This window comes from Aulonocara stuartgranti (assembly GCF_965226115.1).
Source record: "Aulonocara stuartgranti genome assembly, chromosome: 3".
NCBI lineage: Eukaryota > Metazoa > Chordata > Actinopteri > Cichliformes > Cichlidae > Aulonocara > Aulonocara stuartgranti.
The window spans coordinates 27,726,688-27,783,365 of record NC_138941.1 but is presented as its reverse complement, the minus strand read 5'-3'; the positions used below and the strand labels follow the sequence as shown (position 1 = coordinate 27,783,365).

Below are 56,678 nucleotides of genomic sequence, written 5' to 3'. Positions count from 1 at the left end.
GACTTTGCAATGTTTCTACGAAGAAGACGCAGTGATGTTTTACTGGTATAAACAATCTCTGGGACAGAATCCAAAGCTTGTGTCTAAATTTTATAAACATGAAAAAAATGGCACGTTTTACAGTGAGTTTGAAAACAATTCTCGTTTCTCACTAGACACTGGAAATGGTAACAATCACTTGATCATTTCAGATCTACAGATTTCGGACTCAGCTACTTATTACTGCATTGGTATCTATGTATACGATTTTGAATTTTCTGAAGGTGTTACTGTCAGTGTAGAGGGTTCAGGGATAAACATCCAAACTTTGCTCCATCAGTCTGAGACGATGGTTCCATCCGAAACCATTGAGCCTGGAGGCTCTGCTCTGAACTGTATTATACACAAACATACCTATGATGGAGGCCACAGAGTTTACTGGTTCCAGGATTCTGTCGAATCTCATCCTGGACTCATTTATGCCAACGGAGTCAGGAGTGATGAGTATGAGAAGAGGCCTACGACACAAACACACACCTGCTTCTACAACTTACCCATGAAAAGTCCTAATCTCTCTGATGCTTCGAGCTACTGTGCTGTTGCCTCATGTGGACACATACTGTTTGGAGACCGGGAAGAGCTCCACTTAGAGCGTAAGTAGCAATACAAAATCCGTTTCATATTTGCATGACTGTGACTGTTTTACACACAAAGCATGTTCAAAAATGTTTGCTTTACTCATCTTAACTTGCAGATGAGCACTCTGTTGTCTTGGTGTATTTCCTGAGTGGAGCGTTGATATTTACCATTATCCTGCTGCTTATGCTGTCATATGCAGCACTGAGAATTAATATCAAAATGAAACGCCAAAGTTCAGGTAGGCTGTGGTTACTTTTCACCCATGTTTAGGTAGCATATACAGTCATAAAGACTTAAAAAGCAACTTTGTCTCCAACCTTCATAACCAGACTCTCAAGCAAGATCTGCAAATGCCTCAACTCCAAATACAGAAGTGAGTACTAATCTGCCAGTCTAACTGTATGTAGATAGACAGAAGTAGGGTACACCAGTTTTCTAGTTTGTGATGTTGCAATCTTTGCATTTCTACTATCTTAAGCAACAGAAAATTATGTTTGGACCTATGTTTACTAAAAATAATCTTTAAAAACAAATAAGAGGAAACATTGGTAGATACAGTTATGGCTTCCATCAACATAATGACCAACCATTGGAAGTTATCAAGTTTGACAAAGTGGAAGATATCAGTAATACTGTATATGGACAAAAGTACTGGGCCATCTAAACATTAGAACCAGAAGAGTTGCTCGGCTATAACAAAACATGCCATGAAGCTCCCGGTGCAGTTTTTGTGTTGATGTAAATACCAGAGGAGGTTTGAAACTCTGCAGTTATTAGGTCAGCAGAGAGTTGGCAACTTTGACACATTTCTGTGGTACAAGGAGACGTGAGACACAATATAAATGTATATATATTGCAAATGAAGTCTGGTATGAACTGTGAGATTCCCACCATCAACTGCACCTGCCTGCTACTGAATGCAAAGCAGAGCATTTGATGATGCATTTATTCTTCCAGGTGTGTAGATGTCCTTAGCAATGTGCCATTATGTTGTAGTGGCAATAAAGATTAATAAAGTACTAATTTTAAATTCTTATGTTATTATCAGGGTAACCAAGATTCAGACAACCTCCATTATGCTGCTTTGAGGGACCACAAGGTCAACCGATCCAAGAGACAAAGAGACAACACAAACACCGAATGTGTGTACTCCAGTGTCAAACAGTAAACCTGGAATTTCATTTGTAGCCATGTTGTCCTGTAAGAAGAACTGTGTCTTTAAAGCATTTGTTTTTTGTTTGTTTTTTCGATTTGTTGATTGTTGAAGCATTGTTGTAATATATTGTGTATGGTAAGAAGAGAACTACAAGCCAGAGATAAAGAAAGGTAAAAGAGAAAGATTGCTACATAAAAGCCAGTAGAACTGTGAGGAACATAAGCTAGCAAGCTCATATTACAAATATTACAAACTCAGTAATGCAAAAGGATCATAAACAGAACGTCTCTGCAGTCTCTAAGTGTGGCCTTCAGAGATGAGACTGCACGCACAGAAACAGCAGGCCTGTGCCTTCTCATAGCAGTGTTGTGGTAAGCAGGCACTTAACTTCTAAATATGCAGTTACGCTGAACATGACAGGAAACAATTTATCAGTGATAATCTTCTGATAATTTAAGACATGTCATACATCTTTCACAACTGCATTTGCAGAATGTTGTTCCATTTGGTGTTGTTTGCACACCTGAAACCAGAGAAGTGAGACTCTGTATGTAGCTTCTGTGTGGTCAACAGTCAAATGACTGACTTTCAAAGTGCTTTGAAGAACACCTAGCTCACTTTGTCTTTCTGGTTTCAGACAGGAAGTGTCTGCAGTGTGTTTATGGACTGCAGCCATGCAGTATTAATGATGCTCAAGTTTCTTCAGTAGACTACATCAAAATACTAAAATAAATCAAAATGCAATCAATCACATTGTCTTTGTTTTATTCATTTTATTCAAATAGGATGCACTCTATAACTATATTGCTTCTTACCCACACAAAACCAGTGAAGCCCAAGCTCTTGTGGCCTTTCAGTCAGTAAGGTTCACACACATTTTAACTAACACAATTCTATGACAGACATGAAAAATAAAATAAATGTAAATGAAATGTAAATAAAAATAAATGTAATTTGGTGCAATATAAACATTTCCTTATGGCTAAAACATGAACCAAATATCAAAAACCGTTATGTCCATGGCCCCACTGCTTTTTTAATATCCTTTTTTTTGGCTTTTAGCCTTTACTAGAGGACAGTGAATACGGATGCAGGACGTTTTTGACCTCCTTAACCAGAAGAACTGTATTGAGATCCAGTATGATCCCAATTAACATAAATGACTGAGACTTAGTGAGTGAGAGTTCAATAAAAGTGACAGTAGCTGTAGGAGGCAGCTGTGTCAGAGACAACAAGAGTGAACTACCAACCACTACACCTACCAATGTGTCACCAGGGTGGAAAAGTCAGTGATGGGGACGAAAGCAGATCTGTTTGCAGCTGCAGTACTTCCTTCTCTCCTATACTCAAAATTAAATTTTTTATCGCGCAATGTTCAGTCCTTGAGTCTTTTCAAGGAATGTACGCTTGATATTATTTAATTTACATCTAGTCAACATGCAAGCTTCAACTCATGGCTCTCAGTGTGGGATAGCGTCACTTTCATGACATTGCTGTTAATGTTTAAACAGCAAGTTTCAGGTCTGGGCAATTGGATTTTCACAGATTTTCCATTAATTTTCTGGATTTTTCATGTTATTTAAGTTTTTTTTTTTATCACCAAACGCACCACTTTGATTCAGATTCATATATCTCAACGATTGCAGCAAGTCCATTTATGGCCCCCATTGGGTGGACATTGATGGTTGTATTGTGAGTAAGTCACATGATGCCCTCATGTGGGGGTGGCTGTAGCTCAGGCGGTAGAGCAGGTCATCTACTGATCAGAAGGCTTCCCCTAGTCTGCATGCCAAATATCCTTGAGCAAGATACTAACACCAAATTGCATGCATCAGAGTATGAGTGTGTGTGTGAATGTTACTTAGAAAGCACCTAGGAAAATGTGCTTGTGCGAATATGGGTGTAAAAGCACAAGTTGTGTAAAGCACTTTGAGTGCTCAGAAGAGTAGAAAAGCGCTATACAAGAACCAGTCCATTTACGATTATTGCCCTAATTTTCCCCAGTGGCCACTCATATTATTGCAACCGAAAAGACAATGAAAAGATGTATATAAACTACTAACAGAACAGAAGCCTAGAAAATCGAATTTTGATGATGCAGCATTTCTCTCTAAGCATGCTAGACAATTAGAAATGTGAAGGTGGGACCAGCAAGAGAAACACTGAAACATATCCAAATGTATGAATGACGGGAAGTTAAAAATAAGCAATATGATCTTTTCATAGAGCATTTAAAAAGGATATGGCTCACTGAAGTAAGAAAACTTGCATCACCAGATATGGCATACACACAGTCACTACAATAACTAATGTCTGTGGCGTCTTTCAATCAGATCTTGGTTCATTTCACTGTTCTTAAGACAATAAGTAGCGCTAAATTAATTTTCACACTAACCGGAAACATCCTAACCTTGGCCAAGTTTGCTCTCACTCACATTATTGATTTTTGGGGTTTTAATGGTTAAAATAATGTAATACTATAACTCTGGTATTGTTTTCCATATCTCTTGCTGCGAGAACCAAAATTCATAATGAAGGGGGCGTTAAACTTTTGTACCCTGTTTCAAAAGTAGTTCAGAGTCACTTTTGGTTAGCCAATCAAACGGAGCCTTGTCTCTAAGACTAGAGGACGTATGGAGGTTTTCTACATTGGTCAAGACCTTTTGATCACAATGACATCTCTGAATTTTGCTTTGATTTGCCTGGTCTTCTGGAAAATTGGTAAGTTGGGAATACCTTAAATTCTTAAAAATATAAATTAAATCTCACTTATAGAGTGATTAGGCTTTTATTGTGATTTTAAGTGCAAACATTCATGGTGTTCTCTTTACAGACCGGGTAACTAATATTCAGCTCTCCTCAAATGTTCGTCAAGAGAGCGGCTTTATATCAGCTAATGTTGGGGACAATGTAACTTTGCGATGTTTCTACGAAGGTGACGTTGCAGCTATGTTTTACTGGTACAAACAAACCCTGGGACAAAAGCCAAAGCTCATCTCTAGCTTCTACAAACATGACAAAGATGGCACTTTTAGCGAGGATTTCAAGAACAATCCACGATTTTCTTTGGACAGTAAAAATGGAAAGAACCACTTGACAATCTCGAATTTACAAATGTCTGACTCAGCAACGTATTACTGCATAAGCTGCTATGCTTACAAGTTTGAATTTGCAGAGGGCGCCACAATCCATGTGAAGGGTTCAGATTTGAACCTTCAAACTTCAGTCCATCAGCTGTCTTCTGCAACCGTCCAGCTAGGAGCCTCTTTGACTCTGAACTGTACAGTCCACACTGGGACTTGTGATGAAGAACACAGTGTTTACTGGTTCAAAAGCTCAGAAAAATCCCATCTAGGACTCATTTACACCCATGAGGGCAGGAACAATCGCTGCGAGAGGAAAACTAATACACAAACGAACACGTGTGTCTACAATTTGCCAATAAAAAGCTTGAATTTGTCGGATAATGGGATGTATTACTGTGCTGTTGCCTCTTGTGGACACATACTGTTTGGTAATGGGACCAAGCTGGGCTCGGAGGGTAAGTGGCATTCTAGTAGCCTGTCTCACATTTGCTAAACAGTCTTTAATACTCTCTCATTCAGCTTTTAATGGAAACATATTAACAACACTGATGGTTGATGGATGTTTGGTTCTCTACAGATGAGGTGACCTTTCCTGACTTTCTTGTGCATGTTTTAAGTGGAGCCTTGGCATTCACCACCACTTTGAGTCTTTTAATGAGTTTTCTAGTGTGCAAGATGAATAAAGGTAACCAGTCACTTACACTTGCAGTCAGTCCAAACATGGTTAGATATAGTGCACAAAAAACAGTTGCAAGGGTGTATGAAAGGGCACATGTGGCTTACAGTGTAAAGTGCTTTGATTTGTTAGTAAGACTGGATACACATTATATAAGTGCCAAACTATAATATTGTTTTCTTGAACAGCGTGTATTTACAGAAAAAGGCTTTTATATTTTTGTGTTTCACAATAGAGTCACAAGCAAGATGTTCAGATGCAGCTAATGCAGAGGTGACTATATTTTTTGATATATATCAAATTATCTTTTGAACAGCTACCTATACATATATTACACTGTAGCACTTGATTTTTTTTCTGTAACATTTATTGACTCGTGTATTTTTGTACCAGGGATACCAAGATGCAGACAACCTTCACTATGCTGCCGTACAGACACAAAAGTTCAACCGGCAAAGGAGGCAGATGAATGACACCATGAATCACTGTATGTACTCCAGTGTAAGGCAGCAGATCTGAACCTGTTTCATCTAGACTTTGTTTCAGCGTAAGATGTGGTTTTGTTAGCGTGTGTTTTGAGATCTGTTGTGAAGATAATCAGTACAAAGCCTTGGTTACAAAGGTGCTACATTTCCATTATCAGTATACTTGTTGATTCTCAGGGGTAAGAAAAACAGTAAGAAAACATGTTACTTTACGAAGCCAACCTTTCTGAACATGTGCATAACACACTGTGCAACATCACCATAAATATAAGCCAGTTTATGTCACAAGAAATACAATGTACAAAGTAATGAGTGCTCTCTACTGGAGAATATCTGTTTATCTTTTCATATTGTGGTTACATATTTAAGAATCTTTTTATAGCTTAGATTAAGGTCTGAAGTTTAAAAAAAGTCATAAAGCTAAATCTCTATATGTCTGGGTGAGCAAATTCAAAGATAAAACAAACAACAAAAACAAACCATCTGCTCTTTTGTTTTTGTGTCTGTGTAGTTGCAAACAGGAAGCCTCCACTACTTTTCTACCATTGCAGCCGTATACTGGCTAAAACAACAAGGTTAATGCAATTAGCACTTTTGAACGAACTCTGCTGAAAGTTTGCAGCACGGCTATTTTTCCATAGTGTAGTGGTTTACGTGTTCAACGGGTGAAAGATTTCTGGTTCGATTCCAGGAGGAGAGATGAATGGAGTATTTCTCTGAAATTGCAAAAGTTAGAAAAAATTAAAATGGAGCTACCTACTTGTGAATAAATGATCTGCCAAAAGTTGCATGAGCTCTATGAAGGGCCTTCTTGCTGTGCTGGTGTATTTTGCACGGTTTTAATGGAATTTTCTGACAAATAAAATATATTACACACCATACAAGATGCTTATTTGGGTTATTTTCTTTCCTGCTGACTGTTTGGAAGATATCTGTGTCTTTTTGTTGCACCTGTACAATTTATAAATACAGCTTGCTAACATTAGCTGGCAATTTAGCACTCCACCCTGATATGACTGAAATAACTGATATACAAGACTTGGTAAGTCTTAAATCTTTGTTTTCCCCATTAGCTGCCTGTCCTCATAAACACACCAAAATGGTCATTTTTAAATTCTACATAACTTACAAATCTTATCTTGTATAACTAAGACATAGAACTCAAGACTTCTTGGTTTAAGAAGCAGTGATTGTGTGTTACAGTGATGTTACCCACTGGCTTGTGTGGACTCCTTTGGTATTTTGGATGTTGCCATGTTTTTTAAAACATCAAAACACATATTTCGACCAGAGAGTAGAGCTTCGGAGTTACCAGCTTAGTAAGTCTAAGGGGTTGAACAAACTGAATACCCAAAATCTTGAAGTAAACATTAAACAAGAAAAAACTATAAATACCTGTCACTCAATATAGTCACACCTCTTTTTATGCATACACATGTGCATAGATTTATTATGCTTAAGAAAATGTGTTCACAAAAAATTCCACCCCGTCATAGTTTCTTCTGTAAACACAAGGTCAAACTCAAGCAATCATTTCAGTGAGACTTATGTTAGCCAAGTTAAACTGTAGTGGTCTTTGTGGGTTTCAGAAGAATGAAGAGGTGTAAGTACTTTAGTGGGGAGTCAGTCTTAAAGAAAACTGCATTAAACCACAAAGTAAATGGACTTTGTGGGTATATTATCTAATTTACCTCTGAGGTGTTAAAATGCATGCCCTAAAGACCACATGCAAATAACCAATAAACCTTTATAGACCATAAAACAATCCAAAGAGAGAAGGCATTATGTCAAATGTCAGCCAATAGAATTCTTTGCAGTTCTTTGACAAACGTGGAGATGAGACCTTGTATAGACTACAGAGGCCTGTTGGCCACTCTTAGGGCATCTGTCCAAACTTTAGGCCTAAAAAGTAAGCAAATGTCTTCCCCATATAGTTATTATAAAGCAGCAAATTATCTAAGGAGAAAAAAATGCAGTGTTTTGTACCATGAAACTGTTTTTTAAAATGTTGTACATCAGTTTAACAGGGAGTCTACAGAAATCGACTACTTTTGAAGACACCCTCAAGTTTTTGGCATTTCCTCATTGCTTTTTATTGTTTGCATGAGATGGGAAAGTCACCTGACTGTTTGAGACATCACTCAAATTTGCCAGAAAGTGCTGGAAATTGATGGCATTTCCCTAACAAAGGATATTGTCATAACTTTTGAAAAGTTCCTAAGGGTTTTCTCCAAAAACAGCATTCATGCTCAGCATTATTATTATTTCATTATTATTATTATTACACAAAGATTGTTTGCTGTTTTCAAAGGACCAGATTCCAGAAGACCTCAATCAACATATAAACATCATCCTGGTTTGACCAATTTTGGCACACCTTGGATACTGTATAAAAGTATGGAACAGCAGAAATTATATAATTTCATTTACATGCCTAAAAATGTTTGTTTTTAAAAAATATATTTTTGAAGAATTAAACACACATTCACAGGCAGCGTGCCCTTTCTGCCATGCGCATGGGAAGGTTAAACAGCCTCTGGTGCTTTAAACTCTGAGGAGCTGTAGCTTCTATTGGACGATTTGTTTGATTTACACCTTTTGATGATGCCAGAAGTTGCAAGACCAGACCCCACGTGACCCCAAATTTATGACACGCGGCATCTGTCCAGTCACGTGTCCTTAACTGGGCCTAAGATGGCGATTATTGATGGAAGTTGCTCTGATGCATTGTGTTACCACCAGAGATGGGCAGTAATGCGTTACTGTAATCTGATTACTTTTTTCAAGTAACGAGTAAAGTAAGGGATTACTATTGCAAAAACGGTAATTAGATTACCGTTACTTTCCCGTAGGAACGCTGCGTTACTGCGAGTGCGCCGTTAGTGACAACAGCTGTGTGCAGATCAACAATGGATCACATATCGAGTGCGGGAGAGAGTATGAGCGTGCAGTGTTTAAAGCGTGGAAGTACTGACCTTACTTTGAGTTTGATACCATAAAAAGTGACAAAAACATTAGCGTCCGTTGTGTGTGGGAAGAAAACTTCGTTTTACAGCGAAAAAACCCCTAAACTTCCGAGCAAGCACCGAGTAGCTATGACGTAATGGGAAATTCACAGAGAAACTCGCGGATTCTTCCATTGACCGCGGCACACCTGCACCAGGGTAAACCTCCGCCTACCACAGTCCTGCTTTACAGGTGAAAATAGAGCAACAGGACCGCTGAGTCTTTGACTTTATTCATTTTCTGCTGTGTTTTACTTGCATCTATTTGAAAGAGTGAGTGTAAACACAAAAAATATTTTATTTTATGTGCTGGAATGTGTAGAAAATAGGTTTAAATGTTAAACTAATTTATTCAAGTCAGAGAATGTTGCATATAATTAAATTTTTGCTTGATGCATAAAGTTAAAAGATTAAAACTGATAAAACAAGTTAAAAAAAGAGACTTTTCCATTTGATTACATTTTATATGATGGATTATGCAGAAAAAGTAGAATTGGGCTGAAAGATCTATCACTTTATCACCTCTTCAGGTTGTAAATCGTGTTTTTAAAAAGTAACTAAGTAACTAAGTAATTAATTACTTTTGAAATCAAGTAATCAGTAAAGTAACGGGATTACTTTTGGGGGAAGTAATCAGTAATTAGTTACTGATTACTTTTTTCAAGTAACTTGACCAACACTGGTTACCACAGCCATTATCCAGAACTACAGCGGCTATTGGTTACAGCGGAGGAAACCAGTCCGGTAAGCAAATTTCTGTCTTAGCACATTTGTGGTTTTCTTTTGCCGCTGGTTTAGTGAATTTGTTTTGGAATCGGTGAGAACTAAGATAGCTAACTAGCCATTGTTTACATTGTTACATGAAGTCTGGAGAATTCTTGGCTCAGTTGTGTGTGTTTAGAAGACTTAACTTGAGAATTTACAATAGGACTTTGCTATCTAATGGATAATGTCACGCTAGCTAAATCAATATTTTACATAAAATCTATGAAAAACTGGAAACTGTGTTTTTTTTAGTTCACTTTTACAGACGGGTTGTTTGATGCCTTTCAATGTGTTGCTGATGTCCGGAAATATACTTTCACAGGATAAGCCATGTATATAATTACTGACTGCAGTTATTCTGTAGAAAAATATGATGTTAATTCTAGTGCCAAAGAACTCTGCTTTCTATTCTAATATGTTGCATAAAGCTCAATTATTTATAAGTGATTTGAAAAAGTGTCAGAAGCCTTAAAGTACGTCAAATAGTTTCACCCAACTGATTCTTCTCATAGATTGCCTCTGTAGGTGGATGTGATCATCTACCCTCCTGGCCAATCAAAACAGTCTTGTCTCTGAAGAGAGTGAGGATGTAGAGCAGTGCTTTTCACTCAACACGGCAATTTCAACAAGATGACACCTCCGAAGCTTGTCTTCTATCTGACATGCCTCTTCTTGGTGGAATTTAGTAAGTTGCATTTTATTTAAAAAACAAGAACAACTATTTATGTTTTAAATGTATCATTCTGGTTAAAAATAATTCTGCTCTTTACCCCATTTAGCTCAGATGAATCATTTAAAACAACCCAGAAATTTACATCAAGAGAAAGGATTGATATCTGCTAATGTTGGAGACTCGTTGATTTTGCGATGTTTTCATGACAGTGATGCTGCAAAGTATTACTGGTACAAGCAACTACTGGGACAGAAGCTACAGCTTATTTCCAATACCTATAAATTTGACAAAAATGGAACTTTTTATGATGAGTTCAAGGACAATCCACGCTTTAAATTGGAAACTGATGTGGGTATAAATCACTTACAAATTTCCAACGTACAAATCACAGATACAGCAACTTACTTCTGTGCAAGTGGTCTTTCATTTGTGTTTGAATTTGGAGAGGGTACCAAAGTCATTGTAAAGAGTCAAGGTTTGAGCATCAAAGCTCTAGTCCAGCAGTCTGCTTCTGAAACCATCCAGCCTGGAGGCTCTGTGACTCTAAACTGTACAGTACACACTGGGACCTGTGATGGAGAACGCAGCATTTACTGGTTCAGAAAAACAGAAGAATCTCAACAAACAGGACTTATTTACACCCATGGAGGTGGGAATGATCAGTGCGAGAGAAAAACTAAAACACAAACTAACACCTGCGTCTACACCCTGCCGATGAACGGTCTGAATCTGTCTCATGCTGGGACCTACTACTGTGCTGTTGCCTCATGTGGACACATACTGTTTGGAAAGGGGACAAAACTGGACTTTGAACGTGAGTAACGTCAAGGCTAAGCTTACTAAAAATACTGTAGATCCTCCCCAACAGGGAATGGGACAAAGTTGGACTTTCAAAGTGAGCAGATTTTCTACCAGGAATGGTCTGTTTTTACTCAATAGTATTTATTTTAACTTTGTAAAAAAAGTTGTGAACTTGTTTTCACGTTTTACAGGGGACGTGGACTCACTGGGTTTGGTGTATTTTTTGGGTGGTGCTTTGATATTCGTCATGATTCTTTCTGGCTTTCTGGCTTTCCTGATATGCAAGATGAATGGGAGAAACTGCAGCCAATATTCAGGTACAGTGTATTTTCATTGTTAAAAGCTTAATCTGTATTTTCTTTTTTGGTAAAAAAATAACTTTTTCTTCAACTTTTACCTTCAGAGTCTCATGTAGGACAGTCATCTCCTCACACAACCAATGCAGAGGTAAATATCACTGGAGTGTAACTTTCACAAGCACAAATCTTCCAGTACAATGCACATGAGAAGCAGTTACAATGTATTAATATATTATTTTGTTAGCAGGGTTACAACGATGCAGACAGCCTGCATTATGCCGCTTTACGTGTAAACCAGAGAAAACAATCAAGAAGACTTAAGGATGACACCATGAGTGAATGTGTGTACTCCAGTGTAAAGCAATGACTGTCTTTTGCTTTCTTTATAGTTGTTACAGAGAAGTACTTGTACAATTTTGATTTTAAAAACGGTTTCTGGGTCTTTTTTGTTTGTTTTTGTTTGGAATTTCATGATGGATATCCTAATATTATTCCTTTATAGTGATTTATAGACTTGACAGATGAAATATATCACATATTTCTTGATTTTGATGCATTTCGTTTAATGCTCTGGAATTCTTGCCATGTGTTTAATCACAAAATAAAGTAAATGTCATTATGAAGAACTTGAGCAAATGCGTGTTTACTTCTTTTGGGTATCTGGTTGCTCCCTGTGTATCGTACAGTACATGTGACAGTCCTCACTTATCCCAGACCAGCAGTGGAATTAGGAGGTGGCTGTGACCAGAAAAGCTGCCAATAATTATTTTGACACTTTAACAACTCTAAATACTGGGCATGTAGTTTAAACATTAAAAGTTTGTTGTTGAGATTTAGTTTCTCTATAGGTTATTATCACTAGTCTCGGATTTTGCCTTCATAGGAACTAAGGGGAAGTAGCTGCCAGGTGCTGACAGTGAAACACACTTCATTAGGTGATCAGTAAGTGTGACCACCTCTACAAAGCCAAAAACTTTCAGTTAGCATACGAAATGTTCTTGAGAACATGATCACAAAAAACAGACCAAGTTTAGGTTTTTTGAAGGGTTGCCAGGAAAAAAGTCCTTTTTAAAAGGAACCCATCAGCGTGGGATATTTTTTGGGAAGTTGCATTAGAATAAACAACATGTCTTGTTCAATAATGTCTATTAGACAGAGTAAATCAAAATGGATATGTTTGGCACAACACCACTGTCATTGAAAACCAAACATAGCATCAGCACAAAACACCTGGCAATAATTGTCAAGTCGAAGGGGTGTTGATTATTTGAGGAGGGGGGGGGGGGGGGGGGGGGGGTGTCAATGTCAGGCGTGTCCAACAGCTAAAGCTTGGCTTTAACTGTATTATGCAACAGGACAGTGACCCAAACATAGCAAATCTACAGCGGAACAGCTAAATGATAAAAGAATCAAGGTTTTGCAAGAGAGAAGTGCATGCCCAAATACCCCAAACTATGATGAACTAAAGCAAAATTGTAAGGAAGAGTTAGCTAAAATTTCTCTACAACAGTGTGAGAGACTGATACAGAAAGCATTTGCTTCAAGCTATTGCTCTTTGTGAGTCTTGGAGCTTACTTAAGTTGTAGGACTGTGGGAGAAAGCTGGAGTACCCAGAGAGAACCCACACAAACACAAGGAGAACATGCAAACTCCACACAGAAAGACCCTGGTCTGATGGTGGAATTGAACTCAGGACTTTCTAGCTGTGAAGCAACAGTGCTAACCAACATGCCGGTGGCATAGGTACAAGTCCTCATACAATGTACATTACATATATTTATATATATTGTAAAAGTAGTCAAAAAAAATGACATCAACAACAGCACGGTGTCATTTCTGCTTTTTTTCCCTGTAACAACAGCACGACAGATAACAGTCCGTGAACAGTCGCCTTTTTGTTCTCGCTAACCCTCTACATTCTACCATCTACAACTGCCATGGTGTTAATGTCATCCTGAAAGATATGAACATCGAGGGTAAAAACAAAGGAGACTGCTACCGGGCTTTAATCCGCCGATCGCCATGCTGCGGTTACAAGAAAAAGACGCTGAAATTACGTTCTCTATGCATTTAGACGTTCCTGTGCTTTGGCTAAACATTGGATTGAAACTTCAATGCGACAATGACACCAAGTAGAATTACATACATATTGCATAGCCCCAAACATTTCTTTTTCAAAGCCTGCAGTGAAGAAAAAGGTTGGTGATGAGCACAGACAATATCAGGAAAAGTGAGAAATGCAATATTTCTTTGTTGAGCACAGCAGCGTGTCATATTTGCACAGAGAAAGTTGCAGTGCACAAGAAATACAATTTGAATCGTCATTACACAACTAGACATGCTGCGGTGTATGCAAAATACCAGGGAGACGAGAAAGCCAACCAGGTTGCCAATCTTAAAACATCTACTGAGGCTACAAGATTTCTTCAAGAAAGCAACCAAAAAGAATAATGCAGCAGTGAAAGCTAGCTATGTGGTTAGTGAGATGATTGCTAAAGCAGGAAAGCCATTCACAAAGGTGAATTTGTCAAAAAGTGCATATTGCAGGCTGCAAATATAGTCTGTCCAGAAAAGAAAGGTCAGTTTAGCAACATCAGCCTTTCTGCCAACATCAGCATTTCTGACCTGTCAAGTGACATTTAAGAGCAACTGTGCGAGAAAGCCAAATGTTTCAGTGTTTCAGTTGCTCTTGATGAGGCCACAGATATCACCGATACTGCTCAGCTCGCAGTGTATGTCCGAGGTGTTGTTGACTGCTTTGAGGTGATGGAGTACTTGCTTACAGCAATTCCAATGCATGGCCAGACCACCGCTCAGGAGATATGTCACAAGCTGTGTGATGCCATGGAAGAGGTTTGTTGGAATAACAACTGATGGAACGCCATCAATGACGGGGAGGAAAAATGGACTGGTAAGGAGGGTGTGGAGGAGGCTATTGCTCTGCACTGCATTATCCATCATCAGGTCCTTTGCAGCAAACACCTGAAGTTTGACAAAGTGATGTAAACATTTCAAAATGCATCAACCAAATCAGATCCAGGAGCTTAAAGCACTGAAGGGTTCCGTGCTTTTTTAGAGGAAGTGGAGTCACAATATAGGATGTGCTCTACTTCACTGAAGCACATTGGCTTAGCAGGGGAAACGTATTGAAAAGATTTTTTGGAGTTGATAGCAGAAGTGAAAGCCTTCACGGAGAAAGATGGAGTGGCTTTTCCTGTGCTAAGTGATCCCAAATGGCTCATGGACTTAGCTTTTCTTGTTGATATCAGATATAAGCTTAATGCACTGAACAAGAACTTACAAGGCCAGGGGCAACTTGTCAGTGCTGCCTATGACAACAAGAAAGCATTCTCCACAAAACGTGTGTTTTGGAAAACCCAGCTCTCTCAGACGTTCCTGACATTTCCCAGCATTGCAAGGCACTTGTGGATGCAGGCACGCCATTCACACCATTTAAGGTCATCGTCACAGTTACTGCTGGCTCAGCCCAGATCTCGACTTAAGACTAGAGGTGATCGATCGTTTGCTCTTGTTGCACCTGTGCTTTGGAACAATCTCCCGATTGGCATCCGGGCATCTGATTCTATTCATTCTTTTAAATCACAGCTTAAAACATATCTTTTTAAACTTGCCTTCTCCACCTTTTAATTGCTGGTTTGTTTGTTTGTTTGTTTGGTTGCTGTGACCTATTGACCTCTTGTATTAATTCCCTCCTATCTTTCTATTGGTGTTTTTTATTATGGTGGTACAGCTTTTATCTTGCTATTACCCATGTGCTGTAGTCATTCTTATTGGTAGCTTTTATCTATGAACATAACTCCTTATTTTTATTTATCCATTATCAATGTTTGAACCTTTTATTGTTTTATGTAAAGCACTTTGGTATGCCCAAGGCTTTTAAATGTGCTCTATAAATAAAGATTGTTGTTGTTGTTGTTGTTGTGAGAAGTATGTTGATGTCATTTTGAGGCTACAAGAGGTTTTGATCACAGATTTGCAGACTTCAAGACGCACAGAGTCACATTTCAAATTTTTGCTAGCCCCATCTCCTTTGATGATGATGCCCCTTGTGTGCTTCAGATGAAGCTCATTAAACTGCAGTGCAACTCAAAGTGAAGATCAGGGAGGTGAGTGGAAAAGCCGACTAGCTTGGGCATTTTTTGAGAGAACTGACCCCTAGCTTCCTTCGGCTTTCCTGAATGTTCAAGCGGCCCATGTGCCTTTTTAGAAGCACGTACTTCAGCGAAAAGCTCTTCTCCACCTTGAACTTCAATAAGTCCAAGTACAAGACCAGACTTACTGATGAACATCTTTAAGACATACTGAGGATCTCAACTGCTTCCTCCCTCAGGCCAAACCTCTCATGACATGCCTATATGACATTAAAGCTTGGTTGGCCCTGTCGGTCTCTCAGGTCAGCTGACCAGCTGCTCCTGGAGGTACTGAGACCCTGGAAACTCTCTATCGTGGCTCAAAAATTATGGAATAATTCGCCCTGGCACGTTAGAGAGGGCCCTTCACTGTCCACTTTTAAATCGCGTCTCAAAACCCACTTTTATTCTTTGGCTTTTAATCTCAGTGAGACTTAGTTTTCAGTTGAAATGAAATTAGTTATTTAATTAATTATTTTTTCTTTGTTTTATTTGGCTTTTATTTATATGTTCTGTAATTTTATTTTATGGTTCCAATGTACAGCGCTTTGTGTCAGCTGTGGTTGGTTTAAAGTGTTTTATAAATAAAGGTGATTGATGGATTGATTGAAAATGTGGCTGGGCTATGCGAAAGGAAGCCCTGCCAGGTCTCTAGCTGCAAGGAGTAGGCGAGACACATTCAGATGAACAGCTCATGTTCTTCACTGTTCCATTCATGTTCAAAAGAAGGTTAAAGGTTAAAGAACTGTTAATACAGACATTTGAATCTGAATACAGGAAATATAGAAGACTGAAGAAACCACAACTTATTAACTCTTAATTTGTTCATTTATTTTTGTGTTATAGATAATAGATTTGAGACTATGGGAATTTTTTAACAATAGTTTTCTTGTGGAAAACCTTGTGCAACACAGCCTCAAGCTGACTGTGCCTTCAGCGGGCCAGCTAAATTGAGTTTGAGACCCCTGATATAGATGAAACCCAACCACCTCTTATAAATAACGCTTCTTCTACAGAAATGTCCAAGACTTAACTGTCTCACTGACAAACTTCTACCAGAAGAAAATCTTGCAGACATTAACACAGCTCTACTCACCATCCCCAGTACCAGTATGACAGAAACCATTGAGCGTGCCACTGTCGCACCTTAATACTATTAACATTTGGGTATACGATTAAAAAAGCATGTAAAGAGAACCTTCCATTCAAAAAGAAGGTTGGAAGCCCAGGACGATGTTTACTGGCTGCAGAAGGGTTTCATGAGAGACGGATCCTCTGTGTTTAAGAAGTAGAACAAAGTGTCCATAACTAAATCTCTAGAATCTGACAAACAAAGGCACACAGATCTGGCTGCTGGGCTGAGGAAACACAAGATAAAATCTACTCATTCAATTTGGATAGCATTTAAGATGAGCCATAATAGTCAAGTGCTCTACAGCTACAAGCTTTGACTTGCATCAGTGTGAATGCAGAAAAGAAGAAGTCTGTCTCTGTCTGTGCAGCAGCTCGTGTGGTTTTTGTGCAGGATGTAAAGGTAGTTCCACACCCACATAAATACACCATTAGCACCTTTAAACATGCCACCAAAAGTGGTGGATTTTCAGGTATCGTAATACTACTTGGGTGAAATATTTAGAGTAATATTTACATCAGTGAAGAGAACAGACTAGTTGAACAGGGGTATTTGTGTTCCAATGAGCAAAAATAAAATAAAAACCCAACAAAAATAAATCGAACATAACATCCAAGTTCCTTGGCAGATAATTTAAAACTATTCAGCTGATGAAATCACATCACTTGAATTGCATTACCATTATGACTACTGCCATTATACCTATGCACATTTGGAGGTTTTGTGTGTGGGTTGTGTTTGTACCACTATCTTACTACCCTAACACAGCTTTTTGTTCCCTGCTGCTCAAAGCAAAGAAAAAACAACACATTTCAAAAAAAGCATTTCTATAAAAATTATTGAATTTCACATAAAATTTAAAAGTGAAATAAAAGATTAATTTGAAAAGTATTTGGGATGCAATGATTTCAATTTGTGATTTAAAATTTTCAAATATGTTGGTCTTTCTGCTTTAATAAGCCGTTTGGACAATTACAATGCACACTCTAAACATTCATGTTTCAGTGACAAATACTGAGCAGAATCCACTCTAAGGTGGCACCAGTCTCTAAGCTGTAAACTAATGACATTAATGTAATTTTCCTTAGTGAACATATACTGCACTAGTCAAGAGCCTCAATGTTTTTCATATATACTCATGATATTATGAACTTTACACCATAGGTGGTTGTGAACATGTGATTATGTTTCCACAGTAGGACGTACAGTGTCACTGTAGACTGGCCAATCAAGATCAGTCTTGGGTCTTCAGAGTGGAGAAAGCATCAAGATTCTTTTCATTTGACACAACGATTTGAACACGATGACACCTGCAAAGTTTGTCTTTTATCTGACATGTTTGTTCCTGGGGAAAATGGGTAAGTTCTGTTTCTGTTCTTTTTAACATCTCTTCAAGTTTTCACCTCTTAAGGAAATGAATATGTTGAACTGACTTTTCATTTGCTTTTATTTTGATTTTTATTGTAGTCCAGAAGACCCATCTGCAACCACAGGCATCTGTTTATCAAGAAAAAGATTTTATCTTAGCTGATGTTGGAGAAAATGTTAGTTTGCATTGTTTCTATGAAGGTGACGATTCAGCATGGATCTTGTGGTATAAGCAAACTCTGGGACAGAAACCGAGGCTAATCTCTACGTTCTATGTGTACGATACAAAAATCACTTTTCATGATGAATTCCTGAACAACCCACGGTTCACACTGGATACAGAAAACGGAAGAAATAACTTGAACATTTCAGATTTGAAAATCAATGACTCAGCTACTTACTACTGTGCATGCAGCTATAGATTTGTGTTAACTTTTGCAGAGGGTACCATTGTCAAAGTAAGGGAGACAGGTTTGAAAAACCCAGCTTTAGTCCATCAGTCACCATCTGAGACCATCCAGCCTGGAGGCTCCGTAACTTTGAACTGCACGGTACACACTGGGACCTGTGATGAAGAACACAGTGTTTACTGGTTCAAAGAAACAGAAGCATCTCGTCCAGGACTGATTTACACTTATGGAGGCAAAAATGATTATTGTAGGACGAAAACTAACCCACAAGCAGACGCCTGTGTCTACAACCTGCCAATGAAGGATCTGAACATGTCTCATGCTGGGACCTACTACTGTGCTGTTGATTCATGTGGACACATAGTGTTTGGAAACGGGACCAGATTGGATCTCAGCCGTGAGTACTGAAGAGTCATTTACAGTCAATTCTGATCACTTTTTGTGAGAAGATACATATAAGCTAAAAATCTCTTTCCGATGACTGGCTAACTGCAGGTGAGGCAGACTTTCTTGTCTTGGTGTACTACTTGAGTGGAGCTTTGGCATTCAGTACCATCCTGGTTCTCCTACTGGTTTTCTCAGTATGCAAGACAATGAAGAGAAACAACTGCCTTTGCCCAGGTATGTGGTACTGCTTGTGCCTGATAGCTTAAATTTGTTACGTTTATCTTTTAGCCTTTGGATCTGAGTATTTTTTTGTCTTTGACTATTAGAGCCTCGTGCACGATTACCAACTCCTTCAACAACAAATTCAGAGGTAAATCAAATCCCAGTTACTTACTAATAAAACAATGCTAAATTTCTGTAAAGGAAATATCTCAAATGACTTTTGCATATTCTCTTGACAGGCTTGTCAAGATGCAGACAGCCTCCATTATGCAGCTTTAAGTGCTAAGAAACTTAACAAGTCAAGAAGACAGAAAGACAGCAGCAAGAGTGAATGTGTGTACTCCAGCATAAAGCAGTAAATATGGACATTTCAACATTTCAATGTCGAGCAGACAAAACAATTCTACATTCTGTTCAATACAATTTATGACCAGTACTAACATTCTAGCCCAATTGCAACTGGAAAATCAGGCGAATGCATGTCCTGCTTATCTCCCATCCATATTCCAACAGGATTCTTTGGCTGTTACTTGAGGAATGATTACTTTTAAATACATATACATTTCTGAACAGTATATATTCGTTTTACTAAACATTTGATCTCAAGGTTGTAAAAAAAAAACTGCATGAATGAAGTTTTCGTGCCAGACTACAAACAAATTGCAAGGTTTCAGTTTTATTCTCTTTTTTTGAACCATTTTGTTGGAGTTTATGCGTTCACATTTAGTAAAAAACCAGCACTGTGACTAAATAAAGCTGCTAGGCTATGGCTGCAGATCTTTTTCATTGTATCTCTGTCAGTGCAACATCAATGATCTTGTGTTTTGAGCCAGTGTGACTACTTCAGGTACTATACAGATTAGTACCAGAGCCAATCTAGGAATTTGCTGCAATCAATTTGAAGCTATAGCAGAGCGTTGTCATGAGATAGGTCACATCAAATAGAAGATGAACCAGTAAAATGGTTATATACACCTTTTTCTAAAAATAAATATACTGGTGGCTACTAGTGCAATCCCTCAGCCCCCTACTAGATGTGTTGTATAAATTTGAAAATATCAAGTGACATTCTTCTTGAGTCACATTCCCAACACTTAGAACCAACCTGATCTTTGACCTTGACCTATAGGTCAAGCTCACTGAATTCTAAAATATAAATGTATGCTATCACTTTGAAAACCCTAAGTTCTTAATTTATGGTGTTCACAAGAATTTAAGAACATATTCCCCCTGACCTCACAGATATTCAAAGTCATCCAAGAATTTAAGTAGAAATGAGTTATTGTGTTCATAAGATTTTCAGTAAATCTGACCTCTGATTTTGATCAAGCTCGACAGGATTCCAGAGTCGTCTCTATCTTCTAAGCCGACTGAGGTCTCTACAGTGAAAATAACAAATAACAAAGTTCTCATTTTAAAGTAAAATGTCAATCATATACATGTCGTTTCTCTCTATGTTCTGGATATTTATAATTTAGCTATTTCTATTTATTATAGCTAGTTCTTATATTTTGTAAACTTGTAATATATTGTATTATTTAAGTTAGCATGCTCACATTTTCAGCATGTTACTGTTCTTATTGTCTTGGAGCAACTGTAAATACATACTTTCCATAGGGATTAATAAAGTATTCTGATTCTGAATGGCCTATCCCACCTTGCAGCTGCAAGAGAAGTACTTGCAGCTACTGACAGGTACCAAAAAGAGAGAGAGAGAGTATTACTCTGATATTTGCATTTTTACATTGGCTGACAGTTAAATGCAGAGTTGAGTTTAAGGTTCTATTAGTTGATTTTTAATCTCTCCAATAGCTTGGCTCCTGGTATGCATGTCTATATCTATACATACATGAGTTGCTTTTAACCCTTTAAGACCTATCATAGAACCAAGTTCGCAAAAACCATCAAGGGCTACGATGAAACTGGCTGACTCTCTATGTGAGCCAGTTTCATCCTAGCCCTTGATGGTTTTTGCGACTGCACTTGGGGACACATTCAAAGTTTTAGGAATTTTCCAGACTGACCAAATTTAGGTTCTTAAAGTAATAATGGACTGTCATTTCTCTTTACTTGTCTGATTAGTTCTTGCCATAATATGAATTCTAACAGTTGTCAAATAGGGATGTCAGCTGTGTACCAACCTGACTTCTGTACAACACAACTGATGGTCCCAACAACATTGAGAAGGCAACAAATTTCACAAATGAACCCTGACAAGGCACAAATGTGAAGTGAAACCATTTGAGATAAGGCCAAGGGTTTTCAGTGCTGTCAACAAAGCAAAGGGTGGCTACTTTAGTTCTTGTATCTTACTATTATGGGTTTTTAAGTAATTGTAATAATTCCTGGAGTTTTGTTTTTTTATTTGATTCCCTGCCTCTCCCATTAAATCTCAGCCTCTGTGTTAGATATTCCCTTGTTGGTTAGTTCCTGTTTTATTTTGATAGTCATACGTACCTTCTACTGAATAACTTCCCATGTCTCATTATCCCTGCTGTGCATTCATCCTATTTCCCCTAACCTCATTACTTTGTGTTTATTGTTTTTTCCTTGTATTTTTTCTGTTTTCCCTTGGATTATTCTGAACGTTTATCCTGAACAGACAGTGATAAAAGCTTATTTTGTATTTCACTCCATCTTTAGTTCTGTACTTAATCTATTGAAACGCAATGCCCCCAGTAATGGGGGAGAAAGGGAGAACATCTGGAATGTACCACCAGATCTGTTATTTAAATATAGCTGTTTGATATCCACAGAAACGTCAGAATCTCAACTAAAAGCTAAAAAAAAATCACAAAACACAGCTACTGTAAAACAGTAAATGGTTAAAGAGCAGGTAAAAGGATGTAAACACAAAGCACAAATCACACGATCATGCCACGATACACGATCATGCGTCAGGGTGCTGAAAGCAGAAATCTCACAGATTCATAAACTGCTGGTTTCATCACTTTCTGAACTAAATTCACTGAACCAGCTGCAAGAGAAGACCAACGCTAGGCTTCACATTTAAGGAACATTGTAATGAATTCCCTCTTAGTTCGGTGTGTTTTGCTGTGAAGACCGGGTTGGATTTGAGATACTCAAAAGGGATTAAAAAGAGTTGTGTGACTACCCCAGGTTTTCCCCAATACAAGACAAATTGCACATATTATTTTCTTTTTCAGACATATCTGTTACTATTTGTCAAAGTTCAAACAACCTCTGTAATGTAGCTTTGAGTTCAAGTCATCCAACTAATCGGATTTTAGCGCAAAGATTCAAACCAGAGCTTTATGTTTTTTTGTTGTTGTTAAGAATCTCATTGAAGATGCTTTGTGAAGTTAGAAATATTCTTTTGATATTGGTCTTTAAATCGCGGTTTTCGGTCTAAAGATAAGATCTCTTTAAGCTTAGACAGGCTTTAGTATTGTGTAACTACTTGGCTGTATTATCTATTGTGTGATCTTTGTGGTTACAAGCGGGAAATGACCTGATTCTGACTTAGAAAAAAAAATTTTTAGAAACTGACTGAAATCATACGTTCTTTCCTTTGTCAGTGCACAGCCATTTACTGTTTTTGACAGGATGTTAAGTATTATGCAGACACAAAAATGACCAAGGAAACACTCAAAAACGCCAATATAAACATCAGTATATAAAGTGAATATAAGTTCACATTTAGATTATTATGTCAGCAGTATAACATCAAATTCTGGAGTTTTTAAACAAACTACTTGTTTTATTCTGCAAACTACACTATATGAGTAATTCGTTTTTGTATATAAATTTCCTAAGGATATGCTTCCCCAAGGCCAATGGCCTGTTTGATAGTGATACAGATATTGTCCCAAAAAATCCACCAATTTTCATTAAATTCAATTTGGCACCTTTTGCAAAATCCACCACCTTCACTTTACTTTTTTATTATTCTATTCTAGGCTGTAAAACGTAAATGAGAGTTACTATGCTCTTTCACCCATTTTAAAAATGTTGTGCTTAATAGGCATCTCACAATGTCAGTATTTATTATTAGAAAAAACAAAACGTGATACTATTGTTTCGAGTGAGCACGTTGCATTTCCTAAGTAGGACATACAGCGCAGCGTCACAGTTAGTCGGCCAATCAAACACAGTCCTGCCTATAAAGAGTAGAAAAGAGGGTTTTTTCCTTCCTTTTTTTCACACAGCAATTTTCTGCACAATGGCTTTTTCACTGCTGGCTTTTTATTTTGCAATACTGTTATCGAGGACTCTGGGTGAGTTGTGTGCTTGTAGGTTCATTTCTCCTCTCTAAGAATATTGAATTCTTTCACTTTTGCCTTACATTTGCTTTATTTTATATTTCAATTCTGCTCATTTGACTGATCTAGAGCTGTCCTCATCTGGTCATCAGAAGAGCGCTTTTGTGTCACGTAAAACGAGTGACAACTTGATTTTGGAATGTTTCTACGAAGGTGAGGTTGCTGCAAGGCTTTACTGGTATAAACAACCTCTTGGACAGAAGCCAATGCTCATCTCTTACTCCTACATATATGAAAAAAATAACACATTTTTTGGCGAATTTAAGAATAATCACCGCTTTTCACTGGATACTGAAAATGGCAAAAACCACTTGATGATCGGAGATTTACAAATTTCAGACTCAGCGACTTACTACTGTATGACCTCTTATTTATACAGATTAACATTTTCAGAAAGCATTACTGTTATTGTTAACGATGCAGAGTCAAACGTCCAAGCTGTGGTCCAACAGTCAGCTTCTGAGATCATCCAGCAAGGAGACTCTGTGACTCTGAACTGTACAGTACACACTGGGACCTGTGATGAAGAACACAGTGTGTACTGGTTCCAAAACTCAGACGAATCCCATTCTCAGTCCCATCCTGGACTCATTTACACACATTGGGGTGGGAATGATCAGTGTGAGAAAGAAGCTAAGACACAAATACACACCTGTGTCTACAACTTGCCAATGAATAACCTGAATCTGTCTCATGCTGGGACCTACTACTGTGCTGTCGCCTCATGTGGACACATACTGTTTGGAAATGGAACAAAACTGGACTTTGAACGTGAGTAACATTAAGACTGAGTTTACTAAAACCACAGTAGATCCCACCCAGTTGTCTAAACTGTCTGACTTCATGCAGATAATGTTTTCTGGAGCGGCACCTTTGCAGTCACCTCCATCCTGAGTGTATTGCTGGCTTTCTCAGTGTGTGTGATCAGCAAGAAATGCATCTGCAAATCTCCTGGTAACTAATTTTTAGGGTTTTTTTTAACCTGCCAATTATTCCAGAATTATAAATATAAGAAACTTTTGTTGTTCTTGTAGAATCTCAAGCAAGTCTCCCCAAAGCAGATGCAACGGTGATGTATTACCAGTAACTATTCAGTTACCATTTTTCTACGCAAAAGTCAATCTGTGGACATATTTTTATTAATAAGTATTTTGTTGCCAGGCTTTCCAAGAGGCAGAAAGACTCTATTTTCCATCTTCAACTGTCAACCTGCGCAACAGATCAAGAAGTCAGAAGGATCACACCTGGAGTGAATGTGTGTACTATAGTGTAAAGCATTAGTACGCAGAGAAGACACGGTGTTTAAAAATGTAGTATTTCTTTTTTATGTTGGGTCATGTTCACAATATAATTTTTTTTGCTAGTTAATCACATTTGTAACGTCAGTGTAGTTTGAAGATAAAGATGGAATAATGAAGGAATCATGAGAGACAAATGTCAGTATTCACTTCTTTTTTAATCCTCATTCTCTGCCAACAGCCTTTTAATTTTTTTTTTTTTTTTTGTAAATTTAATGTTTTTGAAGCTCAATAAACATAATAAAGACTAAAAGACCTTCAAGCTTGAGACAATATCTGTGTGCCATTTCAATTCAGTGATAACATGTCTCATTATTGTGATTATTATTATTGTGTATGAGAGAATTAAGCCAAGCTTGTCTCTTCAAGAGAATGGATCATGAAATGCAGTCATTCTGCTGCCAAATTAAGTATAGAAACTAGACTTAATCTGTTATCCTAAATACAAAAGGTCCCAAGCAGGAGTGGATCTAGAGAAATTTTCTTAGAGTGGCAGGGAAATCAAATGGGATGGCAAAATGAAAGTCATTTCTTTACACATACAGATGTGTAGTTTTTTTAAAATTTAGAAATAATTTACAAAAAATTGCACAAATCTGCACTTTCATGAAGAAATTTTTGACCGAAAATTTAAACCAAATTTTTCATGATTTATTGGGTTCCAGGGTATAATTGGCCATTTTTGACTACTTTTAATTTTACCTTCATTTTTCACCATTAAAAGCTATTTATATTCCCTTGTTTGGTATCAGTCTTTTCAGCACAAACTCACATGTCTGAATCCGCTGTTATTCTTTTCATTTTGACATACTGTATTAGCACAATTGATATAAATCTAAATTTTAAAAACTTATGCTCAAATTTTAAGTTCTATACAACTATTGCCCCCAAAATGCAGCCAATACGTAGCACGGCACATGTTTCGTGTAGGATAGTTAATTTAAATGCCCGTCATAAAGTAATAACTAGCTCTGAGCTGTGTTTAATATTAATAAGTCCTAAAGTACAACTACATTGTATTTTCAGTTTTTCCTCCATTTTGCTTTAGATTGCAACTTAGCTTGCAAAAATAATTAAATAGATAGCACCTAACCTTTTCTCTAGATCTCATGGTGAATACTCTCACTAACACCAAGTCTCTTGTTCTCAACTTCACTGATTTTAATCGTAGTGAAGCCTGTACTGGGTTGGGTGTGTAAAGGAGGATTACGGTAAATATTTGTTGTCAATACAACTACTTTTTGCTGCCACTGCTGCTGCAGGATATCCTCATCAAGATTTAGGAGGGTATGCCATGTGAGAGGTCACTACTGAATCTCTTGCAGAACAAATGATCAGGGGTAATATGCTGAAATTAGGAGGGGTTGTTTCAGCAAAAGAATATACCCAGTCGAATAATGTGAACTATTTACCAGTTATGTCGATTGCAAGTATTTGCAGATATCAAATTGGAATTTTGCATTAGGGAAATGACATGCTTATTATTACTGGCAGGTAAAAAGCCAGGTTCTTATGAAGTGGTATCAACCGGTCGCAGCAGATGGCCCTGCCCCTCCTTGAGCCTGGTTCTGCTGGAGGTTTCTTCCTGTTAAAAGGGAGTTTTTCCTTCCCACTGTCACCAAAGTGCTTGCTCATAGGGGGTCATATGATTGTTGGGTTTTTCTCTGTACCTGTACCTTTAACTTTTGTTGTGATTTGGCGCTATAAATAAATAAATTTATAAATAAATAATAATAAATAAATAAAATTGAATTGAATTGGTATGACTGCTTTGTTTGGGCAGAGAAGGATTTGTTTATGAGGCAAGAAATTGGGGAATAGGACGATGCATTAGGGGACAACATTTTTCAAGTAGGGCTAGTCGAGAGTGAGGACCATTAGCATGGATTTAGGGGGGGAAAGTCCATGTTGAGGTGGAATTGCATAAAAAAGAGTGAAGCACTTCCAGTAATGTAACTTATAGTCTAAAGTGCTTTGACTGTTAAAAAAGATTAAACTGTTTATGGCTAATAGAGGATGGGGAATGCCTGGATACTGATGTGTGAAGAAAAGCAACAAACCTGTAGCCTTAAAAGGTGACCCAAGTTCAGGCATGTGGTCTGACAGCAGAGTCAGTTAAAATAGGACAAGGAGAGCTGACAAATTATTGTCAATTGAAGGATGACAACAAGTAAATCCCATCCCATTGGTCATGTTGTTTTGGCAAAACATCGTTGACAGACAGCTTTGACACAAATTTAAAATGTCTTTGCTGTAAACATTTGAGTCTATGACAAACAGGCACAGAAAGCTAAAAGTGGGTGCATCCTGTCAAACAGAGTGCCTTTTACCATTTTTCTGTTTAGACGTGTCAGTGCAACGGCCTCTGTGGTTTCAGCAGGATGTGTTGTTACGCTAACACATACATCACGACCTAAGGTCCACTTGCTGTAAACACCCAAAAACTGTAGTTTTCCACAGGTCTTGTTTATTTCATGCTGCAACTCATGAGCTCAGAATACTTTTTATCCGGAATGCAAAACCATTATTGAAAATGATGTATGATAATCATTATTCAAACAGCAGTAGAGTAAAGAGTAAAATAACATAAATTACAAATGTTACATTGCATTCCTGCAACTTAAGAGCAAAGATATTATAATCCTGAACATAAAATACCAAAATCCTGTGTGAATGTATTCATGTTGATATTCCTAATGATCTCTTTCTGGGCCCATGTGCTGCTGTTTTCTGGTTTGCCCTACTGTTATCCACAATGAGCTCACTGCTGGAATCCTAATTCTGTATACTCAAATTATTACTCATCACATCTTTTAAATGAAATGTGTTTCACAGCATGGGATATGCTAGAAATGACAATCAATCATTACAATGAAAAACACATCATTATTAAACTTGAAAATCAAATGCAACTGGATCAGAGCAGCTTCTGCTTTGATCCTATTTATATAGTATAACAAACCTAATGTAGACCAAACTCCACTTTCAATACTTTTAGATCTGTTTGTAATTCCAAAAAACGTATAATTCCTCTCAGATATCACACTGTATTTTCCACTACAGGCGGCACTAAACGCGTGATTGTGAGTTCCATACAATAGATACTGTGTCACCTTTGGCTGGCCAATCAAACACATTGTTGCCTCTCAAAAGTGGAGCAGCTATCAGTAACCTTCATTTTACACGAGAATCTCACCACAATGGTGTCTTCAGTGTTTTTCTTCTGTCTTCTGTGTCTGTTATTCGGAAAAATGGGTAAGTTCCATTACTAAGGATTCAGATTTTTGTGTTGTTAGGTTTTTACGTTTAACTGAAAGTGCATTTGTTTTTTTCTTCGTTTCCACTACAGTTCAGATGACAGAGTCGCAAATATTCTCATCTGAACATCAAGAGTCTCGTTTCATATCAGCTCAAGTTGGTGGAAAAGTGACATTAAAATGTTTATATGATGCTCACGTTTCTGCAAGAGTGTTCTGGTTTAAGCAAAATCTGGGACAAAAACCAAAGATTATCTCTCACTTTTTCAAATATAATGTGAACAACTCTTTTAGTGAAGAGCTCAAGAACAACCCACGCTTCACACTGGATACACAAGATGGCAAATATCACTTGACGATCAAAGATTTGCAAGTTTCAGACTCAGCTTCTTACTACTGTGTTCAGTATTCATACACTTTAACCTTTTTAGAAAACATCATCATCAGTGTAAAAGGTTCAGGTGTGAACATCAAAGCTGTGGTCCAGCAGTCAGCATCTGAGACCATCCAGCCAGGAGGCTCCGTGACCCTGAACTGTACAGTACACACTGGGACCTGTGATGGAGAGCACAGTGTTTACTGGTTCAAAGACTCAGGCGAATCCCATCCTGGACTCATTTACACACATTTGGGCAGAAATGATCAGTGTGATAACAAACCCAGCAAACAAACGCACACCTGTGTCTACAGCTTGCCAATGAGTAACCTGAGTGTTTCTCATGCTGGGACCTACTACTGTGCTGTTACCTCATGTGGACGCATACTATTTGGAAATGGGACCAAGCTGGAGCCTAAAGGTGAGTAACCTTTTCTACCTGTTGCTCACTTTATCAATATTTAAAGATATAGACAAGAAAAAGCTCTGTTTTTGGTGTGTTGCAGGCACGTTTAATTCTCAGGGCTTGGTGTATTTTTTGAGCGGAGCTTTGACATTCAGCTCCATCCTCAGTGTTTTACTGGGATACTTGCTGTACAAGACAAACAAAAGAAACAGACACCAATCGACAGGTAAGTGGAGTCTTTTAGGTTACATCTTAGACCGGTTTTAGCTAAAGTTGGCTTTTCAATTAAATCAATGTTTCACAAACAGAATCTCAAGCAAGATTTTCAAGCGCCGCAACAACAAGTTCGGAGGTGAATATGTTTTTTAATGACTTCTTAAAGCGCTCTTCAACAAACTTTTACAGTCTTCTGTTTTATGGCCATTGTTTACATCTGAAATCATGTTCTTATCTACTTTGTACACATTTTCAACAGGGTTTCCAGCATGCTGACAGCCTTCATTATGCTGCTTTAAGCATTAAAATCCCCAAGAGATCAAGAACACAGAGAAACAACACCGACGATGAATGTGTTTACTCGGCTATAAAAAAATAAAGATGGACATTTGTAAATCATGTAGTTATTTCTTTGAATCTCCTTGAAATGGCTGCAGTCTTATCTTGTTATATAGATGTTTTTGTAGTTTCATACTGGTTAAATTGGAGCGATTCCCACTTAGGAACTGCATTTGTGATTTCACCTGTATGGCATACTGTAAATGTATGCTCTTTCTGCTGCTGTGGCTCAGGTGGTAGAATGGTTTGTCGGCCAATTGAAAGATTAGTTACCCAGGTATTCCTGTCCACATGCTGAAGCATCCTTCTCCATGACACTGAACCATGAGTTGCCTCCAATGTATCCATCACAGTGTGACAGAGTTACAGAGTGTTAATACTAGAAGAATCCTTAGTGAAGATAAAAGTGTTCTCTGAATATGCTTCATTAAATGTATAAGACTTCTTGTCAGGGGGCTGGGTCTCTGACCCACCATTTTTGAGTTATTTTGTATTTTGTTGGTTTTTTTGGATTACTTATGAGATAATGTTAAGTTCTGAGGTTTTTATTAGTTCATCTTAGTTGAAGTTTAGTCTAGTTTAGGTTATTGTCAATGTCTCCTTGTTTTTGAGTCTTTTTCCGTTTGCCATGTGTTACCTCCTTGTCTCTGTAGGTTTCCCTTGTGTCTCTCTCCTCTGTGTCCCTCTCCCTCTCCGTGTCTCTTGTATCAAGCTTGTGTGTCCTAGTTCATGTCTCTCCTTGTTTCCTGTTTTATTTTGAAAGTCTTGTTTCCATGTTCATTGTGTTTAATTTTGCTTCCCCTGTGGCGTCATGATTATTTGTGCCAGTGTTCAGTCCCAGTTTAGGTTTAGTTTCGCCCTTATTTCGCCTCGCCTTGTTGTTCTCTTTTCTTGTATTAGCTGTGATAAAGGGTCGCTTTTTGTTGAAACATCAGGTTATTTCTCCGGTGTCTGCTTTTGGGTCCACTCCACAAACACACCAGCGCGCCCGGCTGTGACACTTCTAGAAAGATGCACTTTGAGTGGAAATTACCAGCCCATCTACTTTTTAGTGGGGTGGATTCATTGATAATATTCCACAAATTTCACAAGACAAAAAAGTGGTAATTATTTTTCCTTTGTGATTTTCAGGTAATTAACCAGCACATCCATTGATAATCACATAAATCTATTTCAGTCAGACAACTCAGGTTTAAATTAGATTTATTACAGCAGCAGATGCCCCAAACTAACGACTCCTTACAAAAATGTTTGATATAGAGATTCAAACATGCGATGCAGGACAGCAGCAGCACTGACTGCCAGTTTGAGAGGATGTGTGTGAGGAATTGGCCCGTTTGTGCTTTATCTGGCTTTGTCACACATACGTACTGGAGGACAAATGCCATTCACCTACTCCATCCACAAATAACAGTAAATTGACAAAGAAATCAGGCCTTTTAACCATTGGTGTACAGCCTACCTACAGGGGAAACAGAATATTCACTTTTATTATAACTAGGATGAAATACAGCTATTCAATTATTTCAATTTAATTCAATTATGACTAAATCATATTTGCTACAAGAGATCCAACTACTTACCTGGGTCAGTTCTGTCATATTGATCATATTACAGGTGTGCTAATTGAAGAGTGAAAAGTGTTTATTCATGTATTGAATAGTAATGCAGAGAAACACTCAAACATTTTGTCATGGTCTGGGTGGGTACCTGCAGGTCTCTAATGGCGAATCCTCCTCCTTTGGGCAGAGTTCGGTTGCTCCTCCCTGGCTGACCACCTGTGAGCAATTATTCCAGCAGTATATCAGACCTGCGCACTCAACTGTTCATCGCCTGAGTATCTGCTATCCCCATGTTAGTCAAGTGGAGCATTATTGCTCTGTCCAGAACCCGTGTGATGACTTACCTGTTCTTCTTGTTCTCAGAGGTAGCACCTGGAGTGGAGGTCTTGTCTCCCTCATTCTCGCTTTCCTGGACCTGGGCCGCTTGCTGCTGATACGACGTTGCCTGCCGGCCCACCACTCACTTGCCTGCCTCCCCACGTCTCGACCGCTTCCGGGCCTTCCGCCCCACCTGTCTCCTCCCTGAAACCAAGTAAGGCAACTTAGTTTAACTGTGGAGGATCGTTGGTTGTCTGCTGGATCCCACTGACCGTGATCTCCTCTCATTCCAATGCCCCGGCCCCTACGTAGTCCTGTTTCCACCTCCCTGCTGCCTCTGCTGTTCAGCTGTCTCCTAGAGGTGTCTAGGTCACCCTTAGTTATCTTAGATTATCCTACGCGCCACTAGTGTGGTGGCGTCGTTTTTGTTTTGCTTGTGTTTGCCTGGGGGCGGAAATAAATCCTTTGTTCCCTTACCGTCTCGCTTCGGGTTGGTTTCTGCACCTGTGTCCATCTCTGTTCCCTCGTGCCACTGGGCTGTGACACATTTAGTCTAAAGAGCTTGGAAAGAAAAGCGTCTGGACTTTAAGTTGCCTGAATATGTTTCACCTCTCATTCAAGAAGGTTCTTCAGTTCTAGGGTCAATTGGTGGCGAGTGCCAGATTAAAGCTCTCTAACTAATCACATGAGCCAAGGTGTGAAAACGGATATAGGTCACAATCAGCCAAGGCTTCCGGTGAACCCGCTGTGAAGCCTAGTCCAACCCTATCATGTCATTTCCTGAGGTCAAAAGGCCCGGGATGTGAGTGGGTGTTAAGGCGTCTAGGAAGGGATCTCAAAACTGGTTTATAGATGGCAGACGGTTGGTGTCGTAAACCACTACCTCTGTTCAAAGATGGTCGTTGACAGTGGATATTGATGGCTTCTTTCACTCCTTTCAAGCCAAGTCCATACACTTTTCTTTCGAAGCTCCATAGACTACGACGACCTGGATCACTGAGAACCTTCACAGACACTTAAACATATAGCAGTTCTAGAAGTGCAGGGATGTTTTTTTTGTAAGCCAGTGACCATATTTGCAAAAGACAGTGGTGCCATGTTACAAGCTTGGTTAATAATTGATAAACTTGTGGCAGAGGTGTGGTCTCTAGCTCCGCTGCAGAGCAGAGGTGTTGCAGTGGGCTCAGGGGCTGTGCCAGGTACGCTGATGGGGCAGGTGGAGATAATTGTGTTAGCAAGGCCTCCTTCCTTTTAGTGAAGCTGGCGACCTGAGATGAAGGTATGTCGAGTGTTTAGTCAGCTGCAAAGCTGACTGCCAGGAAAAGATATTTGTGCCCAACCACAAAGGAACATTTCTGTGCACTAAATAAAAAAAAAAACCAAAACAGTCACCTGAATGCTGTGTGGGGTCCAGTTCTTTCTCAAAACTGTCAGGGTAAAATGCACAGATAGCTAAACAACAGGGAAATAGAAATAGAATGTACATCATCTAAACTAGTGTACCACACAGCAGATCACTTTTTTTTTTTTTTTTTTTTTATCAGATAATTAAAAAATAGAAAGGGAGAAGAGGAAAAAAAATAAAACAGTCACCAAAATCCCCCAGCAACACAGTTTGTAGAAGTTTAATTCAGCAACTCTAATTAGTGGAAGTGAGGCCTGTAGACAGTGAATAATTTTTTGTCAGAAGTGTCACTTACTAAGGTTACTGCATTGTAATGTACTGAGCACTTATTGGTCAAAAAAATAATAATTAAAGATACAGTACACCCAGTCAAATCCATAACCACAGAGACTCAAATACCATGATCCAACTAGTAACACTATCTCCAGATGGTCTTTTTAACACATATGTGGTGGGGCGTTCCATGCGGTGCCGTGCAGGGAAGGCGGATGCACCGGCACTGCATCTGCAATCATGACTTAAATATTGTACTGGGTCCCATGTTTGTTGTTGTTGGTGATATGTACGACTGGCAGCGGGAGAGCTCCACACAGTGAGGTAGCAGAGCGTGTTGTTGATAAATTTCAGGCTACTTGGAACCTCATTAAGATCCAACCATGAAAAATATGATTTTTTTTGCCATTTTTCAAGTGGTCTTAAACTTTTGATTGGGACTGTACATTGATCCTTTCGGCAGGGCTCAGATGCTGACAACACAGGGCCTCTTACCATTTTTCTGTTTAGATCGGGCTTTTCAGGCACTGGCACCTAGGCTGTGGAACTCTCTGCCATTGTCTTTACGCTGTCTAGACTCTACTGACTCCTTTAAAAAGCAGCTGAAGACATTTTTATACAAACAGGCTTTTAATTAATTTTAACTTGTATGTCTGATCTTATTGTAAAGCACTTTGTGATTTTTATCTGTGAAATGTGCTATATAAATAAATTTTACTTACTTACTTACTTTTAGGGTTTTGTTTTTCCTGTGGGGTCATGTTCACAATGTCTTTTTTTTTTTAAATTTCGCTTGTAATGTTTTTTGTAACTTCAATTTATTTTTAATTTGTCTCCCGACAAAATGTTTTTTGTAAAGCTGATGTTACTGAAGCTCAACCACAATAAAATATTTAAAAACCTTCAAACCTTGACTCTATATGTGTGTGCAAGCTCAATCCAGTGATAACGCAGATTGTGTATGCATCACTTACCTGGGAAACAACTGACACATGCAAGGTGGTGTTCTGTCCAGTCAACATACATTGTTAGATCGGCATACACATGGCACAAACTGACAGCTATGTATGTTAGACGATACATGCAAAACTGCATTTCTCTTTTCAAAGAATACATTAAAAACTGCAAAACGTGTAAATGCACTGCAAACTGTGCAGCCCTGCAATTGTTACTATAAACAACAATTTGCTTGCCCTAAAATAAACATCATTTACTTACCATTTGTCATCTGTATGCTGAACCGACGGCTTCTATTCACATGGTGGGATTACTCTACAATGTGCAAATTAGCAAGTTAATGCAATGTCCTCATCTTTTCTGACTGTTTTTTCACTAGTTTTACATTTGGCCAGGCTCAGCAGTAATACATGTTATATGCTATACTAATGGTAACATGATGTGATACATGGCCTGTAAAGATTGCACAATTAGTCAAATTCCTCCAGGATGGCACATAAATACTTGCTCACTCCCAGCACAGTTTCAAGAGCAAGAAAGAGATTAGAGGAGACAGCCAGTTACTTTGGATACCTGACTGTCATTAGGTATTGGGATGAAATACTCTGACTCATTCTTAGACCTTACACTGGCACAGTGGGTCCTGGGTTCCTCCTGGTGCACAACAATGCGAGAGTGTGCAGATAGTTCCTGGAGAATGAAGGAATTGATACCACTGACAGGCACCAACACTTGCCTGACCTCAATCCTCTTGAACATTGTTTCAGTACTTTTGACACCACCAGGTTGCACCACAGACAGTCTGGTAGCCCAGTGATCTGGAAGAAGGACATCATCCATCATCTCATCAGGAGTATGGCCCAGAATTTTCAGGCATGCATACAAGCACATGAGGGCCATACAAAGTGCTGAGAAACATTTGAATTGCTGAAATGAAACTAAGGCAATGAGGACTAGCCTGCTGCATGCTTTTTCTTTTTCTTTATTTTGGGGGTGTCTTTGTCACTACTACTAATGCAATGGGCCATTCCTTCTGATGCTATTCTACAGCATTCTGGAGGGCCTTTCCTAGACTGGCTTTTAAATATAAGGGTCTCAGTCATCCACCGATGTGTTTCAAGGGAAAGCAAATCAGTATGTTGGGCATTAGCTTCACTGCAAGTGCTGCAGACAGTAAGCCAGTTACAAGTTACAGGCATCCTGATTTTCCGTGATCACTCCTATAATCTCTCCTTCTCCTAAAAGGCAATGACGCCCTGGTTTTCAGCTCACAAAACATTAATATAAGAACAGGCTGAGGACTGAAGGAGTTGTGGAAAACTTTCATGACACAAGCTTCCAGAAAGATCTTGCTTTTGAATTTATGTTCGCTCATTTTTGATGCACAAGGCACTACTGAAAAAACACAGCATCTCAACCCCTTTGCTATTTATTTTCTGCCTCCTTAAGTAGCCAGTTGTTGTTTTTAGGATAATGTTTGGGTGTTTGACCAAAAATAGATGCTACCTGAAAGAAATACCAGGTAACAGTTATTTTCATACTGTTACCTGAAATGCGCTGTACCAACAGTCCATCTCAGGCAGCTAAATAATTAGCTAAAAAACATATTCCAGAAGCTACATGTTAACATAAAGAGTGAGGGGATTGCAAGGGCAAATGCCTGTCCAAACTTACCATGTTACCTTTGCTTTTATTCTCACTTCTACAATGAAAGTGAGTGGACATTTCTTTTTAGTTTTCACAGCATCAAAAAAGTGTATACAGACCTCGTTACTGTCTGCCTCCTCTGGGCAGCAGGAGAAGTGTGTCAGTCATACTGTCACAAAGAGATCGATATCATGCGAACATCCAGCAAGTGCCGGGTGCCTTAGTCTGTCTCTTTTGTAAATGTACTGAGTCTGTAAATGATGAACAGAAATAAGTTCCACTGTGTGTCCTCACTTGTGTTTACACTCTTTATAATGATCAGTTTTAGACTGAAAATATTAAAAAAACAAACATGACACAACCATTATGGACCTGTTGCTATATCATCATATCAAAGGAAACAACCCTCTGCGTAAAATGCACAGAAGACACATTTCATCCTGGGGGCAGATCACATGACTTTGCAATGGCCAATCAAAAGCTGTCTTGTTTCTAAAGAGTGGAAAAAAGTCAAGGTTCATTTCATTTAACACAGAGGTTTGCACACGATGACACCTCCCAAATTTGTTTTCTATGTGACATGTCTGATCTTGGGAAATTTAGGTGAGTTATGATTTGTTTTGATTCCATCAGTGGTTATGACTGCTCCTCTATACACATGTGTTAATGAAATGTTTCCTGTAAAATTAATGCTGTGTCTGCGTTGTCTCATTCTCTATCAGTTCAGTTGACTCACCAGAATTTCTCCGTAACTCATAAGCAAGAGAGACGGTTTGTATCAGCTATTGTTGGTGAACACTTGACTTTACAATGTTTCTATGAAGCCAGTGATGCAACGAGGTTCTACTGGTACAAGCAGAGTCTTGGACAGAAACCAAAGCTCATCTCTACTCAGTATTTATTTAAAGCAAATGGGACTTTTCATGATGAATTCGAGAACAATCCATGCTTCACCCTGGATACAGAAATAGGGAAAAACCACTTGTATATAACAGACTTGCAGAAGTCAGACTCAGGTTCTTACTACTGTGCAAGGTGGGTTTCTTCAGTCCTAGAATTTGCAGAAGGCACTACTGTCAGTGTAAATGGTTCAGGTTTAAACATCAAAGCTTTAGTGCAGCAGTCAGCATCTGAGACCATCCAGCCAGGAGGCTCTGTGACTCTGAACTGTACAGTACACACTGGGACCTGTGATGAAGATCATAGTGTTTACTGGTTCAAAGACTCTGGAGATTTTTACCCAGGACTCCTTTACACCCATGGAGGCAGGAACGATCAGTGTGAGAAGAACGAACAAACATACAACTGCACTTATAACCTGCCAGTGAAGAGTATAAATGTGTCTCATGCTGGAACCTACTACTGTGCTGTTGCCTCATGTGGACACATACTGTTTGGAAGCGGGACAAAACTGGACTTTGAAGGTAAATACCATTATGACTGAGCTTAGTGAAAGTTGTTCCAATTCACACTTCTAAAACCAAAAAAACTAATGGATGCAAATCTGTTTCTGATGTGTCACTTTATGCAGATAATCGTGCTTCTTTCTGGACTTTCTGGAGCGGCGCCTTTGCATTTACCTCCATCCTGAGTGTACTGCTGGCTTTCTTACTGTGTATGAGCAATAACTGTGGCTGTGAATCTTCAGGTAACAACTGTTTTGTTTTTAGCTCACAACTTCTTCTAGAACTTTGAATGTTAATATTTTTTTTCTATGCTGCAGAGCCTCAAGCAATCCCTTCCAGAGCAGATGCAAAGGTGAGTTAATACTGTTCAGTTAGATTTTACTTACGGAAAAATCCATCAGTGGAAATATTTTTTTTTTTAATACGTTTCTTGTTTTTAGGGTTTTCAAACAGAGAAGCTCATTTTTGCTGCTTCAACTGTCAACCTGCACAACCGGTCAAAAATCCAGAGAGATCAGACCTGGAGTGAATGTGCGTACTACAGTGTGCAGCTACAGTGGTACAAACAACAGTAAAACTGGATGTGTTTCATTTGTTATTAAGACACAATGTTCTTCTTTTGAGATTAACTGTAGAATAAAATTCAGATTTGAACATTTCTTTCTTTCATAGATTACTTGTGCTGTTTGTGGTGTGCAGATAAAATATAATACCTGCATTTGTGGTTTCTGTTTTATTTGTTGGGGGGGGGGGCGTCATAATCACAATAACATTGTTTTGATTTTTCTGCTGGTAAATGATTTTTGTAATTTTACTGTATTCTAAATTCTTCTCTCAACAAAATGTTCTATAAGATTTTTTTGTAAATCATATGTTACTGAAGATAAACCACAATAAAAATTGAAAGACCTTCAAAGCTTGACTTTATATGTGAGTGAACGTTCAATCCAGTGATAACACAAACCCGAGTGACTGTTAGTGACAGTTAGTATTGTGTGTGTCAGAGAATTCAGCTTAACTCTAGATAATAAATAAATGTAGTTGTTCTGGTGCCAAATTAAAGAAATAAACTAGAGTTAATCTATTACCCTACACATGAATACAAGAAGAACATTCAACCTCCACACTGATTGTCCCAGTATCATATAAAAACGTCACTTTTCAAATGAAATTTTTCACTTAAAACTCTGGTTCAAATCAACTTTGAGGCTGCATAAAACATCTGCATCTAAAAAAAACATACATAATAATTTGTTTATAATTCATCATATTGAAAATGGAAGTGTCTGCTATTTGTATTAATAATATACACTGATCATGCATGATATTATAAGTACTAACAGGTGAAGTGATACGTGTGAGTGTCACAATATTTGGGAGCAAGTAAACACTTTGTTCTCAAAGTTGATGTGTTAGAAGCAAGAAAAATAGGCGAGTGTGAGTATTTGAGTGAGTCTGAGTTGTGGGCCAAATTGTGATAGACAACTGGGTCAGAGCATCTGCAAAACTGCAGCTCTTGTCACGATTCACAGGTGGTCAAAGCACACTGATATACAGTGGGGCAAAAAAGTATTTAGTCAGCCACCGATTGTGCAAGTTCCCCCACCTAAAATGATGACAGAGGTCAGTAATTTGCACCAGAGGTACACTTCAACTGTGAGAGACAGAATGTGAAAAAAAAATCCATGAATTCACATGGTAGGATTTGTAAAGAATTTATTCGTAAATCAAGGTGGAAAATAAGTATTTGGTCACCTCAAACAAGGAAAATCTCTGGCTCTCACAGACCTGTAACGTCTTCTGTAAGAAGCTTATCCGTCCCCCACTCGTTACCTGTATGAATGGCACCTGTTTGAACTCATCATCTGTATAAAAGACACCTGTCCACAGCCTCAAACAGTCAGACCCCAAACGCCGCCATGGCCAAGACCAAAGAGCTTTCGAAGGACACCAGGAAAAGTATTGTAGACCTGCACCAGACTGGGAAGAGTGAATCTACAATAGGCAAGCAGCTTGGTGTGAAAAAATCAACTGTGGGAGCAATCATCAGAAAATGGAAGACATACAAGACCACTGATAATCTCCCTCGATCTGGGGCTCCACGCAAGATCTCATCCCGTGGGGTCAAAATGATCATGAGAACGGTGAGCAAAGATCCCAGAACCACACGGGGGGACCTGGTGAATGACCTGCAGAGAGCTGGGACCAAAGTAACAAAGGTCACCATCAGTAACACACTACAACGGCAGGGGATCAAATCCCGCAGTGCCAGACGTGTTCCGCTGCTGAAGCCAGTGCATGTCCAGGCCCGTCTGAAGTTTGCCAGAGAGCACATGGATGATACAGCAGAGGATTGGGAGAATGTCATGTGGTCAGATGAAACCAAAGTAGAACTTTTTGGTATAAACTCAACTCGTCATGTTTGGAGGAAGAAGAATACTGAGTTGCATCCCAAGAACACCATACCAACTGTAAAGCATGGGGGTGGAAACATCATGCTATGGGGCTGTTTTTCTGCCAAGGGGACAGGACAACTGATCCGTGTTAAGGACAGAATGAATGGGGCCATGTATCGTGAGATTTTGAGCCAAAACCTCCTTCCATCAGTGAGAACTTTGAAGATGAAACCAGGCTGCGTCTTCCAACATGACAATGATCCAAAACACACCGCCCGGGCAACAAAGGAGTGGCTCCGTAAGAAGCATTTGAAAGTCCTGGAGTGGCCTAGCCAGTCTCCAGACCTCAACCCCATAGAAAATCTGTGGCGGGAGTTGAAAGTCCGTGTTGCTCGGCGACAGCCCCAAAACATCACTGCTCTCGAGAAGATCTGCATGGAGGAATGGGCCAAAATACCAGCTACTGTGTGTGCAAACCTGGTAAAGACCTATAGTAAACGTTTGACCTCTGTTATTGCCAACAAAGGTTATGTTACAAAGTATTGAGTTGTATTTTTCTTATTGACCAAATACTTATTTTCCACCCTGATTTACGAATAAATTCTTTACAAATCCTACCATGTGGATTCATGGATTTTTTTTTCACATTCTGTCTCTCACAGTTGAAGTGTACCTCTGGTGCAAATTACTGACCTCTGTCATCATTTTCGGTGGGGGAACTTGCACAATCGGTGGCTGACTAAATACTTTTTTGCCCCACTGTATGTGGGGTGTGTAGGCTGGTCCTTTTGGTCCCATCCAACAGATGTCCTACTGTACCTCAAACTGCTAATCCGGGTTCTGATAGAAATGTGTCTGATTTCACAGTGCATCACATTCATTTGAGTATGGGGCTGCATAGCCGCAGATCAGTCAGGGTGCCATCTTGATCCTGGTTATCAGAACTGGACCACGAAGCAATGTAAGAAGGGTTTGTGTCTTAAATGTAAAACATCCTTTGTGTATTTTGACTTTAAACTCTGAAGAAACCTTGCATGTTGAGTCTCCTTGGCTAAGCAAACAATCACAGTCTGGTCTGACAAATCACATTTTCTTTTATATCACATGGACAGCCAGGTGGTGCCTTGCTTACCTGGAGAACACCTGTCACCAGTGTTGGTCAAGTTACTTGAAAAAAGTAATCAGTAACTAATTAGTGATTACTTCCCCAAAAAAGTAATCCCGTTACTCTACCGATTACTTATTTTCAAAAGTAATTAATTACTTAGTTACTTTTTAAAAACACGATTTACAACATGAATAGGTGATAAAGCGATAGATCTGTCAGCCCAATTCTACTTTTTCTGCATAATTCATCATACAAAATGTAATCAAATGGAAAAGTCTTTTTTTTAAACTTATTTTATCAGTTTTAATCTTTTAACTTTATGCATCAAGCAAAAATTTAATTATATGCAACATTCTCTGATTTGAAGAAATTAGTTTAACATTTAAACCTATTTTCTGCACATTCCAGCACATAAAATAAAATATTTTTTGTGTTTACACTCAGTCTTTCAAATAGATGCAAGTAAAACACAGCAGAAAATAAATAAAGTCACAGACTAGCGGTCCTGTTGCTCTATTTTCACCTGTAAAGCAGGAGTAGAGTAGGCGGAGGTTTACCCTGGTGCAGGTGTGCCGCAGCGGTCAGTGGAAGAATCCGCGAGTTTCTCTGTGAGTTTCCCATTACGTCGTTGTGCACTCGGAGCTTGTTTAGGGGTTTTTTCGCTGTAAAAAGAAGTTTTCTTCCCACGCACAACGGACGCTAATGTTTTTGTCATTTTTTATGGAATCAAACTCAAAGTAGGGTCAGTACTTCCACGCTTTAAACACTGCAAGCTCATACTCTCTCCCGCACTCGATATATGATCCATTGTTGATCTGCACACAGCTGTTGTCACGAACGTCGCACTCGCTTACGTCACTGTCATGAGACATTCTCGCAAAAACATCACGGTTTTAGTAACGCAGTAACGCAGCGTTCCTGCGGGAAAGTAACGGTAATCTAATTACCGTTTTTGCAATAGTAATCCCTTACTTTACTCGTTACTTGAAAAAAGTAATCAGATTACAGTAACGCATTACAAGTAATGCGTTACTGCCCATCTCTGCCTGTCACCATGTGAACTATGGGAAGGAAGAGAGCAAATGAAGGCAGTGTGATGCTTTGGCAATGTTCTGCTGGGAAATCTTGTGTCCTGTCATTAATGTGGATGTTGCTTTGAGACGTACCACCTTCCTAAGCATTGTTGCAGACCATACACATCCTTTCATGGAAACTGTATTCTCTGATGGCTGTGGCCTACTTCGGCAGGATAATGTACCCTGCCAAAATAGTTCAGAAATAGTTTGAGTAGCACAATAACGAGTTTGAGGTGTTGACTTGACCTTTAAAATCCCCAGATCTCAAGCCGATCAAACACCTGTAGGATGTGCTGGATAAATAAATCTGATTAATTGAGGCTAGACTTCATAACTGACAGAGCTTAAACGACCTCTTGCTAAGTTTTTGGTCACAGCCAAGAAGTTGCTAATGAGCAGCAAAAGTGTAAAGTAAGTGTAAGTTCCTTCTGTTCCAGAAATGTTTAAGCTAGATGGCTAATATGTATTTACGTGTAAATGTGTTTGTCATGGGCTGGGTCTGTGACCCAGCATTTTGAGTTTGTTTTGTATTTTGTATTTTCTTATGTTTAGTATGTGAGTTCTTGTGTTATTCTTACTTAGGGTCTAGTTGAGTTTTAGTTTAGCCAATATTATCATCTATGACTCCTTGGTTTATGTGTCATGTTTCCTTTCCAGTTTATCATGAGTTTCATGTCTGTGTTGTGTCCATGTTGTCAAGCTTGAGTGTCATGTCTACAGGGAGTGCAGAATTATTAGGCAAATGAGTATTTTGTCCACATCATCCTCTTCATGCATGTTGTCTTACTCCAAGCTGTATAGGCTCGAAAGCCTACTACCAATTAAGCATATTAGGTGATGTGCATCTCTGTAATGAGAAGGGGTGTGGTCTAATGACATCAACACCCTATATCAGGTGTGCATAATTATTAGGCAACGTCCTTTCCTTTGGCAAAATGGGTCAAAAGAAGGACTTGACAGGCTCAGAAAAGTCAAAAATAGTGAGATATCTTGCAGAGGGATGCAGCAGTCTCAAAATTGCAAAGCTTCTGAAGCGTGATCATCGAACAATCAAGCGTTTCATTCAAAATAGTCAACAGGGTCGCAAGAAGCATGTGGAAAAACCAAGGCGCAAAATAACTGCCCATGAACTGAGAAAAGTCAAGCGTGCAGCTGCCAAGATGCCACTTGCCACCAGTTTGGCCATATTTCAGAGCTGCAACATCACTGGAGTGCCCAAAAGCACAAGGTGTGCAATACTCTGTCATGGTCTGGGTGGGTACCTGCAGGTCTCCAACGGCGACTCCTCTTCCTTTGGGCGGAGTTCGGTTGCTCCTCCCTGGCTGACCACCTGTGAGCAATTATTCCAGCAGTATATCAGACCTGTGCACTCAACCGTTCATCGCCTGAGCATCTGCTATCCCCATAGGTAGCACCTGGAGTGGAGGTCTTGTCTCCCTCATTCCCGCTTTCCTGGACCTGGGCCGCTTGCTGCTGATACGACGTTGCCTGCCGGCCCACCACTCACTTGCCTGCCTCCCCACGTCTCGACCGCTTCCGGGCCTTCCGCTCCACCTGTCCCCTCCACCTGAAACCAATGCCCCGGCCCCTACGTAGTCCTGTTTCCACCTCCCCGCTGCCTCTGCTGTTCAGCTGTCTCCTAGAGGTGTCTAGGTCACCCTTAGTTATCTTAGATTATCCTACGCGCCACTAGTGTGGTGGCGTCGTTTTTGTTTTGCTTGTGTTTGCCTGTGGGCAGAAATAAATCCTTTGTTCCCTTACTGTCTCGCTTCCGGGTTGGTTTCTGCACCTGTGTCCATCTCTGTTCCCTCGTGCCGCTGGGCCGTGACATACTCAGAGACATGGCCAAGGTAAGAAAGGCTGAAAGACGACCACCACTGAACAAGACACACAAGCTGAAACGTCAAGACTGGGCCAAGAAATATCTCAAGACTGGTTTTTCTAAGGTTTTATGGACTGATGAAATGAGAGTGAGTCTTGATGGGCCAGATGGATGGGCCCGTGGCTGGATTGGCAAAGGGCAGAGAGCTCCAGTCCAACTCAGACGCCAGCAAGGTGGAGGTGGAGTACTGGTTTGGGCTGGTATCATCAAAGATGAGCTTGTGGGGCCTTTTTGGGTTGAGGATGGAGTCAAGCTCAACTCCCAGTCCTACTGCCAGTTTCTGGAAGACACCTTCTTCAAGCAGTGGTACAGGAAGAAGTCTGCATCCTTCAAGAAAAACATGATTTTCATGCAGGACAATGCTCCATCACACGCGTCCAAGTACTCCACAGCGTGGCTGGCAAGAAAGGGTATAAAAGAAGAAAAACTAATGACATGGCCTCCTTGTTCACCTGATCTGAACCCCATTGAGAACCTGTGGTCCATCATCAAATGTGAGATTTACAAGGAGGGAAAACAGTACACCTCTCTGAACAGTGTCTGGGAGGCTGTGGTTGCTGCTGCACGCAATGTTGATGGTGAACAGATCAAAACACTGACAGAATCCATGGATGGCAGGCTTTTGAGTGTCCTTGCAAAGAAAGGTGGCTATATTGGTCGCTGATTTGTTTTTGTTTTGTTTTTGAATGTCAGAAATGTATATTTGTGAATGTGGAAATGTTATATTGGTTTCACTAGTAAAAATAAATAATTGAAATGGGTATACATTTGTTTTTTGTTAAGTTGCCTAATAATTATGCACAGTAATAGTCACCTGCACACACAGATATCCCCCTAAAATAGCTAAAACTAAAAACAAACTAAAAACTACTTCCAAAAACATTCAGCTTTGATATTAATGAGTTTTTTGGGTTCATTGAGAACATGGTTGTTGTTCAATAATAACATTATTCCTCAAAAATACAACTTGCCTAATGATTCTGCACTCCCTGTACGTCTCTCCATGTTTTCTGTTTTATTCTGAAGAGACCAGTGTTTCCATGTTGAGTGTGTTTTGTTTTACTTCCCCCTGTGGCGTCATGTTCATTTGTATCAGCTGTGTCTCTCCAGGTGTTTCCACTTCCCTCATTACCCTTCTGTGTATTTAAGTCCTCTGTCTCCTTCTGTTCTTTGTTGGGTCATCTGTTTGTTTTCATGTCAGGTCTGAGAGTTTTTGTTAATGTTAATGTTCTGTTTCGTGTTTGGTTTGTTTCATAGTTACGTTCTCACATGTTACTGTCCAGTTTCATGTTCTTGCCCATCGTCATTATCCCAATTTAAGTTTCAGTTTAGTTTCACCCGTGTTTTGCTTTGCCTTGTTTTTCTGTTTTTTGTATCAGCTGCAATTTTTTTTGTTTAGACACCAGTTCATTTCTCCCGTGTCTGCATTTTGGGTCCTTTCCATAAAACACAACGGCATTTCCTGCTGTAACAGTGTTGCTTTCTCGTGATTATTTTTCTTGTGTGGTTGAAATAAAATAACTCCTTCTACTGGTACTGTAGGTTACTGCGACTTCTGCATGCATGTCCATTTCACTCGTTGGCAGCAAAAGATGAACTACCACAATATTAGGCAGGTGATGTCAGTGATTTGTCTGATCGAAGAAGATGAAGCAGTCAGATATCATCTACAATGACCCTTTCGGTTGGTGTCAAATGTTGACCTAATGTTAGCTCAAATTTCTGACAGGTTAATCCTCAGTCCTGAACATCCGAATGCAACAAATGGACTTCAATCCTGACCAAGTCCAGGTAGGTAGTCGGAGAGCAAAGAGGTGGAACAAAACTGAGTCAAGAAAATACGGCCTTTAAGTCTGACATCATTAGCCGTTTCTGGATCCAAACTCCACTTCAGGTCCCAAAGTCAAACAAACTCTGCGGCATCACTGAGAGTTAAAAACTGTCTAAATCCTTTCATCTGTAATAAAATGAACAGTGTGGCTGCTCTATCAGGTGTAACAATTAATTTTAACATCCACTAGATTCTACCAAAACAGAATCTATGAAGTTAGCATTGAGTTAGCTCACTAGTTTCCATCTAAAGATGATATACCATGTTCTGACTGAGGGATTTTTGAGAAATTAAAATGTACAGCTAGCTATCACCTCCGACATAAATGAAGACAGAAAACTAAACAGCAGTGACGTTTGTAGGATTACCGAAGTTGGCCTAGCTGGTATATAATGATGTGCTACTTTTTGGCTAGCTACACAGCTATGGTTAGCATAATATAAACACAGTTAAGCTGGAGGATGAATGTAACTTTTTTCCACTCAATAAAAGTTAACAGGAGGGTTCCCAATGGTCAGGGACAAATGCAATCACACGGCAGGATGCTGTAAATGGACAAAACTTTAGTCAGGAGAACAACTGACATAATCTATCCACAATATGAGGTTAGTCATTAACAGACTGCTGCATGGGCTGGGCTGTAGCTACATCGTAAGGTTTTAAAAACTGAGCTTTAAAATAATTAGTGGTAATAAAAAACAGGAGGACTGACAGTGATCACTGCTCTTTGTTAGGGTTGTTCAGATTAAATAGAACAAGATACAAAGCACTAAAACATGTTAAAAACACAACAGCCTTAATGGACCCAGAAGCAGGGTTCATACGTTGTGAGTTCACAACTGTAAACATTTAAATATATCACTTTGAAAAGTCTAACCGCTGCACTAGTCCTATACTTGTGTTACAAGGACAAGCAGGCACAGAAAGGTAACAGTGGTTGCATCCTGTCAAACACAGTGCCTTTTACCATCTTTCTATTTAGATGTGTCAGTGCAACGGCCTCTGCGGTTTCAGCAGGATGTGCTCTTACGCTCACACATACCTCATGACCCAAGGACCACTTGCTGTAAACACCCAACAAAACTGTAGTTTTCAACAGGTCTTGTTTATTTCATGCTTCAACTCATATGAGCTCAGAATACTTCTTTTATCAGGAATGCAACACCATTATTGTATAACTGTGATTATTCAAACAGCAGTTGAGTAGAGAGTAAAATAATCTGACACAGATGCTGAAACTCAGTAAAAATGATATGAATTAAAAATGTGACATTGCATTTATGCAACTTAAGAGCAACGATTTCCTAATCCTGAATGTTAAACATCAAAATCCTGTGTTAATACAAATATTCCTGATTATCTCTTTCTGGACCCAGAAGTTGCCGTTTTCTTGTTTAACCTTTTATTATCTACAATGAGCTCACTGCCAGAATCAATATTCTGTATACTCAAGTTATTACTCAACACATGTTTTTGATTAAATGTGTTTTCATTACAGAGTGGGGTATACTGGAAATGCAGGTAAACTGGTCCAATAAAAAAAATGATCATGTTTGTATAACATATTTAATGCAGACCAAGCTGCATTTTCTAAAGTTTTAGATCTGATTACGATTCATAATTCTTGAATATAGGCTATGTCTAACCGTGTAATTCTTCTTAGATATCATACTGTATTTTCCACTACAGGCTGCAGTAAACATGTGCTCGTGACTTCCATACAGTAGATACTGTGTCACCTCTGGCTGGCCAATCAAACACATTCTTGCCTCTCAAAAGCAGCACAGCAACCTTCATTTTACATGAGAATCTCACCACAATGGTGTCTTCAGTGTTTGCCTTCGGTCTTCTGCGCCTGTTCTTGGGAAAAATGGGTAAGTTCCATTATCATGAATTCAGATTTTTGTATTGTGAAGTTATTACATTGAACTGAATGTACATTTGTTTGTTTTTTTTCAATTCCACTACAGTTCAGATGACAGAGTCGCAAATGTTCTCATCTGTTCATCAAGAGTCTCGTTTCATATCAGCTCAAGTTGGTGGAAACCTGACATTAAAATGTTTCCATGATGGTGACAGGTCTGCAAGACTTTACTGGTTTAAGCAAAATCTGGGACAAAAACCAAAGATCATCTCTCACTTTTTCAAATATAATGTGAACAACTCTTCTAATGAAGAGCTCAAGAACAACCCACACTTCACACTGGATACACAAGACGGCAAATATCACTTGACGATCAAGGATTTGCAAGTTTCAGACTCAGCTTCTTACTACTGTGTTTACTATTTATACACTTTAACCTTTTTAGAAAACATCATCATCAGTGTAAAAGGTTCAGGTGTGAACATCAAAGCTGTGGTCCAACAGTCAGCATCTGAGACCATCCAGCCAGGAGGCTCCGTGACCCTGAACTGTACAGTACACACTGGGACCTGTGATGGAGAGCACAGTGTTTACTGGTTCAAAGACTCAGGCGAATCCCATCCTGGACTCATTTACACACATTTGGGCAGAAACGATCAGTGTGATAACAAACCCAGCACACAAACGCACACCTGTGTCTACAGCTTGCCAATGAGTAACCTGAGTGTTTCTCATGCTGGGATCTACTACTGTGCTGTTACCTCATGTGGACGCATACTATTTGGAAATGGGACCAAGCTGGAGCCTAAAGGTGAGTAACCTTTTCTACCTGTTTCTCACTTTATCAATATTTAAAGATATAGGCAAGAAAAAGCTCTGTTTCTGGTGTGTTGCAGGCACGTTTAATTCTCAGGGCTTGGTGTATTTCTTGAGCGGAGCTTTGACATTCAGCTCCATCCTCAGTGTTTTACTGGGATACTTGCTGTACAAGACAAACAAAAGAAACAGACACCAATCGACAGGTAAGTGGAGTCTTTTAAGCTTAGAACGGTTTTAGCTAAAGTTGGATTTTCAGTTAAATCAATTACTTTGTGTTTCACAAACAGAATCTCAAGCAAGATTTTCAGGCCCCGCAACAAGTTCGGAGGTGAATATCGTTTTTTTTAATGACTTGTTAAAGCGCTCTTCAACAAACTTTTTACAGTCTTCTGTTTTATGGCCATTGTTTACATCTGAAATCATGTTCTTATCTACTTTGTACACATTTTGACAGGGGTACCAGCATGCTGACAGCCTTCATTATGCTGCTTTAAGCATTAAAATCCCCAAGAGATCAAGAACACAGAGAAACAACACCGACGATGAATGTGTTTACTCTGCTATAAACAAATAAAGATAGATATTTGCAAATGAGGTGGCCAATTTTCTTTATCTATTAGAGAAATGCTGTATTGGTGTCTCTTAGCATAGACATTTTTGTACTTTCACTGTGGTAAAATTGTAATGATACAAATTTAGGAACTTCTGCCCTGTTTGTTGTTTTTGTGATGTCAAGGATTCCTCCTTTCTTTCTTGTTCTTTCATTGTTTTTTCCATGTACCAATGCATTTGTAGGAGATATTAATGATACTTTTCTACAAGTTTAATATATGAAACAATGTGCTTGTTTTTATCCTTATTGCTTTTCATGTAATTATGGAGACATTATGGACAAATTCACTGATGATCAAATAAATCTATTTTAGCCAGGTAAAGCATGTTTGAAAGGATTGATTTGTTCCTGTAGAATATAGTAGAGGCTCCAAAACCCCCGCTGTCCACTAATATGATTATGGGGATATGATATATGATATGACTTGAAATTGAGGAACTCCGTGGGACATGTCCTTCGAAGGCCGGAAGTGCAAGGCTGTAAAATGGGACGGTCTAGCCTCTGATTTGCGTAACCAGCTGTCTCTGTGGAGTTTAATAAAGTCAGCTGTCTGCTCCTTGCTATCTAAAATATAATAAAACACTGGAGTAAATTCTCAACCATCTCACACTTCAGTTTAATCCGTTTTCTGTTTGACATTTATTCAGATGTGTAAAAACTATAACTTTAATCACAGCCAAACCGATTTACTCAGGACCAAATAAAACACTTAAAAAAAGCTAAACAATAACATTTTTAAGTTATCTAAGTGACTTATATATCATCATGTTAAACCTGAGAAGCAAAAGACTGCGAAAAGCAAAAGCATCAGAGCACTTTTGCAAATATGCAAAGTCTTTATAAATCGAGCAGATATTTGAAGTTTACACAGCTACATTCTCACCTGAAAATATCTTAAAAGTTTATTTTGAGACCCAGAAAGAGTAATATTAAAACCAAGTAGCGTCGCCTTTGTTTGAATTCTGGGATAGGTTGGGCAACAAAGGATACACCCGACCCATCCTTCAAACCCGGGAAATGAAGGACGCATTTGTCGGCCGCATTTGGAGGAGTCTGAGACAGCCTGCGTCGCCTGGCTGTCATGTAATCGGTCTACAAATGCAGCGTCCGAAGGATGCAACCCCTGAATTTGGACGCAGCTTCTGTCTCCCGGTGAAAATTGCCTAAGTGTTTGCATTACTCCCTTCTTCTAGCTCCAAGTTACTCACCAAGTAGCAAGAAACCTTTGTGGTCACACTGTGAGTGGATGACGTTGACTATGATGTGGTGCCTTCAAACAGGGGAGGAGCCACACACATATATCACCTCAACCTCCTAAAAGCATGGAGAGAGGCTAAAACAGCTTTTCTACTAAGCCTGGTGAGAAATAAGTTGGAGTTGCCCAATTCCACCATTCCCACCTCCCTCCATTATGATGACCATCTCACACAGGCCCAGAGAGCAGCTGTTGCTGCTTTGCGAAAGCCTTTTGCAGATGTGTATCCCCCCTGACCTGTCATACCAGTGTCAAAGAGCACTGTTTTGTAATGTGCCCTTGTGTGAGGTTGCATTAACAGCCCTATAGCTTACCCCAGCATAAGAGACAAATATTGAGAGAAAATTGGCCAAAATGCTAACAATATTAGCAATAGAAGAGTCACACAATGTGTTGTCTAGTCCCATAGGTTTTGCATCAACTACCATAAGGAGTTTGATGTCTACCCAATGCCTCAGGTTGATAAACTCCTGCACTGGTTAGGCACTGCTCACATTTTGCCCTGAAGAAGCACACATCCCAAGAGCAAAAATGAGGTGAGGTGGTTTTTGGAGTTGGTTTGTGCCTGGCTTTGTGTCCAGAGAGGTGGAGCAGTGGGTTCAGGGTGTAGTGTTAGGGGAGGCTGACTGATACAGCTGACCTCAATTATCTGATCATAGAAAACATGCATTTACCCAAAGGTAATCATACAAACACTGGCACTTATTTAATCTTATTTTTTTATAATCTTTGTTAAATGCATCTGTGGTTATTAACAGGAAGTAGACTGTATCCAGAGATGTCTAAGGGACTGAACATAATGGGGAAGTTAGCTAAATAAAATAACATTTGATTTTTCCTTTGCATGCTTGACATGTCTGTAGCAAGCATGACGGACCCCACCACAAAGTTCGTACACTTCGGCAACTTTATTGTGTTGCTATTACTTTCAGCACTCGGCTGCAGCTGCACTTACACACACACAACAATGAACTCAGGACCCAGTTCATTCTTTTTATGTAGGTGAGCCATGGTTGCTGATGGAGTTCCACTCCCCTGCAGCTGCGCCACAAACCATGCCCACCAATGTCTTTTCTTAAATGTATTCTGATTGCAAAGTATTTGGTTTTCAGCTGCAGAGAGACTCCTTTGGCAGTCCATAAAGATTTAATTTAAGGCTGAAAATGTTAAAGAATTAGAAAAAATGTTTTCAGTACCATATATATAATATATATAAATGTATTTTTTTTCTTATCTCATTTGCAATGCATGAAGTACTACTAGCTCTGCTGTTACTCCCTGTCAGTCTTAGTCCTGACTCAGACATTCAGTGCAATGATTTACTCTTTCCTCTCTGTGTCAGGTTGTGGTTTTTGGGAGGATGTTAGTGTGTTAGTCTGACCAAAAATAGATGCTACCTGAGAGAAATAGCAGCAAAGTCAATTTCAATAGTGTTACCTGAATGGCACTGTCAATACCCTTTAGGTAACACAGACATATTACCTACAGTCCATTTCAAATAACAGTAATGGCAACAGACCTTCCGAAATAATAAGAACACAAAACACATGCTACCTTTTAACATAAAGACCTACCATGTTACATTTGCTTTTATTCTCACTTCTACGATGAAAGTGAGTTGAAATCTGTTTGCAGTTTTCACAACATCAAAAAAGTGTATACAGACCTCGTTACAGTCTGCCTCCTCTGGACAGCATGAGAAGTGTGTCAGTCATACTGTCACAAAGAGATCGATATCATGCGAACATCTAGCAAGTGCCGGGTGCCTTACTGAGTCTCTACTGAGTCTGTAAATAATGAACAGGAATAAGTTCCACTGTATGTTGTCAGTTGTGTTTACACTCTATGTAATGATCAGTTTTAGACTAAAAATATATTTTTAAAAAAACAAAAAAACCATGACACAACCATTATGGACCTGTCGCTATATCATTCTATCAAAGGCAACAAATGTCTGTGTTAAATGCACAGAAGACAAATTTCATCCTGGGGGCAGATCACATGACTTTGCAATGGCCAATCAAAAGCTGTCTTGTTTCTAAAGAGTGGAAAAAAGTCAAGGTTCATTTCATTTAACACAGAGGTTTGCACACGATGACACCTCCCAACTTTGTTTTCTATGTGACATGTCTGATCTTTGGAAATTTAGGTGAGTTATGATTTTTTTTAATCTATCAGTGGCTATGATTGCTCCTCTATACACATGTGTTCATGAAATGTTTCCTGTAAAATTAATGCTGTGTCTGCGTTGTCTCATTCTCTATCAGTTCAGTTGACTCACCAGAATTTCTCCGTAACTCATAAGCAAGAGAGACGGTTTGTATCAGCTATTGTTGGTGAACACTTGATTTTACAATGTTTCTATGAAGCCAACGATGCAACGAGGTTCTACTGGTACAAGCAGAGTCTTGGACAGAAACCAAAGCCCATCTCTACTCAGTATGTTTTTAAAGCAAATGGGACTTTTCATGATGATTTCAAGAACAATCCACGCTTCACCCTGGATACAGAAATAGGGAAAAACCATTTGTATATAACAAACTTGCAGAAGTCAGACTCAGGTTCTTACTACTGTGCAAGGCGGGTTTCTTTAGTCCTAGAATTTGCAGAAGGCACTACTGTCAGTGTAAAAGGTTCAGGTTTAAACATCAAAGCTTTAGTGCAGCAGTCAGCATCTGAGACCATCCAGCCAGGAGGCTCTGTGACTCTGAACTGTACAGTACACACTGGGACCTGTGATGAAGATCATAGTGTTTACTGGTTCAAAGACTCTGGAGATTTTTACCCAGGACTCCTTTACACCCATGGAGGCAGGAACGATCAGTGTGAGAAGAACGAACAAACATACAACTGCACTTACAACCTGCCTATGGAGAGCATAAATGTGTCTCATGCTGGAACCTACTACTGTGCTGTTGCCTCATGTGGACACATACTGTTCGGAGAAGGAACTACTCTGAAATATAAGGGTAAGGAACATTGTCACAACAAATACAATATTGTGCTAATAAAACTCTAAAAAGTGCAAAAACATTCTGAAATCCTTTATCTGGAATTCTGGGTCTTTACAGACAAGAATAAATCTCACTTCTTGGTGTATTTCTTGAGTGGAGCATTGGCTTTCACCTTCACCGTGGTGGTTTCTCTGGCTTTCGTACTCTACAAGATGAATAAAAGAAAAAACTTCCAATCAGGTATGGACCATTGGTGCTACTTACATCTAACAGCTTTTATTCACTGATTTGGCTTTTCAATCAGATTTCAATTGTATGTATTTCACATTTAGAGGCTCAAGCAAGATTTTCAGCTCCCTCTGTAGAGGTATGTTTCATCTGTTTAAATGATTTTACAATTTAAATAACATAAAACACATTTTTCACAGCACTTTTTATTAGAAGGCATTTTTTGATATACATTTCCTTTTTTTGACAGAATGCTCATGCAGACAACCTCCACTATGCTTCTATAAATGTTAACATTTCCAGAAAATCAAAGAAAGAGAGGAACAGCAAGACCGAATGTGTTTACTCCAGTGTGAAGCAGTAGGACTTGTCCGAAATCTTCATGGTCCATAAGATGTAAAGTACAAAGACTCTCAAGTGTAGTGTCAGGTGGACATTATGTTATCCTTGTGATAACACTGTTTTCTATCCACAACAGTGCACAATTTCTCTGTCAGAAGATAGATCGATAGATAGATAGATAGATAGATAGATAGATAGATAGATAGATAGATAGATAGTGACAGAAAGTGCAGAAAGTGGCATTACAAGACTAGTTTCAACATTGCTGTGTATATAATGAATTTTCATGTCTATATTTTGTCAGAAAATAAAAATTGAAACCCCTGTTGCTTGATTTGCACACCCCTTCTGCAGCTTTGAAAATGTAGGCTTCTTTTTTGTTTTTCAGAGTGTGTCCACTGTTCACTGGAGAATATATATATATATATATATATATTAGTTAACAATATTTGTTTTGTATTATGACTTTAGATGAAGATGAACACGGGATAAGAGTTATTCAATCTTACAACTAAAAACCATTAATTTTAAGATAATAGAGTCAACAAAAGAAAGTTGTGATGTAGAGTGGCTCGTGTGCTTTAGTACAGAGCACAGTCACCATCAAAGTTCATTTTTGTGGTGCAAGTTTGTCTGACTCTCCCTTTGTTCTTTGTTGCAACGTCCTAAAACTTAGAGTGTGAAATGCTGTGTTTGGTTAGCACTGCTCATTATGGCATTACTTTGCTCTTGTCTGTTCAAAATACATTGGGCCTTACTTGCTGGTATTTGTATGAAATCGATACAAATATCGCTTGCAAATTAACCTGCAAAAAGTGAGCTTGCATGTAAAATTATAGTTGGATTTCTGAAATATGTGCACCATCCTATTCTGTACTAGAGCACATCTTGCTATAGTACAGGTAAAGTAATTCATAAAATATTTTTCCTTTATTATTTTTCAATGAAAACTGACACGGTAACATTTATATATATGTTTACTGTAAAATTCTGATCTGATATTTGAGTGGGACGAGCCAGCCGGGTCATGTTAGACTGACCTGTAACATCATCAAGTACACTCGTGTTCAAATTGTACAAAAATCGTGCTACGTTCTCAGGAAGTCCGGACTCCTGTGTGAACTTATGAAGTCTGCGAGAACATGAGTACAGAGTTGCGTACGTGAGTATTGAGAAATGGCCCTTAATAGAGTGGGGTTACATGAGGTGATGCTAGCATTAGCCATGTTAGCACGTTAGCTTCAACAGGTGGTCAGGCTGAGTCCACAGGCGCGCACTCGGAGGTTTAGCTCTCTGTTTCACTGCAGGGTCCCTTTCCTTCTTCACCTACCTCAATCACATATCTCTATTAAATCTTTGTCAGGCAGAGTGTAAAGTGGCATTTCAAGGCTGAATGGCCTTTGTACAAGCACACGCACTTCTTAGCAGAGCAAAGCTATGAGCACAAACAGCAGTGTAGAAAAATCCAGGCAACAAGTCTATGTCTGTCCAACCAATCTCAGAGCTCCTTACATTGCGCTGTGTGGCTAATTTGCATTGCTTTAGGATCTCATAAATGAGATAAAAAAAATCTAAAATCTAATCTGAAAGCTAATCCAGAAGGTAATCCAATAGTTAATCCCAAAGCTAGTCTATTTGCTAAAATAATAGCTAAGATGTGAGCTAACAGGAAAGGAACATGGATTTTGAAATGAGGAGTGGAATCGCCATTGGCCATTGGAATCGTTAGAAATAATCCTTAGATTTTTTAATCTGTTTACTTATTTCTCTTATATAAATTGTGTTTTTAAAAAGATTTTGAAAATCAGTTTTTTAATTTGGAAATTGAAAATGATTTTTGAAATGAGATTTTTCTTGCGAGCTGGATTTGAAGTATTTATTAATGGATTGAAAAGTCATTTTAAAATATTGACTTAAAATAGTGTTTTTAAATTACATTATTAACTAAGAAATTACTTTAGTAAGGTTTACAATTGCATAATTTATTGTACAATTCATTATTTAAGCAGATAATTCTTTCTTTCTATGCATGTGTCAGGGTTTCTGGGTCGTTGACCCAGTATTTTCAGTTCACGTTCACTGTTTATCTACTGCCTGTTCCACTTCCTGTTTTATTGTGTTAGCCTTGGTCTGTGTGCATTATGTTCAGTCCTCTTCCCATTTATCATTAGTTCATTATGTTCAGCTGTTCACTCACCTGTCTCCAATCGTTGTCATTGTTAGTCATGTATTTAAGCCCTCTCTTCCCTTCAGCCCTTGTGGTGTCATTGATGTTATGTTGTCGTTTCCGCCTGCGTTCAGTCAGCTAGCCATTCAGTCCTTTCTTCATTCAGTCAGCCGTCCAGCCAGCCATTTCCTACCTCTGTTCTGTTTGTTCACTCCATCGGCAATAAACACCCACCTTCACCTACCTACCTGTGAGTCCAGCGTTTGGGTCCTCCTCCTCTCATCCACGACACAAATCCTGACAGCATGCGGCTCTTGTGGTCCTCCATACCACAGTGGTTTATTGCTGTAAGGTTTTGAGGTCAAATTTAAAAGGTCTAATTGACTTATAATCAAATCCACGTCTTTAAGGATCACATTGTCATCACATTGTCTGGAAATCAATAATAGTTATGATGTCTAACGTGTGTCAACTATAACGTGAGGTATTATTTCCTGTCCTAAAGCAGTGTTTCTGAGGTGTCACAGATCAATTATGGTTCCTTTTGTGCCACAACTAGAACTATGGAGATACCAAAAGCCCATGTTTGTATATGTAATGAGCTTTGTGAGTTGCAAATTCACCGTTAGTTATTATGTTACAGATGTAGAATTGGCGTGACATTGTACTGATGTATTCTTTACACTCTTTATTGTCCATGATTGGGCTTCTGTGAGTAGGATTTTCTTCTAGTGAATAGAGTTCTTTGTACATTTTCCTATTTGTTAGTATCCATCACACCAACCCTCTGCATCCCTTCTTCACCATATTGATTAATTATCTTCCAGGTCTTCCTGACTTTGTCACGCCTGTCGGCTTGACAAAAGCCGACAGACAAAACTGAGACATAACCGTCTCAGTTTTGTCTAACTTATTTGAACTGTCCCTCCGATGTTTTCATTTCTAATCTTGTCCATCTTGGTCATTCCCAATGTAAAAATGTGAATCTTGAGTTTAGCCACCACAATCCCCCCGCCCAACTCAATTACTCAAACACCAAAAACATAGTAAACCCAAAGACTAACAAAACATTTACTTGCATATATTACATAGTGTGTTACCAGTGGTGGCCAACCACTTTCAGATAGCTTGCATCTGTTATTCTTATTTTCTGACCTAAACCATGC

General features: G+C 39.0%; 8 protein-coding genes and 1 gene segment (V, D, J or C); all 9 read left to right on the top strand.

The window, feature by feature from the left end:
- Window positions 1–325: 325 nt before the first annotated feature.
- Window positions 326–2,522, top strand: LOC309696944 (uncharacterized protein). The gene is made up of 4 exons (XM_082518485.1): window positions 326–632; window positions 734–856; window positions 948–991; window positions 1,667–2,522. Exons 1-4 carry the CDS (start codon window positions 329–331, stop codon window positions 1,784–1,786), a joined length of 591 nt encoding a protein of 196 aa, XP_082374611.1. The 5' UTR covers window positions 326–328; the 3' UTR covers window positions 1,787–2,522.
- Window positions 2,523–4,414: 1,892 nt separating this feature from the next.
- On the top strand, window positions 4,415–6,191 carry LOC309703395 (uncharacterized protein). Its single transcript, XM_082528180.1, has 5 exons — window positions 4,415–4,495; window positions 4,608–5,315; window positions 5,438–5,545; window positions 5,772–5,809; window positions 5,930–6,191. The coding sequence occupies exons 1-5, from the start codon at window positions 4,447–4,449 to the stop codon at window positions 6,053–6,055; spliced, it is 1,029 nt and encodes a 342-aa protein (XP_082384306.1). The 5' UTR covers window positions 4,415–4,446; the 3' UTR covers window positions 6,056–6,191.
- A 4,172-nt stretch (window positions 6,192–10,363) lies between these two features.
- Window positions 10,364–12,139, top strand: LOC309703390 (uncharacterized protein). Of its 2 annotated transcripts, none has more exons than XM_082528174.1 (5): window positions 10,364–10,476; window positions 10,571–11,278; window positions 11,457–11,582; window positions 11,669–11,712; window positions 11,812–12,139. In XM_082528174.1, the coding sequence occupies exons 1-5, from the start codon at window positions 10,422–10,424 to the stop codon at window positions 11,929–11,931; spliced, it is 1,053 nt and encodes a 350-aa protein (XP_082384300.1). In that variant the 5' UTR covers window positions 10,364–10,421; the 3' UTR covers window positions 11,932–12,139. The 2 variants fall into 2 exon arrangements, with proteins under 2 accessions (XP_082384300.1, XP_082384299.1); XM_082528173.1 differs by having other exon boundaries at window positions 11,809–12,139.
- Window positions 12,140–18,122: 5,983 nt separating this feature from the next.
- On the top strand, window positions 18,123–19,941 carry LOC309703392 (uncharacterized protein). Its single transcript, XM_082528177.1, has 5 exons — window positions 18,123–18,205; window positions 18,315–19,022; window positions 19,121–19,246; window positions 19,339–19,382; window positions 19,474–19,941. The coding sequence occupies exons 1-5, from the start codon at window positions 18,151–18,153 to the stop codon at window positions 19,591–19,593; spliced, it is 1,053 nt and encodes a 350-aa protein (XP_082384303.1). The 5' UTR covers window positions 18,123–18,150; the 3' UTR covers window positions 19,594–19,941.
- A 3,457-nt stretch (window positions 19,942–23,398) lies between these two features.
- LOC309703397 (uncharacterized protein) lies at window positions 23,399–25,169 on the top strand. Its single transcript, XM_082528183.1, has 6 exons — window positions 23,399–23,472; window positions 23,587–23,670; window positions 23,941–24,288; window positions 24,367–24,471; window positions 24,552–24,586; window positions 24,679–25,169. Exons 1-6 carry the CDS (start codon window positions 23,418–23,420, stop codon window positions 24,796–24,798), a joined length of 747 nt encoding a protein of 248 aa, XP_082384309.1. The 5' UTR covers window positions 23,399–23,417; the 3' UTR covers window positions 24,799–25,169.
- A 3,094-nt stretch (window positions 25,170–28,263) lies between these two features.
- Window positions 28,264–31,497, top strand: LOC309703040 (uncharacterized protein; the record flags this gene model as incomplete). Its single annotated transcript, XM_082527745.1, has 5 exons — window positions 28,264–28,283; window positions 28,367–28,869; window positions 28,955–29,080; window positions 29,163–29,214; window positions 31,335–31,497. The coding sequence occupies 5 exons, from the start codon at window positions 28,264–28,266 to the stop codon at window positions 31,495–31,497; spliced, it is 864 nt and encodes a 287-aa protein (XP_082383871.1).
- A 4,612-nt stretch (window positions 31,498–36,109) lies between these two features.
- LOC309703393 (immunoglobulin kappa light chain-like) lies at window positions 36,110–37,758 on the top strand. Its single transcript, XM_082528178.1, has 5 exons — window positions 36,110–36,174; window positions 36,294–36,995; window positions 37,103–37,219; window positions 37,295–37,329; window positions 37,418–37,758. Exons 1-5 carry the CDS (start codon window positions 36,120–36,122, stop codon window positions 37,550–37,552), a joined length of 1,044 nt encoding a protein of 347 aa, XP_082384304.1. The 5' UTR covers window positions 36,110–36,119; the 3' UTR covers window positions 37,553–37,758.
- Window positions 37,759–47,089: 9,331 nt separating this feature from the next.
- Window positions 47,090–47,953, top strand: LOC309703039 (Ig kappa chain V region K29-213-like). The segment is given in 2 exons: window positions 47,090–47,144; window positions 47,580–47,953.
- Window positions 47,954–51,887: 3,934 nt separating this feature from the next.
- LOC309703394 (uncharacterized protein) lies at window positions 51,888–53,593 on the top strand. Its single transcript, XM_082528179.1, has 6 exons — window positions 51,888–51,970; window positions 52,089–52,790; window positions 52,893–53,015; window positions 53,108–53,142; window positions 53,254–53,495; window positions 53,528–53,593. Exons 1-5 carry the CDS (start codon window positions 51,916–51,918, stop codon window positions 53,365–53,367), a joined length of 1,029 nt encoding a protein of 342 aa, XP_082384305.1. The 5' UTR covers window positions 51,888–51,915; the 3' UTR covers window positions 53,368–53,495; window positions 53,528–53,593.
- Window positions 53,594–56,678: the final 3,085 nt, after the last annotated feature.

Bases quoted from the DNA above. Each gene is read 5' to 3' on its own strand.
- LOC309703392 (XM_082528177.1), top strand. From the start codon at position 18,151: ATGACACCTGCAAAGTTTGTCTTTTATCTGACATGTTTGTTCCTGGGG. The intron at 18,206-18,314 runs GTAAGTTCTGTT...TTTTTATTGTAG, and splicing joins TTTGTTCCTGGGGAAAATGG to TCCAGAAGACCCATCTGCAA. The intron at 19,383-19,473 runs GTAAATCAAATC...TTCTCTTGACAG, and splicing joins CTTCAACAACAAATTCAGAG to GCTTGTCAAGATGCAGACAG.
- LOC309703394 (XM_082528179.1), top strand. From the start codon at position 51,916: ATGACACCTCCCAACTTTGTTTTCTATGTGACATGTCTGATCTTTGGA. The intron at 52,791-52,892 runs GTAAGGAACATT...GGGTCTTTACAG, and splicing joins AACTACTCTGAAATATAAGG to ACAAGAATAAATCTCACTTC. The intron at 53,143-53,253 runs GTATGTTTCATC...TTTTTTTGACAG, and splicing joins TTTCAGCTCCCTCTGTAGAG to AATGCTCATGCAGACAACCT.
- LOC309703395 (XM_082528180.1), top strand. From the start codon at position 4,447: ATGACATCTCTGAATTTTGCTTTGATTTGCCTGGTCTTCTGGAAAATT. The intron at 4,496-4,607 runs GTAAGTTGGGAA...TTCTCTTTACAG, and splicing joins CCTGGTCTTCTGGAAAATTG to ACCGGGTAACTAATATTCAG. The intron at 5,316-5,437 runs GTAAGTGGCATT...GGTTCTCTACAG, and splicing joins GACCAAGCTGGGCTCGGAGG to ATGAGGTGACCTTTCCTGAC.
- LOC309703397 (XM_082528183.1), top strand. From the start codon at position 23,418: ATGGCTTTTTCACTGCTGGCTTTTTATTTTGCAATACTGTTATCGAGG. The intron at 23,473-23,586 runs GTGAGTTGTGTG...TGACTGATCTAG, and splicing joins ACTGTTATCGAGGACTCTGG to AGCTGTCCTCATCTGGTCAT. The intron at 23,671-23,940 runs GTGAGGTTGCTG...TTAACGATGCAG, and splicing joins TTTGGAATGTTTCTACGAAG to AGTCAAACGTCCAAGCTGTG.
- LOC309703393 (XM_082528178.1), top strand. From the start codon at position 36,120: ATGACACCTCCCAAATTTGTTTTCTATGTGACATGTCTGATCTTGGGA. The intron at 36,996-37,102 runs GTAAATACCATT...CACTTTATGCAG, and splicing joins GACAAAACTGGACTTTGAAG to ATAATCGTGCTTCTTTCTGG. The intron at 37,220-37,294 runs GTAACAACTGTT...TCTATGCTGCAG, and splicing joins CTGTGGCTGTGAATCTTCAG to AGCCTCAAGCAATCCCTTCC.
- LOC309696944 (XM_082518485.1), top strand. From the start codon at position 329: ATGGTTCCATCCGAAACCATTGAGCCTGGAGGCTCTGCTCTGAACTGT. The intron at 857-947 runs GTAGGCTGTGGT...CTTCATAACCAG, and splicing joins AATGAAACGCCAAAGTTCAG to ACTCTCAAGCAAGATCTGCA. The intron at 992-1,666 runs GTGAGTACTAAT...TGTTATTATCAG, and splicing joins CCTCAACTCCAAATACAGAA to GGTAACCAAGATTCAGACAA.
- LOC309703390 (XM_082528173.1), top strand. From the start codon at position 10,422: ATGACACCTCCGAAGCTTGTCTTCTATCTGACATGCCTCTTCTTGGTG. The intron at 11,279-11,456 runs GTGAGTAACGTC...CACGTTTTACAG, and splicing joins GACAAAACTGGACTTTGAAC to GGGACGTGGACTCACTGGGT. The intron at 11,583-11,668 runs GTACAGTGTATT...TTTTACCTTCAG, and splicing joins AAACTGCAGCCAATATTCAG to AGTCTCATGTAGGACAGTCA.